Source organism: Camelus dromedarius, chromosome 34 (genome assembly GCF_036321535.1).
Source record: "Camelus dromedarius isolate mCamDro1 chromosome 34, mCamDro1.pat, whole genome shotgun sequence".
NCBI lineage: Eukaryota > Metazoa > Chordata > Mammalia > Artiodactyla > Camelidae > Camelus > Camelus dromedarius.
This window is the reverse complement of record NC_087469.1, coordinates 19,304,787-19,374,666: the sequence shown is the minus strand read 5'-3', so window position 1 is coordinate 19,374,666 and position 69,880 is coordinate 19,304,787.

The following is a 69,880-nucleotide window of genomic DNA, read 5'->3' as shown; positions in this document are numbered from 1 at the left end:
GATGGTAACTCTGGACCCCGTCTGTAGGTTTACACAGGCCTTTACAGGCCTTTATATGCCCTTCGAGTCAGCTCTGTGAGGTCGGTGGGGCTCGTACAACGTCCCCATCTCAAGACAGTCATCGCAGTTGTCACTGAGAACGACGTGTGTGGTCATTTAACAGAAGTCTGTCTCGCTCAGATTTGAAACTTGGGTGGCCGCGGGCCCGACTGGCGTTGCTGTCCACTGTGCGCCACGTGCCCAGCGTAGGGTCCCGCGCGGGGAGCGGGCCCATGAATGCGGATCGCAGCGACTGTAACAGCTCACCCTGGATGGGCGTTTCCTACCTGCCGGTGAGGCGGGAAGCCCCATAAAAACACCGGCAGGACCCCCAGGGTCTCCTGCCAGCACCGTCTGGTTCCCTGGCCCAGAGGCTCTATCTCACTTTTTGCCTCTGAAATGGCGAACTTACACCTAAAATTCTATTGGTTCCCTGAGCTCACTTCTGATTGGTTATTTCCTTCACTCCTGATTGGTTATTACTCTCATTTCTGATTGGTCCACTTCCTTGACTTCTGATTGGTCCATGTGTAGTACTTCATTTGCATGGAGCTCACTCCTGATTGGTCTATTTCTACAAAGCTTGTTCCTGGTGGGTCAACTTCTGTTATACTTTATTTGCATATGACGTTGCAAAGTGTCGAACTGGCAGCCTAAAAAAGGCCTGTGTAAACCTACCGACGGGGGCCACAGCTTGGACTGTTAAGTCTCCTGTACCTGCTGGCATAATAAACCTGAGTTTTCCAGCTCTCCGAGTGCTGCTTGGTCTCTCGCCCGGATGCAGGCTGCTGTCACAACTGAGCTGTGACACATTTTTCTGTGACACCGGGTTTCCCACAACAATGTGGAGGGCGGTCGCATCCCTATCTCCACGTGACGGATGAGGAAGCTGGAGATGGGAGAGGCCTGGCCCCGCCTGGAGCCAGACTGGATTCCAGGTCTGTCTGGACGTTTGCCTGAGGACCTGCTACCTCTGCGGTGCCGACAGCTGCCCACCGCATGCCACGTGCCCAGCATAGGGTCCACCACCGCCTTGCTCAAGGGCTTGGAAAAAGAAACAGTTGGTCGTCCACGAGGTGACCCGACTCTGAATGCATGTGTATCGTAAGTGTAATGTCACTTGACTGCAACGGAAGTTGTCTGTGACTGTGTTAAATGTAAGTTTTCATACTTCTGACTTTTTAACGACTAGAACAGGACAACGAGAAAAACCAGCCGTGGAGCCAGGTCTGAAGTGCCTGAGGGCACACCATGGGGGACACGCTGGGACAGAGCCAGGTCGGAGAGGCAGGTAGCGAGGAGGCTGAGGCTGAAGATGCAAATTAAGGCATAAGGGAAGACAGAGCTGCTCGTCAGCATGGCAGCTCAGGGGGCGTCTGACAAGGAGTTGCAGGCCTGACTCCTTGGGAGGACGTCGGCACAGGGTCGCCGGAGGGTGGGGAGTGGCCTCCATCTGCATTGTGGGCCCGGAGGTCCACCCAGATCTACAGGGTCACCTGAGGTGGGACTGGATGGGCAGCGGGCAGCCGGGCGGTCGCAGGGCTGGGGTCATGACAGCAGCTTCCCTCCCTGGGACACAGAAAGCGGTCTGAGGGTCACTCGGGGCTGCAGGCTGACAGCTTGCAGGCCTAGAACACACTCTGTAGGAAAGATGTGGGACACTGCAGGTCTGGCTCCTGGGCCACCTCCTGCGGGCCACGGTTGCGTCCTCAGTCCTTTAATGAAGGTGCCCAGGGACGAAACTCCTGGTAGTCAGAGCTGAGTGCCGGCGTCTCATGGTCCTGATGCTCTGAGGTCGTGGCTGGGAAGTCGTGTCTCTGAGACCAGGCTGGGGGTGCTCTTCGGCCCAGCTGGACCCCGTGTCCCTCGGCTCGGAACACCGGCCCTGGCGGTTCCTGGCAGAAGGCTCCGCTCGCCGCCTTCTACCTGAAAACAGTGTCGAGTGGTGAGTGGGGACAGCCTTGTGAGGGCTTCGGAGACTTCGAGCACTGAGCTGGGAAGGTGAGGGGGCCCTGAAGGGACACACGGCCACCGTCGGTCAGCTAGTTCCCAAGTGGCCGCTGAGTCCTGAGCAGCTTCCTGGGGGCGGGGGCGCCCCGTGCAGGGCCGGGTTACGCGTGCCTCCTGGAGACGGAGGTGTCCTGTGCAGGGCCGGGTTACGTGTGTGTTTAGCAGCAGTAACCAACCCCTGACCCTGTTTGGTGTTTTGACATAAATTAATGAAGCCATTTTCTCCAGCCGCACATCCCTGGTAAGACGCATGCCTTTGATGAGGCCCTGGAAATGTTCATGTCGGGCAGCGGAGAGGCATCCTGGAAGGAGGCCGAGGGCGTGGAGATTCATTGGCTTGATCACCCTCCTTGCTCTGGAGCAGCCGTGGCCACAGGCCCAGTTTTCCTGGAGAGTCCAAAACCTTTGTTGGTGGCAGAAGTGATGAGGGGCCCACTCAGTTCACGGAAAAGACAACAGAAGAGGCGTAGTGCCCTGGAGACCTGCCCCAGCTCCCCTGGCGACATCCTTGTGGCGCCTTCTCGGATGCTGGCCTCTGCTTTCAGCAGCTCTGTCTTCCAGGCGTGGCAAAGATTTGGGGGAGAATCGTTCATTCCAGGGGTACCCAGCATGCTCCTCACCAAAGGGAAAGCCCAGTGAGCTAGAGAGTGGCGTTCAGGGCCTGCCTGGCGGGGACCCGGCTCACAGCACGGCCCCCCGCGCAGGGGCGCCTGCAGGTGCGTGTCCTGACCGAGAGGCTCTAGTTCAGCTGAACTCCGAGGCCTCAGAGGCTCCTCCATCCTTCAAGGAAATACTGAAAGCAGAAGCGAGGGTGTTGAACACAGGCACCCAGCGAAGCTTGAAGAACCTAATTTTGCAGGAGGGCGTCTTCACCTCAGTGCTGGGGCTCTGCTGTGTCATCAGTCAGCCTTCCGCTGAGGAGGGAAATCAGATTCATTTCAGTCTCGAGCGATCCACAATTTCCAGGCCAAATAGATGGGGCTGGAGTTTGTTTTTCCCCCTGTCATTACTGCTCGGTCCAGTGTTTCCATTTTAAAAGGCCTGCACGTGGACTGAAGCAAAGCAGGGATTATTTAAAACACTGCCTGCTGATTTCACGTAAACGGCCCCAGTACCTCTGGCTGAGGGTAAGTGCGCTTTTTGTGAAATGCGCAGGGTGGCCGGGCCTGGCGAGTTCATGGCAGCAGCACAGTCATGACTGGGCGTTTGTGTGCCTGCTTCCTGCTTTCCGGGGTTTTCCCAGGTGTTCCTTGGTCTGCTCCCCCTTCCAGGAACAGGTGCAGGACATCAGGGCCGTGGCCTGTCTGCAGGGGCTCAGTCTCCTGTTCGGACCCAGCGTCCTGTCCTGTGTGATGGGCCAATTAAACGCTCAGTAAACATTACTTGAAAATAAGCCGACATGGCCCACGAAGAGAGGCTGACTTAATTTCCCACGTAGAAGGACACGCGTTGAGCGGAAATGATGTCTCACTGAGCACAAGCTCCCAGCCCCCTGCAGGGTCTGCCTGCATCTCTGTGCGGCCTTCGACGGGTGCCGGGTGTGACCCTGGAGGGGGCAGGTGCCTTCCCCGTGCCTGCCTGTTGTCTCTGGGAAGAGGCGAATGTGGGAGTAAGCATCTCACGGCTGGAAACTGTCAGATCCTGCAGCGTCACCTAGGTGTGTGGTTCCTAGCTGCGTGCTTTTTAATTACGTGGACTTTAAAGTTGTCAAGAGCGCCAGGCATGACCCTGGAGTCATTGTCACGTGGCGTCTGGGGCAGCCTTGGCTAAGAAGCCTGCTGGCCTCTCCCGAGCGCCTGTCCTGCAAGAACACTTCCTCGGGTCTTGAGCCTCACACAAAGGGTCAGTGTCAGCTCATCCGTGGAGGAGGGGTGGAGACTGAGACGGGGTCTCTGTGCCGGGCGTCTCGGAGCACGTGGGCCCGGGGCTGCGTGGAGCCGGGGCAGCAGCTGGTGATGGAGAGGCTGGCGGGCTTGGGGGAAAAAGAGGCACAGTTAAAATCCTCCGCCCTGGCCTGAGCACTGCCCCCTGGTAGCCATGGAGTCAGGGGACGTGTGACTCTGTGTTTCTCTTTTCTTCACTCCCTTTCTCTCATTCTTCCTCCAAATGCAAATCAACAGACGTGTATTCACAGCCCAGCAAGATGTCAGGGGGAGAAGAGTAGCCTTTTCATCCGGAGATCAGGGCAGGGAGGGAGGGGACAGGAAACAGGAGGGGAGGGGACTGGGCGGAGAACAAGGGGGACCGGGTCTGGGGAGGAGACGTGGCCGCGTGGCCTGGTGGGAGCGGTCCTTGCACTCCGCATGCCCCCCCTCCCCGGGGTGATGACTCCTGCCCCGCTGGCTAGAATTTCTCAGGTCCTGCTCAAAAAAACGTACAATGGGTGACAGTCGGGTGCCATTTTCTCCGGTGATGAGCCGGCATCTGGGCAGGCGTGCTCCGGGGAGGCCTCCGTGGTGGCGTCAGGTTGGGCGTCGTATGTGGTCTTGCGCAGATCAGCCAGTTCTGGGCTGTGTGTGAACCAGGCTGAGGCCCACGTGATTCGTAACAAGAACAGTGACAATAGCTGAACGGAGCGTCTGCCGTCGGGGTGGCTGACGGGAGGACTAAACCACGGAGATGTGGCTTCTGGTCCTGGAGTCTTCCGTGCCTTTCGGTCTCTTGGGACACATTTTCAGCGCAGTCCTCCCTGCTGTCTACCCGGGAGGTGGGGCTGCGTAACCCCCTCTCTGTTACCGCGCTACCAGGCGAAGCCAGGAGCGGCCCCTACCGTTTCGGTGACTCCAGCTTGTGTGGGATGTTGGCGTGGTGTGGAAACAGCCCGAGGCCCCGGGTCTCTGGGAATTTCTGTGTCATCCCCTCTGCTTCTCAGCACTGACTGCAGGGACTGGTGTGTGTTAGTCCCGGAGGACGGACCTCCATTTTGGCCTCTCGCACCTTCTTAAATCCCACAGAAATGGAGCAAAGAGTTAAAAAGGTATAAACCCCAAGGACAAAAAAAAAAAAAAAAAAAAAAAATTGGAAGAGAAAATAAAAGTGGCTGGGAGATGGGGTTTTTCTTGGAAAAAGAGTAAAATGAGTAGCAGCTGATTGTGAAGGTCACTGGGCCTTGCGGGTCTGCAGAGAGTGAAGCTGGGCTGGCCGGGCAGGCTTGTGTTTCAGAGCCAGGGCGGCCCGGTGGGGACAGGTGCGGGTACCGCGGGAGGCAGGGCTGGGGAGGGGCTGTATTAGACACGCCCTGCCCCTGGGCTCTGCTTCCCCTACTTTTGCATGAGTGGGATGTTTATTTTGCTGAAGGGGTTGAAAAAGAGGCTGTGGGCTTAGCCCCAGAAGAGTGAGGACCCCCCTCCAGAGAGGCTGAGGGTCTCATGCTCAGTGGTGAGACCCCCCCCCCCCCCCGGTCTTCAGGGTGTGAAAGCCAGGGTCTTCCTGTCTGGCTGGAGAATGGAGGACTCCTCCAGAGAAACCTGACTGTCTCAAGACAAAAAGACCTACATCTCTGACACCAGGGAGATGGGCCCAAGGCCAGTCACTGTCTTAACCTTTAAAGGGTCCGCCAGTGGACAAACTCCCCTGAGAAACACGGAGATAAAGTCGGGCTTCTATTGCTTTGCTCTTAAGTATGGAAGGAAGACCAGAGGTCACCAGACAGGTGAGGCTTTCCCACCTGAAAGACAAAGATGAAAACAAATGAGCAGAATAAAAAGACTCCGAGGAAATGGAGACAAAAGGAAACCTCGGAAGCTTGGACTGATGTCCTCAGGGAGATGTGAGAAGATGCTGTGAACGCGGAACAAGACCAGGACGCTGTGAAAAATCAGGCCACGGTGGGGCGGGAGGTACAGCTTGGGGGCAGAGCATGTGCTTCACATGGACAAGGTCCTGGGTTCGATCCCCAGCACCTCCGTTAAAAAATAAATAAACCTAATTGCTCCCCACCCCCCAAATCAGGCCGCAGGAAGACAGTGATAAATTAATAATTTGTAGTAGAATTTTTAAAAAAAATCAGCAGGGGAATTAGAAATTAAAATCAAGGGCATCTTGATTAAGAGAGTGGAAAATATAAGAAAACTGGAGAACTAATCCAGAAGATTAACATCTGTTTAAAAGGAATTCCACAAAGAATGAATAATACAGAGGACAGACAAATTTCAAAGACATATTACAAAAAGTATTTTTTTAAATCCCAGCATTGGAGAGCATGAATTTTCTATATTGAAAATGTATACTGAGTGTCTGACACAATGAAAGACGAGAGATTTGCATTAGGGAACATCTTTGCCAAGCTTCGGGCAGCTGTGGGGAAGGAACCCCCCAGATGTTTACCAGGACAGAACAGAGCCATTTCACGTACAAAAAAGTGCAAATTGACATTCGACAGACTTTTCAGCAGTAATGCTTAAACTCAGAAAAAGAGAAGTGGCTTCAAAATTTGGGTAGGATATTAATTTTAAACCTAGAATTCTACTTGCAGCTGAATGAACTGTGTATAAATTAAGTGAGATTAGAATAAAGCCATTTTCAAATATGCAAGTCCCCCCCAAATGACCACCTGCGTGTGCTTTCTTCACAGGCTACTTGAGAGGTAGGTGGTATTAAAGCAGGGGGAGCACCGAGGAGGGAGGAACCTAGATCCGGAAAAGCAGAGAGAGAGGTGGGGTCCTATGTGCCCTCTGCAAAGGGAAGTCCGAGACCGCAGCCGAGGACCGGGCAGTGAGGGTCCCGGACCGCAGCCGAGGACCGTCAGGTCCCGGAGGGGATACTTTTAAAGCACGATGCCTGCAGAGGACTGGATTTATTTGACTCCAAGGAGGGGAAGTTTACAATTCTATGGGGAGTTTGGGGAGATTTAATGAAGTTTAAGCAAATGAAACAAAAAATTAAGCAAATGAAACAAAAAGGCAAATACTATTTCTGGGAAAACCAAAAAGTTGCACAAGAAAGATGATGGCTAAATAATCCTAACAGTGTTGACGCAAAAAGTGGACGTAGTTGAAAACTGACATTTCTCGGGGGTCGACGGAGCCGCGAGACAAGTAGGGGTTGGGGTGATCAGGACTAAGTCCTCCTCTGCTGTAGAAGGAGGTCAGTGGATAGTTTTAAGAACTGTTAAATCAAGAGATCAGAATACGCACATTTTTAGAAAGAAAGAAGGAAGCAGATAGCGGACAGTGCAGCTGAAAGGTGGAAGAGGCTGTCCCTGAGGACGGCGTTTGGAATGCTGCTTCCAGTCACGAGCTTTCAGTGCTGGTAACTTGAACAACATGCACGTAACGTTATTCTGATCAAAGTTTTTCAATGAAGAAAACAAGTGTGATGCTGGCAGCCACGTGGTACGTCTTGATGACGGCGCCATGGAAGTGCACAGGGCGGGGAGGGCATTCAGTCTATGGAGTCGGCTCTGCGTGCAGCCTCCACCCGCCCGCTCTGCGGGGCTGGCACCCTCCTCGAGTGGCTGTGAGATGCGAGGGAGTGATCCACGCACATCAGCCGCCTCGCGGGGAACTGACACTCAGTGGGTGTGTCAGAAATGGTGTTCATCGTTCAAACTCCCATGCGCGTGGCCGAGATACCTTGTGAACATGCTGGAAGTTTGGAGCGTGAGACCGGAGGTGGGTCCCCATTGTGAGTCCCTGGGCTTCAGAGGAAGGGTTACTCTTCGCAAGGCGTGAGCCCATCGCTTACAAACCCCTGCTCCTTTGTGGCTCAGAGGAGTTAACGGCCTTCCAGAGTCTCTGACTTGCTCCCAGGGAGCCACGTAGACCCCGGAGGCTCCAGGTCATTGCAGAATATTTAGAGCTCAAACGATAGAGTCAGATTTTAATCTGTGGTATTTTATCATCTTTTTATCTATTACGGGAAGAAGACCCAGGGTTACGTACATGAACCTGTATCCTTCCTTGTCCTTCAGTCAGGCTCCAGGTGCTCCTGTCCAGCACCTTAAGGCTGTTTACTGTGCTGATTTCAGAGCCAAGTGGTGAACAGGAAACGCGGGAGCCACCAGCGTCTGGCAGGCCGAGTCCCCGCCCGGGGCTTCTGCGTGCTCTGTGCCCGAGCAGTCTGGGCGGCTCTGCTCGCGGGCAGCGCCCACCCCGGCCAGCCTGGAGGCCCCTCTCGGCCGTCTCCCCCCGGTCTCCACCCCTCCTGCACCAGGTGTGCTCCCTTAGTTTGTGCTGTCCTGTCAACCTGTATTTTCCCTCCGTCGCTGATCACAGGGGTAAGCATATGATTAACGGCTTAGTTTGTCCCCCGTACTGCTCGGCGAGCTTTCGGTGGTGAGAAGCCTTTTATCCTGCTTTATGTTACTTCTGTGCAGCACACATAGCAGGTGTTTGCCTGGCCCGTAGTGGGCACACAATGAATGTTTATCCCATGGATGGATGGATGGATGGATGGGTGAAGCACCAAAAGGCAGCCTCTTTGTCAGCGTGGCCTTTTGTGTAGACACTTTGAACACGTAGACCAGAGGGAGTCCTTGTGCATCTTACTGAAGGTCGTGCCCCTGGAGGCAGAGAGGCAGGCGTCCCCGTTTCCCATCCGGCTCCGAGAAGCCCTCATCCCAGCCTGGCGTCTGCCCCTGGCCCAGAGGGAGACGCGCAGGCAGAGGTGGGCGTGCGCCAGGCCGCCTCCTCGCACCCCTGCCTGGTTTCGGATGGTTTGTTTCCCTACCTTATTGCTATTTAAATACAGTTTTGATGATTTTGTTTGCTTTAGAGGAAGAGAAAAAAGGATTAATAGAAGGTATAAAATTGCATATTATTTATCTCAGAGAAGGAAACACGCCCCCTCGTCAATATGCATTGAAGCCTTTTTATTTGTATTTGTATTTTTTAAGGTGTTTAAGCAGACTCAGTGGGCCGTGATGTCTCGTCTCAGAGTTGGGCCGTCTACTGATTAAATATGTATTTATACATTTCTTTCTCTATCTTTTTTTAAAAAATAAAAGAGACCTATTTTAATCACGTAATAGACCTAGAAGAATTGATCAGTGAAAATACATGTTTACGTGTTCCTTTAAGAAAGATTTTATTAGGCACATGCATTTTAAAAACTAAGATATTTCTTGATACACATTGATGGTTGTTAAACCTGAACTTAAAGGTGCAGGGCGTGTGCATGTGTGAGGGACTAGTTTGACTGAAGACATGGGATGTTTTAACACAGATGTAACTGACGGGAAGTAGAGACAGAGCATGAAGTCTGGCGTCAGGAAGACCCGGGCTCCCCTGCCCCTTACCAGCCTTGGAGGAGGAGCCCGGTCTTGTAGAGCTGGCCTGCGTCTTCGTCTGGGGAAGGAGGCGGGAATCCGACAACACGCCCTGATGTGCCCGCGGCTCCCGGCACCGGGTCTGGTCCGGGAGAGGCTGGTAGAGGCCGATTCTGCCCTTCCGTCAGCTCACCGAGGGCAGCGTGTGTGTCCTCCCGGGAGCGCTTAGGGGCTGTGCCCCCCGAACCTGTCAGGACACTCGGGGCTCAGGGATGCCTGCTGAGTGCACGCGTGCTGAGCACACGCTTGGGTGTGGGAGGCCGTGCCTGTAGCCCCGTGGTATAGCCGCAGTGGTGACGGCAGGCCTGGACCTCTGCGACACTGGGGAAGTCGCTTAAACTCTCTGAGGACCGTGGGATAATGGTGCCTACCACACTGGCTGGTTGAGATGATAAACACCGGGTACACAGGCTGGTAGCAGAGGGCCCGGCACGTGGATGAAAATCCCAGGGCTCCGTATTCATCATGTCCTTTTAGGGAGGCGTTCACTTTGAAAAACAGAAAAACCTGGGTTTGAATTTCGGCTGTGTCACCAACTAGCTGTGTGACCTTGAATAAACGACCTAACTGCTCTGAGCCTCAGTTTCCTTATCTTTCAAAAAGATGTAACTACACCTTCTTGGAAGACAAGGCTTGGGATGAAATATGACATGAAGCCCGTGGTCCCCCGGGTGCAGAAATGACCTCTGCTATTTGCATGGGGCCATCAGTCACCAAGCCTCCTGCTCCTGCGCGTCACCATCCACCCTCTTTCCTCTTCCCCAGCGGCCCCCTCGCCCCAGGGCTGCCGGGTCTGTATCTGCCTCCAGCTCACTCCTGCCTCAGTTACCCAGATTCACTTCCGGAAGCTCCTGCCCCGCGTTTGTGGGGCTCCCCTGCTCAGAAGGAGAGTGGCTTCTTCCCTTTTCACTCTGCCTTCCGTCCACTCCCCCAGGTCCTCTCCCGGCTTCTCCCTGAAAGGCTTCAGTCTGTTTCCTCTCCTTGTAGCCTCCACCGAGTCTCCTGAGCTCTCTGACCCCTCGCACCCATCTCAGGCCGGTTCTGTTCTGCAGATGGAGCCACCGGTGGTGATTCTGATGAGCTTCGGTAGGATCCACACGTGAATTTGCTTATGAATGAGACGTTTGCAACCACTGGCTTCGTAGAACTTGACGTTAATATTTAATACGTCCACGTCCTGGTATCTTTCATGTGGAGTCAAACATATGTTAATTTTTGGATGGTCTCTTCAGATATATGGTGTGCCCTTTTCAGACAAGAGAGAATTATGTTCTTTATTCCCAGCCTTAAAAAGAGGACTTTATATTAAGTGCCTCGTAAGTGCCAGGTGGTGAGGCTATCACCATAGTGGAAAAAAAAGCTTCCAGAATTGTTTGTAAGGAGGAAAGTGACTAATTGTTTTACTTCTTTAAAAGCAAATAGGCTTAGTTTTGTGTAAGCTGGGGGGACAGTCAGACCCAGAGAACTCGTAGGCAGTCGGTTGTATGCATAGGTGCTTAATAGCACCCAAGAGGATTTTGCCCTGGGACAGGTCTGGGTTTGAATCCTGCCTCTTTCAGCTGTGTGGCCTTCAGCAAGTTGCTGAACCTCTCTGGACTTCAGTTTTAGCCTGTTAAAGTCCGGGGTGATCGTGGCTGTGTGGAGGGGCTGCAGTGAGGATGAGCTGAATGCTGCCTGTGGACCCCACGCCTGCACCTTGGCGGGCTCTCGGGAAGCATGAGCAATTACGGTGAAGGAGGAGGGCGGCCACTCTGCCAGGGACGGCCACTCACAGACCTGGGGCCGGAAGGCGCCCAGACCACCGCGGGTCCGTGGAGGGGACCCGGGGCAGAAGTAGCTGTGCCGTGCGTGGCCAGTCCCTTCTGTGAGGCCTACCTGGCGCCCTTCTCGCCCGGGCTCTCAAATTTGGGCAGATACAGCCGAGGGCACCGCCCGCAGCGGGCCTGGTGGGGGGACTGCAGGCCTTGGGGGCAGGTGTGGGGCAGGGGGAAATGCTGCCTCGGTCATGCCCGGAAGCACCGTCCACGGGCACTGCTGTTCCAGGGGAAGGGCCGGACTGGGCTGTGGCTTGGAGAAGCAAGAAGTGAGGGCAGGAAGCCATAGGCACCTCTCCCAGTGGCCTCCTCGTCTTGGAGACTGCCAGTGACTTCAGCAAGTTTCTGCCTTCTTGCGGTCTAAGCGGAATGCCTCCCACCCGTGCTGTAGTCAGAGCGATCGTGTGGGCATCAGGGGGGGTCTTGTAGTTTCAGGGTGCCCTAGCTGGGGGCAGCTGGCCTTTTGCATCCTTGGTGAAAAAGCCCTAACACACCCATCTTCCTACTGGGAAACTAAATCCCTTCCAAGGGCTCCTAACAGCAGACTGGGGGAGTGGGCGCAGATTTAAACATCTGTGTGGTCCCCGTGGTCACCTCCCTGCCCGGAGAACAGGAAGAGGGACGGTGCTGAGAAATTGGCGTGAGCATTGGTCACACTACTTTCTTGTCGCGCCCTGAGCCGTGCTGGGGGAGGATGGTCTACACCGACAGTTGCAGCCCCTCCCACGAAGGCGCTCAGGGTGCCCACGGAGCAGCCAGAGCGCCGTGCACACCCTGTGCTCCGGGCGAGGGCGAGGGCCAGTGAGGGCCAAACTGCAACTCCCCCGGAGCCCAGCCTCCCTCCCGGAAAGCAAGTGCCCGCGTGTCGCTCAGGCGAGGGGAGCCAATGTGTGCCTCGGAGGAGGTCTGCTCTGAGCCCCACGCACGCTGGTGCTGATGGTTCTTACCAGCTGTGTGTCTGTGCAAGGAAAAGCCAGAGACGCTGCCTGCCTGCTCCCTCTCTCTTCTGCTCTCTCCCTCCCTTTGCAAACATTGGATTTAAACCTGCTCAGAATTCAGCACAGAGGAAGGCGGCCGCGGCGGCAGCAGCAGCAGCAGCGGGAGCGAGCCCAGCCGCCGAGACACCGCAGCCTCAAGATGCACCACCCTGCCTGGTGGGCCGTCTTCTCGGTGACAGTCGCCCTGCTCTTCATCCCAGGTACCCAGGCGGGGTTTTCGGCTCCTGGGGCAGCTCGGAGAGCTTGGAGCAGGACCGGAGGGAAGGAGGGGAGCCCGGGGAAGGGGGAGTGCGAGATGCCCGTGAGGGGAGAGGTGGGCTTGCTGTGTGCACGCACACGAGGAGGCTCGCAGCAGGGGTTTGGGGTCTGCCCTCCTTTCCACGGTGCATCGGGTGAGCTGGATTCGAGATCTGCACCGTGCTGGGAGGCACTGCCGTTTCTGGGGAAGGTGCCGGCTGGCATTAACCAGTTGTGGTCCCAGGGGTAGGAGACGAGGGGCTTAAACTCCCAGCGATAGATCCTCGCCGCTTCTGTTGGGACCGGCAGGCTGGGGGGCGTCCTGCTCTCTCTCCATCGTTGCCGACTCCCTCCTCTCTGCATCTCCCAGCGGCTCTGTTTTTCCTGTCTCTCCTCCTTTCTCTCTCCCGCTCCTCTCCTCCCCGCTTCCTTCCTTCGCCACCTCTCTCCCCTCTCACTTCAGCCCCTTCCTCTCCCATCTGTCCTCCTTTGCTCCCGCATCTCTTGTCTCAGCTCTGTCCTTTCTTTCTCCTTCCACCAAATGGGCAGATTGTGCCTTTGAAATTCAGAATCCCATTTCTCCCCCCGCTTCCCCCCGCATCCGAACCGTGAATTTCCCAACAGAATTTGGAATGTTCATACGGGGGAGGGGTGGGGACCCGCGTTTACCTGGCTCTCCTCAGCACCTTCCCTACCTCACCGAATGGTTTAAATGTGGTCCCACCTATCACAGCAGTTACTGGTTTGGGGAACAATTCTGCAGCGACCCAGGTGAGATGCTGCATTCCTGCCCGAATGAGCTCAGTGGAAGTGTTGCAGAACCCAACGCGTTTTAATAGGGTTGATAATTGCACGCGTGTCTTTCGCAAGCAGACAGCTGAATGCCTGCAGGCATCCTTCAAACAAGCTGAAGGGACTGGGCTGGGCTTCTGAGGTTTTAGCAGCACCAGAGGGTCTGTGGGTTTCCATCCTCAACCCCGGGCCAGCAAGAATTTTCTCTTTTTTTTTTCCAAATTGAGATACATGCGTTTGGTTACACGTTAGCATCAACCCAAAGTCCTGGGGATAAATATGCAGATGTAAACACTAAGGTTCTTAAGCCTTACAAGTCTTGATACAGGTTAAACACAATTTTATGGTTTTATATTCAGAATTACTTGGTTTTCGTTTTGAAGAACGTGAAGCCCTAAGTATTTCTGAGCTACCAAAGTGAAATCAGAAAAATGAAAGTTTATTGGGGAGAAGGAAGAAGAGGACTGACTTAAAAAAAACCCTATGGTATAATGTTTTGTAATGCTGTCTTAAAATTGTGCTCCTAGCAGAGCTGGGCCCTGCACAACTACGTTCGGGGCTGTCTGCTTCAGGTCGGGGCGTCGGGAGGGGGTGCTCCCCCCTTCTCCCAGGTTCCAGCCTGGGAGGGGGTTTCAGCAGGATGGGCTCAGAGGAAGGCAGCAGCATGCTCAGTACCTGCTCCTGCCTGGTAGAGGGAGCCAGGTGGGCGCTCCGGGTCCAAGAGAGGAGACAAACTTTCCCGTGTGTGCCAGCCCCTCACCTGGGTGACAGCTCGGGCCCCCCAGCACCCAGCCTCCCCCCTCCCGCTGAGCTGGAGCACAGCCGGCAGAGCAGCAGGGCTCAGACCCCCGCCCCCAGGGGTGCCGGCTGCATCTGCCGTCCTCCTGGCAGGAACGGGAACGTCGCACTTTCCAAGGGGAGGGCTGGGAGTGCGCGGTGAGCGGGAGCTGCATTGCAGTGCATCCTGAGGGGTGGTGCCTGCCTCCTGGAGGAGCCCCGGGGTCCTCTCCATCAGTGGGGAGCGCTGACCTTGCTGTGGGGGGCAGTCTGCACCCGGGGCCTGCTGTGCTCCAGGCCGTGACCTGGCCCCAGCCCCTCGGCCCTCAGGGAATGAAACTCCCTGGGGAGGGCGGCCATCCCTGCTGGGGGTGCTGGGACCTGGCCTGAGCCGCCCAGCGGGAGGAGGGCAGCTGGCCTGGGGGGTCCAGGGAGACCAGGAAAGCACCGCTTCCGGAGGGCTCCGGCGGGGAGCGGGGCCGGCCGTGCCCAGAAGTTCCGGCGACCCCGGGGCTTGCTTGTGACTCCTCCTCACAGCCCTGAGCTCCTCTGTGATGTGTTCAGACTTTTCCTTTTGTTTGTAAGGATGCGTTTCCTCCCGCCGGGGCTGATACCAGCTCGTTGGCCGCTTACTTTTCCTGCGTCTAAAGGCAGAGGCCAGGGTGAGAGGTGGGCCTCGGTGCCCTTTCGTTCTGCAGCTTCTGTCTTTTGGCAAAACACGTTTCCATCCCAGAATGACTTTAAGGCGAATGTTGTCGCCTGGTGCCTTCCGGTGGGGGTGGGGGCAGACTGATGGCCATGAACTGCTTTTCTGGGCAGAGTCTCTGACAAGTGGGACCTTGAACGAGCCTGCACCCAAGATGGGAGCGGCCCCCATTGACAATTTAGTTTCACCCCAGGCTTAGGGCGCTCCTGTGACCCTGAGCACAGAGAGTGAGGGGCGGCTGTGAGCCCAGGCAGGAGAGACCAGCCGTGCAGGAGCCTTTTGCCCCGGGTCTGGGGGCTTTGCAGGAAGAGGAGCCGGATGGGCGAAGCAGGTGGAGTGTGGGGTGCAGATTAAAACGCAGAAACCCTGCCCGCACTCAGACCTGCATTTCCAGCGAGCACCCCAGCTCCTTCTCAGCCCACTTGTCCCTGAGAATCTGCCCCCGCCTTCGAGCCCAGCCCCCCTCCTGCTGCCTCTCCCCTCCAGCCCTGAGGGACGGCAGGGCAGCAGGGGTGCGCGTGGGGGCGCTGTCTTTAGGGCCCAGGCTCAGCTTCTGAAGCTCAGCACAGCCCTGTACCGGCCGGGGGCGGCCCGCTGGTGGGGGTTTGGCTCTCAGTGTGGAGGGCTCTGTTGTCCAGGCCACGTCATCACGTCCTGTTTGTCCCCCTCTCCTCGGCCCTCCTGCTGGGCCGCTTCTGTCCTGACTCCAAGCAGGGAATTGGCTGTGAAGACTGCCCCTCCACCAGGACTGGGCTGGGTTCAGTCCCACACTCAGGCTGTGAGCCTGGGCTCCTCCCACGTCCCACTCAGGCTGGCCTGCTGGGCTCAGAGAGCCCAGGACTTGCACAGACGGCCGTGAGGTGTGGGCTTCCCCTCCCCCAGCACACACCTTCCTTCAGGCAGGCGGGCTGGGGTGCCTGGGGGGCACGCCCTCCCCTGCGGTGTCGAGAAGCCTGTAAGAGGGCCTGGTCTGCAGCAGGTCGGGTGGGAGAGTCCCCCAGACTCACAGCAGAAGAGACGTGAACGGGGCTGGGAGTCCGGGCACCGTCACGGCCTTGTCACCCTCATGACAGACACAGATCTGCACCCACTCCCGCCAGCCATCCTGTGGCCCCCAACGCCCTAAAAATGGCAGACGTGAGAATAAGGCCAGACGCGTGCTGTCAGCACCACCGGGCCGTGTCTCTGAGAAGCTGGGTGTTGGCTGTGGGGCCCGGCGCTGGGCAGTGAGGCTCCGCCTGAGGTCTGTCAGGGACACCTCCTCCCAGCGCACTCTGCTCTCGGCCCCGCTGCCCGTCCTGTACCTGCAGGGTCACAGGAGAGTCCTTACACGGCTGACGCATGCCTGGGCCTGTGAGTCAGCAGCTCTGGGCCTGGCCTCTCGCACCAGCTGCTGGGATCTACGGCTGACGGTCACACAGACCACAAGGGTGGCCCCCCCAAGTCCCAGACGGGGCTGGAAATGGGGCGCTGTGCCCACTCGGAGCCCTCTGGGCCTCAGTCTACCCATCTGTGGAGTGGGTTCCAGTGGTGTAGGCTTCTTGTCTCCAGGTGGCCGGAGTAGCCCGAACGTAGGTTAGGTATGGCAGGGTGGACACAAAAAACCCAGCCTGGTCTCCCAGTCACCGGGCAAGAGGAGGGGAGGAGGAGGGTGGGGCAACCATGCCTGCTCCTGCGTGCCGGTTTTGGGGTGACGTGGAACCTGCCACTCCAGCCCCCGCTCATTCACCCGAGACTGTGTGCAGGCTCTGATAGACTAGTGCCTGGAGCAGAGGGCTCTCCTGGACCCGATGTCCTGGGCCTGCTGACTTTGAGCGTCCTGGGCTGGGGTTCCCTGCACGGCCCGCAGACACGGCCCCTCCGGTCCTCCATGTGGCTTTGCAGTGTCTTTGGGAGTGGGCTTGTGCGTCAGCCTCGGACTGCTGGCACCTCAGGAGCCCTGTCCCCGGTAGCCTCTGGGTGGGGGCTTCCCTGTCCCAGGCTTGCTGGGCCGGAGCCCGGGGGCTGCGCCCGCCCTGGCACCTGCCTCGGGCTGCAGGGCCTTCCAGACGCGGGGCCGGGCAGGGCTCGGAGGAAGGAGGCAGGCGGCACCAGCTGGGGTTGGCCCCGCTCCCCTCTGCCCCCTGCTGACCCCCTGAGGGCGCCGAGCTCCGGCCCGTGGGCTCCGGCCCCCCCCCCCCCCCAGCCTTTCTGTTCTCAATGGAAAACTTAGACTTTGCTTCTCTTCCTGCGAGGCCTCTGTTGCCTCTGCCTTTCCTGGACGGGTGGGGAGGCAGCAACACGGCAGGGCGTGAACACAGTTCCGTTTGCTAGATTTCTACCCGCCTCGACTCTGGGCCCTGAGACGGAGGAGTTTGTAGGGTCCAGGGCGGGACTGAAGGCAATTCTGAGAATGGAGCAGGAAGAAATCCTGTAAGCAGAGATATACCTGCAGACAAATGGGCTTCCTGTTACCTTCCCATAGATGTGAGAGTACAGTTTCCCCCTCTCCTCATTTCCCCGACTCACGTCCCCACACACACACAGACACACTCCTCCTCTCCTCATTTCCCCGACTCACGTCCCCACACACATACAGACACACAGAGACACACACACACACACGCAGACACACGGACACACACAGACACACACACAAGCACACCCCGAGCCAGAGCTAAGCCACCCTCACAATCACATGTGGCCTCTTAAGGAGAGCAAGTCCCGCCCTCTGGACTTGCCCGTCCGGCCTCCTGGGCTCCCTGCTGAAGCCGCCAAGCCGTGATGCTCCCCTGTGGACACCAGGGCAGCAGACCTGCACGCTGCCCCCGCCGTACCCCGCCATGGCCCCACGTGTGAGTGCTCCCCGGGGGCCACGCAGAGACCTTGCAAGTCCTTCCGCCGCCCCAGAGGCCGGCCTGGCACATTTCCCGGCTCCTCCCTCTGCCCACACCCCTCGGTACAGAGAGGCTGGGGACGCCCCTGCGGTCACTGGACCGATAACTTAAGTGTTTGCAAAATGCTCTGAGACCCCCCCACCGGGCCACGTGCTGGGTGAGTGTGGCAGCAGTCCTTTAATGAGCAGGGACGCTGTGCTGAGACCCCCTGGAAGGGCCCTGCTGAATCCCTGCGTCGGGGTCCAGGCCCAACTGGAGTGGAAATAGCACGGGACAGCGGGGGGCCCGGAGACACCCGCCCATCCTGCTTTTCGAGGTGCAGACTCTCTGACATGGCCTGAGGGGGCGCCCTCGAACATTCATCCCTGGGCATTTGCCCTGGGGTCATGCAGAGTATAAGCCTCGTGGTTTACCTGGAAGATTTATCTTTGGTCTCGTTTGTTCCTTGGAAATCGTGAGATCAAGAGGGCAGAGGTCCAGTTCTGAGCTTGTCTTTGCGTAAATCCCTGTGTAGACGGGGGCGGGTACAGCTTGGGGGTCGAGAGCGGGCCTAGCCTGCACAAGGTCCTGGGGTCGATCCCCCGTTCCTCCATTAAGGAAAAGAAGAACCCTGCGCAGACTTCTGGTTGCCTTTGGAATGGAGTCCAAGCACCCAGCTTGGTCCCCGCCGTGGCTGGCCCCTGCTCCACCGCCCTCATCGCTCTGAGCACAGCGTGCTCGCTCCCTCCTCAGGGGCTTCCCCTGGGAGGTCATCTGAGCCTGGAAAAACCTGGTCCTCCCCTGTGACGTTTCTGGCTGAGCGTCCTTTCCATCCTCCGGGCTCCGCTAAGTCTCTCGTTCTCAGGGGAGCCTTCTGGATGCTCTAAGGGAGGGTAGGTTTCCCCCCTTACCTTGCAAATCCAGGACGCACGGTTTCTCTTTCCCAACACTGTGATCCATGGTTTTAAAGTGATCCTTTGTTTTGTGCCTCTCTTCCTCCCCAGACTGTGGCCCCTAAAGGTAGGGGTCACACACGCTTTGTTCTCCAACATGACCTCAGTGCCCAGCGCAGCGACAGATCTGGAGCAAGTGCTCAAATGTGTTTGCTGAATGAATGAGTGGACAAGCGCACGGGTCACCAGCCCGTCACACAAGCGCTAAGTGTCACCTTGTCTACTCCGTCGTGCTCTCTCTGGGACCCTGGGTCTCGGCCAGCCCACCAGCACCCCCATCTGCAGAGTGAGGACAGGGGTGCCTTCTGCTTACGGGAGGCGGATGTGCAGAGAACGTGTGTAGCGGGTCCTCTCTCCTGGGTTCATGCTTGTCCACAGACACCAGCCCCGAGCTGCCAGCCAGACATGCGCGGCGGCTCAGAGCTGGAGCTCACGTCTCCTGAGGGTGAGAGTCTCTCCATAAACCCAGATGTGGGCCCTGGTGTGAGCTGCTGGCTTCGTGCGAACCCAGTTTCTCAGGAGGTTTAATCCAATCAGGGCCCCAGTTATTTGAAATTTAGGGTCTCGTCTGCAGTGCTGGCAAGTACGCACTGTACCAACCTGGCACAAGGAGGAGCTGTGCCCACAGGAGGAGGAGGAGGAGGATGAGGGCTTGGCGACAGGGACGCGGACAGCCCAGCAGGGGACACTTAAACGGTTCCCTGGACGGGGCCAGATGGATCGGCATATCAGAAGAGGTGGAAGCAGGCTCGCTGTGTCTTGCAGCAGGTCCTGCGTGGCCTAGCCTGTCTCATCCTTGCTGCTTCGTGTCCCCGGGGCCTGCACGGCAGGGATGCCCGTCGCTCGTCTCTGCGCTGCAGCCCCAACACAGTCCTGTCCCTGGTGGGTTTATTGAGTGACTACTATGCGATCCCCGAACAAAAATCCTTATGGTCCTGACTCTCAAGAGGGCTGCTGCCTCGTGGGAGAGACAGACAGGCTGAGATACGGGCGTCAGGGAGGTCGCAGCTGACGCGTCTGCAGGGAGCGGTGTGTGCTGCGTGTTGGCCTGTGGGAAGGGCTTGGTTTGCCAGGGGGGCGAGGCCACCTTCCTGTGGAAGTGACAACTGAGCTGAGATCCCCAGGACGAAGGTGGAAATTACCAGAGCCCAGGGGATGGCCGGGGGAGGCAGACTGAACGGGATGTGCCGAGGCCGCGCAGCAGAGAGGTTCGGGGACGTGTCCCGTGGGGCTGGAGCACGGAGGAAGGCGGTGTGGTCCTGGATGAGGCTGGGGGGCTGGGCGGGGCCAGACGATGCCCGCAGCCCTGGAAGCTCATGTCAGCCGTCTCAGTCTTGATTCCAGGAGGGATGGAACGTCACTGTGTGGTGTGGGGGGTGCCGTGACCTACACTCAGAGTCTTGCTCTTGTGCAGTCTGCAGAGTGGGTCCGAGCTGAGCGGTCATGGAGGGGAGGCCGGATGGGAGGCCGCCCAGCTGCTCAGATGGGAAACGGCTGGTGGTGTCAGATCCGGGAGACGTGGATGACGTGGGAGCCTCTGTAGGAAGGTCGTAGGCGCACCAGTGCATCTGAAGAGTCCAAATCTAGAAGTAAACCGCCGTTCGCACTGGTGGCCCCTTCAGGAGCGTGGGGAGGAGAATCTGTCCTCAGGGTCCTGCTCACGAGACGCTTCTTTCCGTGAGGGTGTGATTCTGCCCCGGGACGAGGAAGAAGCTGTTTTGGAGATTCCATCAGTCCTGAAGCCTCATAATCTCAGCCCCTTAACCGGCGTCCTCTCAGGGTCTAACGTGGGAGCTTAGAATTGCATTGCTCGCTCCCTATCCATCAAAACAACTGCCAGGGCCCTGGTGGTGGTGTCCGCCGGACTCTGCCCACGGTGACTTCCTGCTGAAAGAAACCAGGCGTTTTAGAGATGCTTTGATGGGACGCCAGAGTGATTTATGGGGACAAGGACACAACCGTTGCACAAACATCACTGTGATGACGGGGAGGCACCCGTGACCTCCCCCTGGCGCCCCCCGGACGAGTCGCACTGGTTTGGGTGGGAAAGTCGAGGTCCTCAGAACTAAAAGGGACACTGGAGATGGCTGGGTCCCTTCCTTCCATGACACGGATGAGGACACTGAGGCACGGGGAGTCTGAGTGTCTCACCTAAGGCCACAGCGTCAGGTAGGGGCCGGCCCACATGGCAACACAGAGTTTTCAGTAATTTGTGTTCACAGCACATGACGGGCTGAGCTGGGCTCTCCTCCTCGGCTGGCAAATAGACCTGTAGTGTCGGCTGCTGCTGTTCCCTGAAGCCCTGTGCCCTCACTGCCTGGGGAGCATGTGGATTAGGGTGACTCCCTGGTACCTGCTGCCCGAGGACCAAAGGGGCAGGTCAGAAACCAGAGAGAAGCCTGTCCCGCTCAGAGACACCCTCATCCTTTGAGTGACCTTTTTAAAGGAACCGGGAGACTTCTAGAAACCAGTTGTTCCTTGCTGTGCAGAAGGGTGTGCGCGGCGTAAACGCCAAGTCCCAGATGTGTGTCCGCTTGACTTTTCTGGCCTACACGCTGCGAGGGGCGCCTGCCTGTATCCTCACTCGGCCCTCAACACCGAGAGAAGGTTCCCGCTGAAGATGCACCGTCTGCGCACTGACGATGCAGGGCCAAACGGTGACCGACAGTGTGCACAGTGCGGCCACGTGTGCCCTGACCGCCCCGCGTGACGGTGAGGGGAAGAGCCCCGGCCCCTCCGTTCCCCAGCCCACAGCCCCCGGCCTCCACGGCGGGCCGCGCAGGGGCCGTAGGCAAATGCAGAAAGGGGAGCCGGGGTTCAGATGTGACCAGACACGAACGCAGGGGCGTGTCCAAGGGGGCAGAACTGCCGAAACGTGACCGCGCCGGGGCCAGGCACCTGCGGGCATTTTCCTTCTAGGGAGCGAGGCCTAAGGCAGCCATGCTTCTCTGAACACGCCAACCTGGTTCTTCTGAAGAGCCCAGTGCCAAGGGATTCCCCAGCTCCTGGAGGAGAGGAGAAAGCTGGAAGAGGGAGTGTGGAGATGGAAATAGCCCATCGGCCTCCAGCCTCCAAGGGAGCTGGCGTTTCCTTGGGAGTCCCCTGGCTGCATCCCATGGGGACCAGAGCGCCCAGTCCTCCTTGGCACAGGGGCGGTGCCTCTGCGTGAAGCCCGGACGGGGAGGGACGGTGAGTCCGCTCTCAGGGTTCTGCGTCTCTGCCTGACGGGCCCGCCTTTGCTTGGGGAGAGGTCCTGGGAGTGAGGGGTGCTGCCGACAGCCAGCCCCACGGTGTCCCTGGAGGTTGGGTAGCCCCCTGTTGTGACCCCACAACTCTTTCCTTCCTTCTTTCATTTATTTTTAAAGGGGACACCGAGCCCTTCTGCCGTCAGCTGGTGGGAGCTCGGCAGCAGAGGCCTCGGAAACCAAGACGTGGGCCCCGGCTCTGCCTCTGCGCCTGCGAGCTGGGCGGACCTGCACGAACCTTTCCACGGCTCTGAGTCCTCCCGGTCACCTGGGAGAGGACACTGGTTTACCTGCCTCCCGGCCAGTTGTGAGCCAGCAGGGCTGCGGGGCAGGTGCGCTCCGTGCGGGCTCGGCAGCTCTGGGCGGGCAGGTCTCACGGCCTCACTGGGTCAGGCTCCTCTCTCCGACCGCCTCGCCGTGGCTGTAACTGACATGGAGAACCTGCCAGAGTCCCGGGAACATGGCTCTGGAGGACGCTCTGTCAGGGATCGACCGCGCCCACGGCCCAGGGTGGGGCAGCGTTCGGTTTGCGTCTCCTGCTTCCACGGAGGGTCCTGGAAGGTGGTCTGTGTTTCCCCAGCTGAGCTGCTCCGGCCCCACCAGGGGACGCGGCCTCTGCTTTTTTGGGTTGATGCGAGAGAAACCTAAATGGGGCTGAGAATCGCTCAGTACGGAGGGGCCGAAATCCAGGTGAGAAGCGCCCCTGCTCTGAGAGCCAGGCCTGCCGCCATCTGCCTCCTAAGCTCGCGTCGCTGCTGAAGGTAGAATTTTGGGGAGCAGTGGGGGTGCAGGGGTCCTCCTTGGTGCTCCTGAACACGCGCTGGGGAGGGACCGACTAGCTCTCCCCCCATGGGGTCATCAGTGAGTCCCTGGTGACCCGACTCCCTCTGCTCAGGCCCCAGGGGAACCCCAGCGTCTCGCGTGCCCCTGAAGCCTTGCAGCTGCGCTGTGCTGACCCAGGTTAGACCCACCACCTGCTGTGGGCCTGGGCGGTGCAGCGGGGTGAGTCCCAGAGTTGCGCTCCTGTCTCGTGCCTGCCCGAGTCCGACGTGCCCGGCTTCTCGGGAGCCTCAGGAAGGGCCCGTCCTGAGTGGGTGGGGACGGTGAGCTGGCTCGGGGACCTGAGAGAAGCCTTGAGACCGAGGACTGCCAGGCACACCGCGCTCCGAGCGAGCCTCCCTGTCCGTGTCACCCGGCTGCCTTCCGTGGCTCCGGCCCGCGGGGCCCTGACTGTGAGCCGATTCCGGGAGGAGGGCAGAGCCGCCTTATTCCCTAACCGCCTGCTGAGTCTTTGTCTCGTCTCGGGCGGGGAGCTGCTCAGGCCCTCCTCTGGAACCAGAGCATTGGTTTTTCATAAGATTTTAATGTTGAAAACCAGGTTTCATGCTGCAGTGGGAGCGTGGAAGTGACGGGAGAGGTCGGGGGCGGGGAGAAGCCCAAGGACAGCAGGGGCGAGTCTTCCCTGCCGGAGCGTCCGGTACTCTGTGTTCTTCATTTTCGATTTTTCACGACGGTTCTTTGTTCTGCCGCTTTCCGTGGTGACACCTGGGAGGGAGTGGCAGTGGGCGGTTTCGCACCAAGAGAAACCTTCAGCTTCACTGTCCTGGACGTGGGCTCTTGGGCCAGTGGGCCTCTCGGCAAGGCTCGTGCTTGGCTCTATTTTGCTCTAAGAAATGGATACATAAGAAATATCTTAATTATTCTCTCACTATCCTGGCGCCTCCCGTCTTGCATTGTGTTGGAGCAGGGTCAGCGTGAAGGCCACCGGCCCAGCTTACAGCTGGAAGGGAAGTCAGGAGGGAAGTGGAACTCGGAAGGCCTGGAGGCCAAAGACAGGGAAGGACATGGGCCACGCACCAGGCCAGCAGGCGAGAGGGGCCGGGGGGGAGGCTGAGGCGGAGGGCGTGGTGGCCGCCCAGCGATGGGCATCGGGAGCAGGGGTCTGAGTCCGATGCTCCTGCCTCGGATCCGGGACCTGCCAGTGCTGAGGTGGCCGACAGGTGCTTCAGGGAGCGAGCTCTGCCACGGGCAGCGCCCCCAGGCCCTGGAGGGCAGGCCAAGCCCCGGAGAGACATCGGAGACCCCGGGAGCCAGCACAGTGCGTCCGGGGGCCCTACTCCCTGACCCCAGCTGCCTCTGACCAGCCAGAGTTCCACTCTCTCTCTTCACTTTCTACCATTTAAGGGAATGAAGACCTGTGTGACGCTGGTCTCCAAACTTTGTTTTCGAGCCTGTGTACACAATGTGTTTATTTATGCAGAAATTGTATATATATATATTTATGCATTCATACATTGCTGTACATACGTGATAACAGAAAGGATAACATGGAAATGAGTAAACAAAGACAGGAACTCTGATATCCCTTCCCTTCACTCAAAGTGACTCTCAGCGCATCCCTGGGGTTGAGGGCCACTGGGGACCAGTCAGGACAGAAATGTCCAATCATCGTTGGCAAAAGGCTCCGGGGGGCCCTGGCCTCACCGCCTCTCCCTGGGGTGCAGCGGGGGGCTGTCCTTGGCCGCAGACCACTCTGGAGGCTGGCTCGGTGCAGTTGCTATGGAAGGCCCGTCCGAGAGCAGCTGGTGGCCTTCAACAGTGCTGTCTTTGTGGTGAGGACGAGGACCATGGCAGTGGTCACAGACCCGCACCACGGATAGTCTCTTGTTTATCAGAAAAGACCATTGAAGGGAAATGAACGCAAGACAGTCTTTGTGGGGGAAGAAGCTGAGCGCAGGGACCCCCCGTCCCCGCTGCGTATGGTCCTCATCTCGAGTCCCCGCCCCGTCCTCCTGCTGTCACGGCTCTTCTCCAGGGACACCTGCTGCGAGGTGCTGAAGTCCTGGCTTGGAAGGTGCCCTCTCCCCAAGGGGAGGTCCAGCTGGGGCAGGGCTGTCATGAGCCCGCAGTAATGGAGACACGGGAAGGAGTAACACAGGAAGCTGGGCAGTGGGAGCGTGTCCCCGCACGTGGTCCCAGCCTTGGCGGCAGCCGGGACCAGGGGGGCCTCGGGTCTCTCTGGCTGCAGGAAACACACTTGGCCAAGGCCCCGGCCTCTGCTCTCTGGCGGCCATGGCTGTGTTGGTTTTGTGGCCACAGAGGGGCCGGTCACGCCTATTCTGGGGAGACACGGCCTCCTTGAGGGGCGACTTTGGCTTGAGGCTCCCCAGGGTCTTTGCCAACCTTCCTTAGAAGGACTCGCCTTCCCAGTCTGCCCAGCCTTCCTGCGGCCTCGCCCTCGCGCCCCCCGGGGCCAGAGCTGCACCACAGTCCAGCCTTTCCGGCTCCATCCCCACCGTCTCTCCCGTTGCTGCACATCCAGTCCTGTCGTGACGTCTCGGTCTGGACGGGTCCAGGCTGACATCGTGCTGCTGGGATGCCGGATGAGGCGTTGCTGCCCACTCCAGCCCCTTCCAGCCTGCACCCCCCACCCCCTCCACAGAGCCCAGCGGGTCTCCCGGCGGCGCCAGGAGAGCGACGCGGTCCCAGCACCAGGAGAAGCCTGCGTGTTTGGAGTCTCCTGAACAGAGCGCGGGAAGCCCTCCCCAGAGCCTGGGGAGTGAGGCACTTATGTAACCGGCCCCACTCCCCTGGCTCCTCACTTGGGCTTCTGGGTTTTCTCGACTGATGGTAAGGAGGTTTCCTTTCTCCCTCGACTTGAACCACATCCGTGTGGCAACGCCACGCACGCCTTCTGCTCGCGTCTCATCTTCCTGGTCTGTGATCTGGGGCACGCTCACCGTGTGGCTCACCAAGCTGGTTCCACCTTCATGATGCTTCCGTTTTTAACTGCTGTGGTTGCCTGTCAGCCTTTTTTTTCCTTTAATTTTTAATGCATTTTATTTTACTATTATTTTTATTGGAGCACAGTCAGTTACAATGTATCAATTTCTGGTGCCCAGCACGATGTCCCAGTCATGCACACAGCACAGGGAACTGCATTCGGTACCTTGTGGTAACTTTTAATGGAAACGAACATGCCCATGAGCTTCTTGAACTCGGTTTCCCTGAAGTCCCCGTGCCACCGGCACTCTGGACCCTTCTGGGCTGTGGGGTCTGCAGGGGGGTGAACTGCATCCCTGGCCTCTCCCCACCAGATGCCAGCAGCACCTCTCCAGCTGTGACAACCAAGCGTCGACAAGTGTCCCCTGGGGGGCACAGCTGCTCCCGGCTGAGCGTCACCGCTCTGTGGTTTTACGCGTCAGGACGGCCCCTGCGCCCCGACTGTGTCAGCTGTCCCTCTCAGCCCCTGAGGGGCAGCCTCCTCTTTCATTCCACAGCTGGCACCGCTTGTCTGCGCTGGTTTCAAGTCCGTGAGAAGCTTCTAATTCTCAGTTTGTTTGTTCCACTGAAAATTCGGTTTATCTGAAACCTGTAGATCGGGACACTGACTGCCTCGTCAGTGCTGTGTGCTCGCTCAGGAACGCTCTACGGGAACGGCTGACCCGAGGGCCGTGCTTGATAACAACACTGTAGGCACGGGGTAAGGCTGGTCTCCGGAGGGCTCTGTCTGGAGCGAAACAGAAAGGAAGGGTCTCAAGCCGTAACCGCAGTCTCAGTTTAGCCGGGCTGCCCCTCGCTGAGCATGTGCAATTCTTATTGGCCGAGCTGTTTCAGCAACTTTTCTTCAGGGCAGACTTAGAGTTTACTTTGCTCGCTCGAGGGCAGGCTGGGGTGCGAGTGGCAGCCTGGACCAGGATCCTATGCACGGACACTTGAACCTCAGCTAAAACGAAGTGTCTGAAAATTAGTGGGTTGTGAATAGTGTAGACCGACCCACGAGGACGGCGGTGGAGCTTTGAGGTCAACGTAAAAGCTGAGCCAATTTGAAAGAAAAGTTATTTCCTGCAGCGGAGCAGTGAGAGGGGCCCTAAGTGTCGGGGCTGCTTGGGGGGAGGGGGGGCTTGGTGCGGCTGTGTTTAGGTACTGGCGTGCACTACGCAGAGTTCTGTACACACCACCGGTGCGCCCTGTAGTGAGCCGCAGCTCTAAAGGCTGCACCCGCCACAGTCCTTGTACAACGGGCTGCTTCTTGACGCAAAGGCGGGACCTTTGGCAGGACACTCAGCCCTGCGTCTGCCCACGGCCGTTCTGTGACCGGGACGGCCGGGAGCTCCAGTGCAGAGGACGGGAGCGGACCAGGTGAGCTGGAGTGGAGGTGGCAAAAGCCAGGTGGGAATGTTTGATGGGTCCCTGCCTCTGCCGCCCCTGTTGGAAGTGACTCACGGGCTGAAGCACCCGGCCCGTGTTCTAGGGGCCAGTGCCTTAGGGCTCCAAGCCTGCGGCGCAGCCAGAGTGCCGCCTCTGTCAGCCGCTCGGCGGAAAGCAGACCCAGCGCTGTTCAGCCCCCGGCCCTGCTCTGGCTGCTCGTTTGCCCGCGGCTCTGCGGCCCCCTCCTCGGCCACCCACCGCCAGCGCTGGAGCCCTGAGGCCTCGCCGACACCTGGCGACGTGACCCGTGTCCACAGTGACTTTCTGGCGTCCTGACCCGTCCAGGGCACCTGTGCTCCTTGCAGACCGTGCTGTCCGAGCCCCCGACTGCTGCGGGGAGAGCCCTTCCCAGCCCCGGAGGGGCCTGGCGCGAGAGGACGGACGCTTTGGGATTCTGAATCGTATTTCCTTTCCACTGTCAGCTGACCCTGCTGGCCTGATTTCTCTGCTGCTGGGTTGTTGACGACAATAATTTTAGAAGCTAAACTGTTAATTCCTGCGGCCTGGCTCGCTGATTAGGGCCTTTTCATGAGCCCCACTTGTAAACACCAACTGTGGTTTAGGTGAAACTGCGCAGGCAGCAGTTCATTCTTCAAGGTCACACCTGCCAGGGCATCTGGCCAGCGCCCACCCTGAACCAGGCACCGCAGGCTCGGGACAGGAGGTGCCTGAGCCAGGGCCACTCGGGAAGGGCCGCCCTGGGAACACAGCCACTGAGCTGTGCCCTCCCCAACCAACATGAGTGGGTCTTTTAATGGGAGAGTCCGCCGTGTGGAAGCATCCTGGGCCGGCGGGCCGGCCGCACAGGAGACAGCCAACGACCCGTGTAACCTTGGGCACCTTCCAAACCTTCTGTGACTTAGGTGGGAGCTGCTGCGGTGGATCGTGGGCGGAGGTTCACGGAGGGAGCGTAGTCAGAGGAAGCCTCCGAGGATCTCAAGGCAATCTCAGTGCAAATGCTGAACAGCACTGCCACCACTGCCACCACTGCCACCACTGCCACACTGCGGAGTCAGGAGGGGGTCTTGTGGAGCACAGCCTCCTTCTGCCCCTCTGTCCCGTCGTCCTGACCGGGTGGTGGGAGGTGGTGCCACACAAGACTGGGGAGGCTCAGCCAGCCCCAGCCCCCACGACCACAGCCATCCGCTCCTCCCTGCCCGCTGCCGTGTGCCAGGTGTGTCCGGCACCAAGGGACCAGGCTGCCGACCCGGGCAGGTGAGGTCTGTGGCACAGATCCAGGGGAGGTGACCCTTGACAGCCCTCTGGGAGTCCCTGTCCTCTCTCTGTGTGATTAGAGGGCTGGGGCCAGTTCCCTGCTGGGCCGGAGAGAGCGTCACTCACAGCAGCCCCGACCCCAGCTGGTGCCCATGGGCTGGACTCACAGGGCGCCGCAGGGCTCAGCCGGGCAGGGCTGCCGACCCGACCTGAAGGCGTCTCTCTCCCCGGACGTGGGCTCCTTCTAAACCTGCCTCACCCTCTCCGGTGGGGAACCGGGGGTGGAAATCTCCCTGGACCACTACACTGAAAGTGGACGCAGAGGCCAGAGAGAGAGGAAGCCAGTGATTAACTGCCCCCGAGGCCCAGCCCAGATGCCTTCTTCTCCAAGCAGCCTCTGGGCACTTCACCCAGGAAGCAGCTCTTCCCTCCTGACCTCCCAGCACGATGGTGAACTTGTCTGCGCATTGGGACCACGTGGGGGGAGCTGCAGACCAGCCCAGATGCCCACTCAGGCCCTGCTCCCTGAGACGCTGTTGTAAGTGGTCAGGGCACAACGTTGGATGTTCAGATTCTTTGAAACCTCCCCTGGTGACCTTGATATTGGCCGTGGCTCATCTGGGATTTTAATGGTTTACTGTCTTGATGATCACTTCTAAGCACGTTTTTACCTTGTCCGTGATCAGGGAGTGAACTCCTGGGGGTCAGGAATCCTCCTCCTGTTCCCCAAGAGTGAGCCGCGTGGGGCCGCCGAGGGGCCGCCGAGGGGCCGCCGAGGGGCCGCCAATGGGCTGCGAAGTCCGGACCCCAGCCTCTGTTCTCTCACCGCAGCACCGGCTGTGTGACCTTGGGTGGGTCACTGGACTGTTCTCAGCCTCAAATGTCTTCTTTACAAAAGCAGTTTGCACTAGAGGACCCGTAAGGTGCCGGCGGCTCTGATGTTTTGTGATTCTAATGGGCACTCGGAGAGCGGGGCTTGATGGCGTCGGACCGGCCTTGAGGCCCTGTTTGACCGGCTCTGGCCTGTCTCCACCACCCCCGCTTCACAGGGTGAGTGCTGGCGTCTTCACCTCTGAAGACGCGTCTCCTCGGCCGGAGGTCATCCTCTCATCGGGCTTTCCCACCACGCCTTCTCTGATCCCCGTGTTGCCCGGTCCGCACTGCGGCAGGCAGTCCCTCCAGCCCTCCAAGCCGCTGGCCTGGCTGCAGGAGGAGGGCTTCTCTGTCCCGAGCCCCACCCTATGGAGGGATGGGAGAAGCGGGCCCACTTTCTGAATCCAGATTCTCGAGTTTATAGAGAGTGGGAGAAGGATGCTAGTGCAGGAACCAAGAAGTCAGTGCCGGAAGCCTGCTGGGCGTGGAGGGAGGGGTGGGCGCCTGGGGCCCCGTGGGAGGACGTGACGGGTCTTGGGGAAGGCGGACGCCGGCGGTGGAGACGCGCACAGGACGGGGTCGCCGGCCCCGCCCCAGCGCAGAGCGATGGCTGTAGCTTTTGCACAGGCCGACTGAACGGTGACTATTCTGCCTGGGGCGCCAGGGTCAAGGTTTTCTGCTTCTGTGGTTCAGACAACGCCCTTAGTGGCCTCTTGCAGCAACCGCCGTGTCCGGTGGCTGGAGGAGGGCCGGCCCCACCTCCTCCTGCCTTCTGCCGGCCTCCGGCCTCCGTCCTCCGTCCCCTTCCCAGTCTTGTCCTCCCACCCAGTTCTCCCAGAAATGCAGCTGAAACAAAACAAAACTCAACCAAACATCCTGCTGACCCATCCACACGGTTCCTGAGGGGTCGTGATGACAGGGCTGTGGAGGAAAAGGCAAAGACAGGCCGCCTCCTGCCGCAGAGGGAGCTGGAGGCTTTGAGGGGTGAGCCCGAGTTAGGGGGACGCTAACAGGGTCCTGACTGTCTCCGCGCTTCCAGATGGGCGGCTCATGCTGGTAAGACGCTTGCTGTGTTTGGGGCAAACAGCAGCCCTGAGCCCAAGGGGAGACCTGGTGCCGCCTTCCCGTCGGCAGGCGGCAGCCCCCGGGCCGGCGGGCTCGCCGGGGGGAAGCCAGCGCTGGCGGGCGGTGTCGGTCCCTGCGGGGAAGGCGGCTGAGGCAGGAATTCAGCCTCAGGTCACGGCGCCTCCGGGGACGGGCTCCACGCGGCCTTCGTGGGTGGGGAGGCGGCAGTTAGCGCACCCGTCCTTCCTCGAAGCAGCCAGGGGAGGTCGTGTTCCCTTCCTTCGGGGCTCGGCTCACACCAGTTGTGGCTCAAGTCCGTCATGGGCAGACGTTCACCAGGGGGATGAGAAACGCAGTAGGTCGGCAGTGTGTGGCCGGGGCCAAGTCCACGGTGCCAGCGAAAGTGGGTGTGGGTGAAAGCAGTGGGGTCGCAGGGCAGGTGGGTGAAGCAGCGGAGAGCAGAGGGACCGGGCGGCGGGGGTGGGGGAGTGGCTGTGTCCCCGTGGACGGTGGGGGGTCGAGGTGATGCTGAATTGTAACCTGAACCTTGTCCCAACGTCCCGCACCTGGGCTCCCTGTGTAACGAGCAGGACCCTGCGGGGCCTCCCTGGACAGGCGCCCCCTCCGTAGCCTCTGCGTCAGCGCCTCTCTGAAGTCCCTGGAGAACAGTACCTCCTGAGTCGTCTCACAGGTGCTCAAATGCCTGCCAAATGGAAGAAATCAACTACTTAGTGACCAGGAGCACCTACCCCCGGACCTGCTGACGCCTAAGGGTGGATACGGTTAACCCAGCGGCCGTCAGCCGACAGGGAACTGTGCACCAGCTGGTCCCTCACGCCGGGGGCCCCTCCCTCACCTGGCCTGTAAAGCTGCCTCCCTGAAACCCAGGGCGAGTTCGCGTGTTCGGAGCGCTGGTCGCCTGGGCTCCTTGCCTGGCGCCTGCAGTGGCCACTGCACTTTCCTTCACTGCGACCCGCGTCCGTGGCCTGGCTTCACTGCGCGGCGGGTGGACCCCCTTTTGGTTTGATGACACTCGCAGGAGCTCTGCCTGTGGCCACAGCTCAGCCTCTCGAGAAAAGCAGCGGCTACCCTGGGAGGATGCCCTGTCCCCGGTCAGGGTCGGTCACCTCTGCCCAGAGGGGCTTCCTGCCCCTTCTCTGCAGGGCACTGTCTTCAGCACAGTTTCCCACTCAAAAGACATTTCTTTCTACTCAGATGTGAGGCTCTTAACAGACGTATAAAAGGTGAGGTCACTTTCTTACCTTCCCAGAGAAGGAACCCTGGGGTTGGTGAGGCCAAGCGTCCTCTCTAAGGCTGCACAACATGGCGGAGGACTCGCCGCCCTGGCCTTGGCGCCCATGCTGTTCCTGTTGCCCGTGTGCGGCTGCGCCAGCTCCATCCATCTCTCCTGACTCCCTCGGGGGTGTCTCAACCTTTCTTAGTCTGTCTCATGTAAGGTCCCTGTTGGCCATTTTTGCTTCTGTATTTTAATGGTTTGGACTAATTTCCACTTTATTTTTGTATTTATTTTAACACAATCACTTACAATAAGGCTAATGACATTTTGTCTCCATGGTGGTGCATTTTAATTTGGTCTCGGAAATGTCAGCGTGATCGGGCAATTTGGTATCTCGGAAACAACACAGGCAGGGCGACAGGCTCCCTCCGCCCCTCCGTCTCCTTGTTACCTGCCGGCCCCTGGGGCCGTCTGCCCCACGCGGCCGCGGCTCAGCGCCGGCGGGACGGAGACAGCAGTGAGGCGTCTCCAGGACAGAGGCCCTTCCCAGCGCGCGCAGCGGACCCGATGAGTCAGACCTCAGCGCCCGCGCACGGCGTGCAAGGCGGAGGCGGGCAGTACTTTCCGGGGGGCATGTTTGTGCCACCCGTTGTCTTTCCCTCCCCGCCAGAGCTTTCTCTCACTTCCCCGTTCTGGGAGACTGGCTGCTGACTCTTTGCTGTGAAGGAAATATTTCAGGCGTTGCGGGCCGCACGAGGCCTCTGTCTCAGAGTCTTCTTCACAGCCCGTTAGAAACGTGAGAGACGCTCTTCGCTTGTAAGCCACGTGAACTGCCAGGCGACCTTGGATCTGAGGGTGTTTGGGAAGCGTGTTTGGGCATTTGGATCGGAGGGTCGAATCCCACTTCCTGTAGCGTGAGGTCACCGCAGCGTCTGCTCTGCAGAGCGGAGCCCCGGCGAGCGGCCTGGGCGAGGCTGGGGGAGGGCGGACTCTCTGATGGCTGAGCGTCGGCAGGTGTCCACTTTGCCTTTGCTCTGACTGTGGAATTCTGGGCTTGGCGGGTTTCCATGTCGTCCCACGCTTGTCTGAAAGCCGTCAGTGTTCGGTCTGAGCTCTGGGCTCTCGCTCTAGACCACCTGCCCTGCCCCCCGCCACCCAGCGCCCCCTCCCCGATGAGCCTCCTCTCCGCCTGCTCAGGCCCTGGAAGGACAGACAGCCAGGGCTGCGCGCTCGGCTCTGAGAGCAGCCGCGTTTCTCTCTCTTCGGCACCAAGGCTCGTTGCGTGGAAGCTCATCTTTGAGGAGGAGCCGCAGCAGTGGAGAAATCTTCGGGGCAGACCAGGGAAACTCCGGCCCCACCCCGACGCGGCCTGTGTCCCAGGAACCGCCTCTCACAGGCTTCGATTTAGAAGCCCCTTTGTCAAATCCTTTGCCAGCTTTGCCACTTTATCTTTATAACGCAGCGACCAGCGGGCAGTGTGATATATTTCACTTTTAATAAGGTGTTGCCAGTCGCACACTCTGGAGCAATTAGTGTCAAAGCGCTAAGGGATGGCGGGGGCTGGGGCTGGGTGTTTACAGTTGGGCAGGATTTACAGCCGGGTTCAGAGGAGCCGTGGCCACAGTGCGGTGGGCGGGGGAGATGCTGACCAGCTGAGGTGACGTCCACTGGCCTGCGTGTCTCTGAGCTCTCGCGGCAGGCCCCCGACGGTGCGGTGGTGTCTGCTCGGGCAGCTGGGGGACCTGATGGTCCTCACGGAGATCCGAGTTTCCAGCTCAACTCTGCCACTTACACTTGACTCCGAGCAAACGTATTCCCGTGAGACTCACTTTCCACAGCTTTAAAAAGAAATGAAAAAATCAGCGAGTCTTGAATGTGGAGGAGGCTCTCTGCGGATTCTAGCCCTCAGGCCCGGCTGGGCTCTTCCGCAGTGTGTCACGCCCGCCCCGTCCGTGCCATCAAGGCTGCGGCCAGGTTTCCCAGTCGGCCTGGTTTGCCCAGAACAGCCCTGGCTTTAGGACTGGGAGCCCTGCGCCCGGGGCCCGTCCAGCCCAGGCGGACTGGGACGCTGGTCACCCTGATCTCGTCTGGAAGTGTCCCCCCCAACAGGGGCGGGCTCAGTGTAGCTCAGCACTCAGACCAGGAGTTGTGGCCGTGTGGGCCAGCACACAGAGCACAGGCACAAGGGGGGCGGGGGGTGGGGGGCTGGTCAGCAGTGACGGGCCCAAGGATGTGGACAGAAGTCAGGGGATCTGGCCCAGTGTTCTCAGATCAGTTTCTTCTCTGAACAGGGTGTTACTAGATTGACCCTCGGGAGGGAGAACAGGCACCTGTGTGTGTGTCCGTGTGTGCATGTTTCCTGCTTGCTTCCGCGTGCTGTGGGCGTGTCCGTGGAATCACACACACCTGTGAGCCACCGCTCCGCAGCTGCCCGACACCCGCAGCCCCACCCCAGGAGGGGGAGGGCGGGTCACGCCCTCAGCGCCGTTCCGGGCGGGGCAGGGGTGACGCTTCTCCCGACTCGGGGGGCCTGTGCCCCAGTTGGGAAGAGAAGCAGCAGGGCACCCCACCTGGCCTGGGCAGCCGGCCCCTGGTGCTCCTGTGGCCCATGGCAGGCTCAGGCCGGTTTTCCACACGTGGCAGATTAGGAAACAGACAGGAAAGTTAAAGAAAACCACAGGTCAGCTGTTGATCAGGATTCAAGCCCCGGTCTCGAGTCCGGAGGGGGCAAGCTCCCGCCCACTGTGTGGTTTACAGTCCACGACCAGACGCGGACGCCGAGCGGGGCGGAGCCTGGGGGTCAGGGGAGGTGGGGAGGAGGACGCCGGGCTCTCGGGACAGGTGGAGCGGCTCCCGCAGGAAGGGCAGGTAGGGTGCCCAGGGGACGGGGGGGCAGGCTGGAGCCCGTGCCGGGCAGGCACCTGGTGGGTGAGGGAGGAAGGGCGGCTGGCTTCTGCGAGGCCCAGGGTGCCCGGTCCAGGGGTCACTGACTGCTGGGGAGAGGGCACAGGCCCGCGAGACTCAGGCTGGGCCTGGTGCTGGAGTTCCCTGGGAGCCCCCTTTCCGTCCCTGGGGGGTGGGGGGAGTGTGGAGGGTAGTTCTTCCCAGTAGCTCCTCATCTAGCTGGTGGCAGGGGGGGCGGCCTCACTGGGTTACTGTTAATGCTGTGGGAACGTCTTTTTCTTAAATTACAAGGCCAGCTTTAGTGGACACCTTATTTAAACCGTTGTTTCAAGTATTTCCTGAGCACCTGCTTCATTTGTGTTCTGTGGGGGACAGTATGCCAGTGTAAAAGGTCATGTAATTAATTTTGACCAAAAAGCATAAACTAGCCGGTACTTGGGGAATTTTGACAGAGTTACGAATCCCGGCGTGGGTTTGGACGGCCCAGGCTGTGTGGCACGGGGAGGGGGGTGGGGGTCTCCAAGGAAGCCTGTGGGGAGGTGACCCCCACCTGCCCCAGGTGTGCTTGGCTCCCGTGACCACCGGCCGCCTGTGGGAGCCCCTGGGGCTCTCCTCCTCCATGCCGCGCCCTTGGACCAGATCCCTGCAGAGGGCGAGGGTCTCCCTGCAGAGTCTGCAGGCCTCTGCGGCCAGCGGGGGGGAACTGGGCTCCCAGGGCTCTCTGACCAGTTCAGGGCTCGGTGGGGTGGAGCTGGAGTTCTCACCGGCCTGCGAGAACGGTCCCAGGTCCACGCGCCGGCCCCCCACCCGTCTGTGGTCCTGGGGGCCTCTGGGTGGCCATCTCTGCAGCCGCCTCCCTGCCCCCCACCACCCCCCTGCTCCCCAGACTCCCCCTCTCTTCTCTCACCTTCCTTCTCAGTTTAGTTAAGTCCCTGTCTGTCTCTGGGTTTGTTCTCAAAATTTGGAGGTTTCTATTTTCGCACCTTGGTAATTGGTGCTATCTGTTGAAAGTAACTCTGGAACTCAGCCTGCTGGGGTCAGGAGGAGCTGGACTGAATTAAAGGGAGTAGAAATTGGCTGGAAGCGGGAGGAGGACCTGAGCGGTGTGATTTCTCTCCTCCAGGCGTCCGGCGGCCTGAGCCTTCGGGGCTGGCTGTGGGCTCCTGGCTTTGTTCGCTCCTTGGTGGGCGCCCCGCGGCGGGGGCAGTGGGGGGAGTGAGGCTCCTGCCTGGCCTCCCCCAGCCTGGGAGTGGCACTGAGCACCCAGAAAAAAACGTCATGTCAGTGAAACAACACTGGAGCGACTGAACGTGGAAAACAGCCCCTGTTTTAACAGCATGGTGTCGGGGAGAGGGGCTGACAGGGGCCAAAGTCTCTTGGCGACAGCAGCCAGTGCAGCCCCAGGTCATGGCTGAGCGGCGGCCACGGCGAGGCGGGTCCGGACCCTGATTCGGGCACCCGGATGCGGGGGAGCAGGAGTCTGCTGTTTCTTCTCTGAGGCTACTAATGAATCGATCCTTCGGTTTTAGACAAATTACTATTTTCTGCCAACGTTGTCGACCATCTGTTTTTGACCTCGTGGGAGATTTTCCAGGGCTGGAGATAACCCGTCCACTGCAGGCCATGGGTGTGCGGCCCTCGTCCAAGGCTGTGAGACACTTGTGCTCACCCGTGTGTCGCTGGGTGTGCCTCCCGGATGGGGGCGATCTTTGGGTGTGATTCTCAAAGAATCTCAAAGAATGCACTTCCCTGGGGGCCGAGGAAAGTCCAAGGCTGTGAACTTCCGCCGTGGCTGGAGTTCGTGTTCCCGTCCCGCACACGGAGGGCGGGGGGGTCATGAAAATGTACACACGTGTGTAAGTTCTGGTTAGGATTGTATCACACGTTGATGGTAGCAGATTTGAATAGCGGGAGAAAACGCGAACAGAACAGCAGTGTTTTCTCGACTGTTCGGACGGCTGATAGAACTCATAGAAGGATACTCGCCCCCCCTCCCCCCTGCGATGTGCTGGCTCCAGAGGCCTCTCTCCACTTCCTGCCAAAGTTGGCGTGATTCCGGTCCAGCAGAAAGGTTGGCGTCGGGAGGGGCTGGCTGCTCTTTGCTCAGTGACCGTGGCGGACAGCGGTGGTCATGCGCATCTGAGGCCGAGTGCCGGCCCTCCCATTGCTGGCTGGGGTCTGCGGGCGTGGATGAGCGCAGGGCTGGCCAGAGCCTCGTTCCCTCACCTGTACAACAGCAGTGGCGCTGCCCCCGCCACTTGGAGCTCTCGTGACATCGGACACAGTGTCCACCGGGCCCGTGGCCCCGTCCGTGGTGACGGAAGCTCCTCTTACAGGGAACATTTCTGCAAGGCCATGCCCCGTCCTGCCTCTTCCTTGGAGGTTTAATTTCTGACACTCACCCCATCGGGTTTCTTGGGGGCCCTCCCAGTTCCTCTCTTCATCCGTGGTATCAAGTGGAACAGAAAACTGGGCTCACGACCAGCTCGACGGCCTCTGGTTTGAACGTCCGCCAGGTGCCTGAGATCCGTCCACCTGGTCTGGAGTAGCTGTTACGCTGCCGGCACATCACGGGGGTGACGGGCAGGGAGGGGACCACGTGAGGCCGTCTGGGGTCCTGGGGGCCCAGGCCGCACGGGAGAGGCTGCTGGTGGGCTGTGCTTTGTTCCCGGTGCTGCTCTGGTCCCAAGTCTCTCACTCAGCGGCCGCGTCGCCTGCCGCTGCACTTGTGTTACTTTTTTAAGTAGACATTGATGACATTGGCACCTCTGTTGTAGTTTTTACCTTAGCGTGTGGGCTCTGTCCCGTTTGTCACTGTTAGCTGTGTGCATGCAGACGTCCCTCCTTTACGCTGGCCTCTCCCTGCTTTTCCTGCCTGGTCTGTCTCCTTTCTGTCTGTCGCTGGTCCTTCCGCAAGTGGCCTTGATGCCGCCCGGGGAGAACGCTGGTTATTCCTTGCGGGCCTCAGTCTGGAGCCCCGCGGAGCGCAGGGGAGCCGGGCGAGCTGCTCTGGGAGCCCTGGCCCCCGACCTGGCCCCGACTCTGGACTGGACTCTGAGCGCCTGGACCCGCTCGGGTGTTGGGAACAAAGAGGGCAGCCCCCCAGCTCCCCGCGCAGAGACGTGGCCCTGGCCCCGCACAGCCTGGCCCCAGGTTTATGCAGGTGCGGCCCATCTTCTCTTCTAAACTGACGGGGCAGAGGGCGGAGCCTGGGGAGCCCGCTGGCCTCGGAGCCCCCGTCCAGGGAACGACCAGCCGTCGTGATGTGCCGGTGGTGGGGAGACGTGGATAATTTCTCCAGACTCAGAGGTGACCGGGTGTAATAAAGAGGATTAATGGATTTGAGCTAAAGGTCCTGGCTGTTTCAGGCAGATAGCGTCTTCCTTCTAAGACAGTCTGCAGCTTCTGTTCAGGGGCTTCTCTTCAGGGAAATGGCTCGCGCTGCCTTCTTAAAGGGCCTCCTCCGCCGTCCCTCCTCCACCGACCTGCCTGAGGTAGCCTGCGCCCTTCAGTGTCCTCACAGCCAGAGGCACCGGGGCCTCCCTGTTGGCTTCGGCAACAAAGAGGCCACTTTTATTCGGCTGGTGGCCGACACCACCTCTCTGAAGAGCGTTCTGGCCACAAGCATCCAAAGCTTTAAAAATACCACATACACCCTTTCGCACAGCGAACCGACTTGCAGAACTTTATGCAGAATAATTGAGGGGCCTGCAGAGAGATGCCTGGGAATGGTGACCAAGGGGGCGTCAGGAGGGGAGCAGTTAAGTGCCTTACGCTGCGTTCACGCAACAGGGCAACGGTCATTAAGAAGAGCTGTCATAGAAGCGTTTTGACTTGAAATGTTTGTAAGTTCTAAGACACTAGGCAGTTAAGCTCATTTTTGTGGGGAAGCGTGTGACACGTGTGTGCTCAGGAGCAGGACGTGCAGCAGAATGGCCGGTGACGTCCAGCGCGGTTTTGTTCATCCTCGCTCCCTGATTATTTCCACAGCCATGTCACCCGTGTGGCAGGGGCAGCAGGAGAGCCCAGCTCCTCCAGACGTGCCGCCTGCCCAGCGGGGCTCCGGGCGCGGCTGCTTCCTCTCCCCTTCCTCCCCAGGGGAGCATGGGTGCGGCTCCCGGCAGGTGGGAGGTGGGGCTCTGGGTGACAGAGCTGCGAGCTGCCCCAGGTGCCAGGTGGGGACAGGCTGGCCTTTCCCAGAGGGAGCAGATCTGATCGAGCCCCGGGCTGGAGCCCTGTGGCTCCTTCTGGCGTGTTCGCCTGGGGTCACCAGTGCCCACGTGGGTGATGCCCCCGCATCCCTGAGGATCTGCTCTGAGTCCAGCAGAGGCTCTTGCCTGTCGTGGACCCCAGCCTTGGTCATTTCCCCCGAGTCTCCACCAAGCACTCGGCACTTCCACGATCCCGCCTTAGCACTCATCCACGATTTTAGTGGGCGCTGAGTCTGGGCCCTCCTGCGGTAACTGCCCGCTCGCTGCTTCTCTCCGATAGTAATGCCAGGGTTACTCTCCATTTCCCCCCTTTGGCAGCTTGGTGTCGTTGTCTCCGGCTTAGTTCTCCTGCAGCCTTGGGGCGTGTCTTAGTCTCTAATGGCCTCTCTCTCTGGGCTCAGGGCCCTGTCTTGGTTTGCCGTCCAAAAAAGTCTTCTGAGCACCGTTCTCCCAGAGATCTCAGCCTTCACGGTGTTTGTGTCCCTCCTCTTTGCTCTTACCCGCTCGCCGTGGCCGACGGTTGAGAAAGGATGCAGAGCTGATTTGGAATGAGCTTGCCTCCTGGGACTCGGTACTGAAAGGGGGGAGAAAAAGGCAGGGCAGGCGGTCAGCACTGAGCCCCCTGGGACGTGGCCTCTCCTGGCAGTCATGGCCACCAGGCGGGAGGGCACCACCAGCCGTGCCGGCAGCTCGGGGGTGGGGACCCCTCGCCTGCACCCCTCACGTCCACGGACTCCACGAGGGTGGCCTGGCTGGGTGTTTTCTTAGAGCAGGACGGAGGTCATGAGGGCCACCTGCTTCGAGGACGAGCGTATCTGGACACGGGTTGGCTCTCCCGAGTTAACTGCGAGATGCAGGTTCACGCGTACTTACTGCAGCTCCCCTCCTGCCCCGGCGGTTAGGGGTTAACCAGCGTGGAGGAGCCCGTGAGTCCTGGCAGAAGGACGCCGTGCCGCTGTTCCAGGGTTTCCCTCGTCTGAGGTCCTGATCCTCTTACTTTTCTGGCCCCATTTTCTCTGGACGAGTCTGTTCTGCTCGCTGACTTGCAAACGCCCGATCCTTCCCCTTTTGAAATGCCTCGCCCATTTCTCCCTGTGCCCGGGCGGAGGGTCATCCCCGGGGGGCTCCACAGCCCACGGCGCTGGGTCACGTCTGGGTCGGGTGGTTTCCTGGGTCCGTGTTCCGTCTCTCCCAGGCCCCCTCCTGTCCGTGATGAAGCGGAAAGGAGGATCCATGGGAGGGGCACCGACGCGTGACAGTGGGAGCGTTCTGGCCTGGGAGCTAAGCTATAACCAGGTAGTGGGCCTGTCCCCTCCGCTCTCCTCCCTGGAGGCCGTCACAGGGCCATGGGTCAGGGAGGTGCTTTCTCTCCTCACCTGTGTGTGGTGACGCCCTCCGAAGACGAGGGGAGGAGGCCCTTCTTAAACCAGGTGATGCTGGGGTGTGGTGAGATGGGCTGTGAGGAGGGTGGGCTGACAGCCAGCCCCACCCAGGTGGCGAGTCACCCAGGGACCAGCCGAGCGTCCAGGCTGCCTTCTGCACGGTTCCTGCTCCCTCACCTCTCCCCCCCGCCCCCGCCATAAGCCCACCCCCTCCCCCCCACGTTCAGAGCCCAGCTCCCTTTCAGGGCTTCCCACGCTGACCTGCACGCGTCCACTCATCCCGCGAACGCTCACTGACACCTGCCTGCTCTGTCAGCACCGTTCTCGGCACCGGGACTCAGCTCGGTACAAGACGATGCTCCTGCCTTCGTGGTGCCTCCGTTCTAGTGAAGAGGGACCCCACAAAGTTCATACTGGGGAGCCGAGTGATGGTTACTCCAGCAACGGTGGGGCACCTCTGAGGGGGCGGGGGGCGGGAGCCGGGGGTGAAAGTGGACTGACGGGGGGCGACTCAAGGTTGTATTTTAACAGAGATCCACCGGGGGCGCGGCAGGAAGCAGCCTGCCTGCTGCACGTGGGCGCGTGTCTGGAACGTTCGCAGGGGGCCTCCGTGATCAGAAAGAAGCAAGCAAGACTGCACACGTGCTGGCCTTTGTTCCAGCTGAAATGGGAAACAACTGCGTTGCCCGGGTTTGGGATCTTTTCTGCAGAGACGAGGGGGGCTGGCCCAGGCGCCAGCGCAGAGAAGGGACGCCGCACCTGCAAGCGCCCCCGCCTTTCCTGGGGGCGTCCTCACACTGGCTCCACGGCTGCTCTCTGGGGCCTTCTCTGACCGCGCATCCGGCTGCCGCCTCGTCCCCGCAACCCGTCTCGCCAAGTCCCTTCCAAACTTACTTCTTACAGAGTATGCGACGCAGAAGGGGAAACTCAGGAATATAAAACAAAGTTGCTGGGATCTAAACACGAAGACTCACAGCATGAGGAAAACACTGAGCTGCGTACAAAAAAAGCAGGTCCTTTGGAGTTAACCCGCCGTTCACGCGTGCCCGGATGGAAGTCCCAGGGGCGCGGTGTCGGCGGAGCGTCACGGCCTCGCACCATCTCATTTCCAGGCCCCACCTCGGAGCTTCTGCTGTTGTGGGTCCCTGGCCCAGTGGTGTGCTGGTGACAGCCAGCTTTCTGAAGGCGGAGAAACAAACCCTGACTTATAATTTCCAAAACTTGGAGGTGACCAAGATGTCCCTCAGCGGTGAGTGAGTGGACTGTGGTCCGTCCAGACAGTGGCTGTTACTCAGTGCTGAGAAGGAGCGAGCTATTAAACCATGAAAAAAGACACGGGAAAAAAAAACAACATAAATGCATATTGCTGAGGGAAGGACGCCGATCTGACAAGGCCAAATACTGTGCACTCCAGCTGTGGGGCTTTCTAGAACGGGAAACTGCAGCCAGTGAAGGGTCCGTGGCGGCCGGCCGCTGGGGGAGGCGCAGCCCAGAGGGCTCTCAGGGCAGCGAAACTGCCCTGCGTGACATTGTAGCGACGGACGCACGTCCTCCACACCTGTCCAAGCCCGGGGAATACACACCAGGAGCGAGCCCCGTTTAAACTGGACTCTGGGTGACGCTGGGTCCACGCGGGTTCAGCTGCACCAAACGTACCATCCGGGGGGGGTGGGTGCTGATAATCCGGGAGGCTGAGCGTGTGTGGGGCAGGGGCTTTAGGGAAGTTTCTGAATCCTCCTTTCAGCTTTGCTGTGAATGTAAAACTGCTCTGAATAAGTAAGTCGTAAAAATAACCCCTGATCTGAAGCATTTGGTGATTCCAGGGTCCAAACCTTCTTCCACGGCTGATCTTAAGCCACCAACGTACGTATGTGAGGCCCCCAAGGCCCCACTAGCACGACAGTCACTTTGCCGTCCGCCGAGCTCCCACACGCACGAGTCTCTTTCTGGACTGTCACTCAGACGCCATTGATCTATGTGTCCCCACGACTGAACCGGAGTGCTTGTGATTATGGCAGCTTGGTTAGTTTAATAAATGTTCCTCCAAACTAATTTCTTATCGATCAGCCAAGCACAGGCTCACTGGGATTTGGATTTAGGTTACTTTAAATGTGCACACACACGCACACGCGCGCACACAGAGCGAGCATGCCCACCGTACCGAGACTTCCCAGTAAGTCCGCACATCCAGTCGGTGTTTATTTAGTCTGTTATGTGCCAGAAACGGCCGTTGGCTCTGGGACGGGCAAGACCGCCGAGTTCCGGCTCTTACAGACACTTGCGTCCTGGGGCGAGGTCGGGAAGGTGGGGGTGAGCAGAGGGTCACGCCCACTTCGAACGGGGTGAATTCGGCGACGGTGTGTATAACAGAGCAGGGCCAAGAGGGAGTGTCTGCTGTGGGTCGTTCACTCGGAAGCCTCGCTGAGCGTGACGTTTTCGCTGAGGCCTGATCACAGGCAGACATGGAAGGAAAAACCTGGGAGGGCCTGGAGAGAACCGCTGGGCAGAGGCCCCACGTGGGCACCTCCTTGTCGGCTTCGAGAGATTGAAAAAGGCCGGCGGGGAGCGTGTGCGAGTGATCAGAGAAGGAGACAAGACGCACTCACGCAGGGTCTCTGGGCCGCAGTGAGGGGTTTGGACGTTATTCTAAACACGACTGAGAGCCTGTGGAGGGGTTGTGTGAGGGGTGCGGTTCCGTTTATGACTGAGCAGCTCACTCTGGTTTCTGTGACAAGAGGAGGCGACGTGTGTGTAAGGAGAGGAGAGACAGGCATTCAGGGGTGGCTGTGTGATCAGGGCAGAAGGTGGCGGCCCGGGGAGCAGTGGAGGTGAGAGATGCCAGCGGGTTCGGCGTATATTCTGGAAGACGGGCTGGAGAGCTTTCCGACGCACGTGCTGTGGGGAATGAGGGGCCAGGGACGAGGCGTGGCTGCAATGACTTCAGGCTGAGAAACGGCCCCAACAGGAAGATGGGAGAGGGGGGCACAGTCCACCCGCAGTCCTCTGTGGGCGCTGTGTTTGCTCAGAGTCACCATCCGAGCAGGGGCGTCAGGACGGAGGTTGGCGTCCTGTGTACTGGGGAGGGTTCTGCTGGAGGCCAGGGGTGGAGATCAGGGCTCTGAGGACCCTCAGTGCACGGCTGCCCTTAAGCCTCCGGTTTGGACGAGGTTCCCCAGGGAGAGGCCCACGAGGTCTGAGGACGCCCACGTGGAGGGTGAGACGGCAAAGCCGGCTGTGAAGGGTCAGGGACTGAGGCGGGAAGGAGATGGCGGTGTAGCTCTGAGTAAGACGAGGAGGGGATTTGAGAAGAGGTGGCCCCTTAGGGACGTGGTGACAGCCAGGCTGGGTGAGAGCAGGGAACCGGTGATGGGGAACCTTTCCCGGGGTCACTGAAGTGAGGTGCTGAGCTCAGAAGCTTGACGGCCATTGAGGACAGAAGGGGCATGACGAAGCTGAGACCCAGCCCACGCTCGCCGGTGGCAGTGGCTTTATTCCGCAGAGTCCCTGCGGACACTGTGTCCGCGACTGTGGGACCGCTGCTCCCGGAGGGGCTGAGGTCACATTCCTGGGACCCTCTGGCTACAGCCCTCCCTCGGCTGATCCGCACAGAAATCGCACCCGTTTCTGGTGAGGACACCGTATTGATTCATTACCACTGAAGTCACGGCCAAAAGCACTGAAGCTTATACCCGAACGGAGTTATCGGACACACATCTTCTCCAGAAGGCGCCTGTCGGCTTTCTTGCTCTCGGGGACTCTAGAAGGCACTTCAGCACTGTGATTGGGGGCTGTTTTAAACAGTGGAATCACCAACAAACGGCACCAAAATGGGGGAAATGTGGTGCTAAGTATTCTAAGGAAAGGACACTTGCTTAGCATGTGGTCGCTGAGACGAGAGGTCGTGAGTCAGAGTCCGTGCTGCTCCGCACGTGCCCACGGGGGCCTGCAGACGTGCTGGGGGTGTTGATTCTGGGGCCACAGGCAACTTGTAGCCAACAGACGGATTTGCATGAGTGGAACCCGTGCATGGCGAGGCCTGGCTGCACTGACCAAAGGCCCCTGTCTGGGGACGTGTTGCTGGAAGGTGTGGCATGGCAAAGGGGCCTTCTTTTATTTTGCTTTTAAAAACCTGGGTGATACTACAGTGTGTTTTCAGGGTGGGAGGGCTCACCCAGGACAGAGAGAAACCTGATGGTGATGCGTGGCCAGCACAGTCTTCAGTAAGATGGGGCGAGGGGTCCAGGTCCTCGCTGCAGGAGGACGCTTTGATCAGAGAAGAAACATGGCAACGTCTGTCACCCAGGGCGCCCTTTCAGTGTCCTCTTGTATGTTTTATAACTTAGTTCACATGGGTCCTTGCATTTCTTACTAATTCCTAGGCATGCTGTATCACTTCTGATGGGAGACCCAAGGTCTTACATTTGCTTTGTTTTGTTGAAAGGTTATGAGCCCCACCCCCTATGACTTCACTTCCCCCCGCCCCTTTTCACATTTCCTAATCTCAGCCTGTTGAAATTCCAGCGTTTTCTCAGTCTTGCTGCAGACAGACCTCCAATGCTGCACTTGTCGTCCCAGCCGATCGCTCACACCTGGATGGAACTTTTAAATAAACGGTGGTTTCGGCCGAGACCGAAGGGGCGTGGTGTTCCGTGGACTTCTCCGTCGGAACAACGCCCTGGACGGCCTGAGCACTTTGCTTCCTCACTAACGGCTCCGTCGGTTTCTGTGATCCTAGGGGGCGGGTACGATGGGCAGACCGTGGTCCTGGTGCCGGATCTGCTCAGAGAGCTGTGTGGCCGTCGGCCAGTCACGTCCCCTCTCTGGGCTCTGCGTTCTCTGTTACAGGACGAGCTGGTTAGACCCCTCTAAGGACTCGTCAGGCGCTGATGTTATTCTGATTACGGGAAGCCCTTTGGGGGCAGAGCAAGTCGTGCATTTTTGCAGCAGAAGCTGTCCAGTGAACGTCTCCTGAATCGAATTAGCTTCATGGTGAAATCCGGGCCCCAGATCCGTGCTATACGTTCACGCCACACACTTAACCTCTACAAGGCTGTTAGCAGCCGTGGGTGATGTTACCTTAGCAGTAACCTCACTCCTCCTGTGACCTGTGTCTGCGCAGCCCTGGCCGGGTCCCCACGTGTCCTTGCCCCCGCGGTGCGAGCACAGGCCCTTGCGCTCTGAGTAACCCAGGGAGACGAGGTGGTGAGGCCTGTGCAGACCCTCAGACTGAGCAGCTCGTTTAGATACGTTATCCAGTCGTCTTGCTCACGTTGTGCCAGCTCTGCTGGGGCCCTGCGGGGGTCATCGTCAAGCTTCAGAAAGACCACCGTAGCCTGAGCCCCTGTAAGCCGTGTGCCGTCAGCGCAGGAGGTCAGAGCGGAGCATCCACGCGTAGCCCCGCGGGGCGCCAATTTAGTGGGGTGATCTTGGGGGAGCGGTGGTGCTGCAGGAAACGTGGTCGGCGAGAGCTCCGTGGGGGTGCCAGTTTACTCTAGACTTGGGGAGAATGTTAGGGTTTTATCCTCAGAAAGAGATGAGAGGTGCTGCCTGAGAGCGTAAGCGCCTCCCGATGAGGGGGGAGCAGTGCACAACCCGAGTCACAGCGAGGACCGTGGGACCAGCTGTCGGCAGGTCCCCGGAGGCCTCTTGGCCACAACCGTGGTCAGATACAGGCGGTGCCAGTACCTGGTGACCTGGAGCCCAGAACAGGTTGGGGCAGGGGTTCAGGTGAGGTTCGGAGGCTGCTGCCGGGTTTGAGGCCTGGGTCTGCCCCTTGTGGATGTGAATGAGGGTGCGTCAGGGAACCACGTGGACCCCAGTCTCCTCGTCTGTACGATGAAGCTGGGTTCAGTGGTGCCACCCTCACAGGACGTGAGAGGCCTCAGGATTGACAGGAGATGCCTGCCCACCCCTGAGGGATCGACAGACAAGCCCTGAGCAGCTTTAGATCCAAGTGACCGAGACAGACCCAGTGATCAGGGTGGGGGGCAGCCAGGAGGTGCTTGGCTACTTGCCTCCACAAGGAGAGGGGTTGGGGTCTGCGTGGGGAGCCCGGGGCGGGGCGCTGGGTCTTGGGCCGGGGCTCGCAGGCAGGCAGGCAGGCAGGCAGAGACCCCTGAGGTCAGGAAGAGCCCCCTGTGGAATGTCCCTCCCTTTCCTGCTGATGCAGTGGCAGGACGACGTCCTGGGCTGGCTCCTGGCGGGGAAGCTTCGGTGTCCCAGGCCTTCCCGAGGCCAGGCCGGGTCACGGGGCTGTTGCTGAGTCGCTGCAGGGTGTGCTTGGAGCACTGCCTCCTGGCCTCTGAGCCCCTGCCACACACGCAGGGCCCTTGTGCGGGGGACCCCCCCCCCGCCGCGCACCAGAGTTTAGGGCGTGGCGTCCTGCCGGGCTGCAGTTCTGGTCCCCAGGGCGACACAGACAGTGGGGAAGCCCAGGGTGCTAACTTGCCTGGCCCAGCTCCTCCTTCAGCCCCCTCTGCTCACAACCCAGGGGGAGGTGGGAGAGCCCGGCCGAGAGCGTCCCTTCTGCTTGGTGTGGCGAGCCGACACTGGTGCCCAAAGACAGCTGTGTGTTGCAGTGGCCCTGAGCTGTGCGCAGGAATCATGCTTGTGGCCTTGGCCCTCGCTCTTACCCTGGGGGTCTGGGGTGGTGTGCAGGCGTGGGCCTCTGCCGTCCACCCCCTCGTGGCTCAGGGGCAGGTGGCCACAGGCCACCAGGGGGGGGACGGATGACTCTGAGTCTTGCCGTGGGCCACGCAGTGCACTGAGCTCGAAGTAAGTTACTGTTTTTAATCCTTATGCATCCTTTAAATTGAGCACCGTTATTATCTTTATTTTACAGATTGGGGAGGGGGGAAAGCAGCCAGACAGCCCTGAGGCTTGGGCAGATTAAGTGATTTGCCCAAGATGACAACACCCTGAGTGACAGGCTGGGGCCCGCTTAGCGGGTGAGCCGCCCTGCACGTCACTGCCCTCAGGAGCTGCGGTCGGGGAGTTCATTAGGTGGCGGGGAACAAGGACCAGGGTGAAAAATGGACACGGCTTCCGCTCCCAGGGGATTCACAGTCTAAAACCAGAGGCCCGGCAGAAGTTAAATGAGGAAACATGTAATTGAAATGTCAAAATAGTGTATCAGATGGAAACATGGGGCAGAGATGATTATTTTTTTCCTGGTTTGTCTATAGCTCAGGTCGGTCTCGATGGCCTTTGAAGGTGGGAGATCCCGTACTCCAATTACAGGTCTGTCATATGTCTTACACAACTCCTGGGAGGAAGGTGGCTTGAAAGACATCAGTCACTCGACAACACACAGTGGTCCCTGTGAGCCCTGGCGGCCCCGCCCCCGCGGCATCTCGGACGCCCGCAGGGTCCGCTCGCTGGGGACACTTCCACCTCTCTCCTCCCAAATCCAGGCTGAAGCCCCGCGGCCCGACGGCGGTGGTGTCTCCATCGGCCTCTTCAGTAACGCAGACCCTGGCCTCTACAGGCACCCTGTCTGGGCACATTTGCCCCTTTTCCAATAAAGACAAACCAACATGAAATCTATAATTATCACTACTAATTCCACTTAATTAGTCACAAGCCAGCAGCCAGATTGGCTTTCTCGTAATTATCTGATAAGCAGTAAGCACATCTCGTAGATTATAATTAACACTACTTAATTAAAACCTAATGTACGTACACCCTTTCCTCAAAATACATCTAATTGGGTTCGTAACAGCAGCAGACAAGAACTCTTCCTTGGCCCCCCCCCCCAGGATTTCGCGTATCTGTGCTTTCAGCCCCCGGAGAGAACCGAGACGGGTCACAGGCGCTTTGGCTGATGGATTCCTCGTGGCAACTTACATACTTACTCCTTGGGGGACGGAGGAAAGTCGCTGGTCTCTCCCCCTCTCGAAGTGTCTCCCCCAAACTGAGAAATGCCCGGCCCCTGACGGCCACTCGCTGGTTCAGGCCGCACGCCAGGGACACTTCAGCTTGCCGCCTGGGCTTCTCTGCCTCTGTCCTGCCGCAGGCAGCGTCAGAAATCCCTGTCCACCTCTAAACTGGGAAAAAACCCCTCTCAGACTTCCTGGCAAGATGTTTGAAAATGAATGGGGTTCAAAGCTGTTTTGAAGTTCTGAGTGGCGGTGACAGCATCTCCACCCACTTCCATTTTGGGCTGAGCTGAGGGCGGCAGGCGTCTGGGCCTGCGGGTGCTGGCTGGGGTGGGAAGGCGGAGACCGTTCAGCGTCTTGAAAGTGCAAAGACTATTCCTGGTGAGACTGCGGGCCACCCGTTCCTCAGAGACGAGTTCAGAGGGCGGGTTCCAGAGGACCCCGACGGTGGTGACTTCCTGGCCTTCGTGAGCTCGTGTGACACCAACGGGGCGGCAGGGAGCCTCGGCCACGCCCCACCCCGGGGGGAGGTGGACTGGGGGACGTGGACCCTCCTGGCGCAGTGGCCTGCGCCGAGGGTCCACGCAGACGGGAGGGAGGAGGGAGGTGGCGCCCACCGGCGCCGTGCGCTTCCTAGGCCGTCCTGCCGGGCTTGGCGCCTCTCCCTGTCATCTCCTGTTTGTCTCACTTTTCTCCATGCCTGCTCTGGCACCAGGAAATGGAAGGCAGGAATGCGTGGTTTCTGCTTCGATCCCTGGTGTTGGGGGATTAAGGCTCACGTTTCAGAGTCTCAGACGAGGCCTGGGACAGTCAGCTGAGGTGGGGCGGTGGCAGGAGGACTGGAACCAACTGTCCTCCGGGCGCTCACCGCTCGCCCTTCTCCCAGACACTCCTGCCGCCGCGCATCGCTGTCCTGCACCTGCCCCTCCGGTTCTCAGGGCAGCGCCTGGGTTAGCGCGCCCGCTGCCGGGCCCTCACCCGCTCCGTGCGGTCCAGCAGCTAATGAGTGCCCCGCGTGTGCCGGTTAATGGGTGGACGGATGAATGTCCCATGGCTACTTTCCTGCTGGAATAAAAGGGCAAATTACTGCACAGGGAAAATATTGCATCCCGAACTGAGATTGACGTCATCTTCACGGCTACTAACTTTCTCCCCGGATCCTGTCTTGGCTCAGGAAAGTCTCACCCCCGACAGCGATCGGAGGGGCAGTGTCCGCCGACAAAGTGTCCTGTATTCCTCCCCACCCGCCTCCTTCTCTCTGTCCTCGGTCAGACCATTGGGCCAGTGGGCCGTCGTCGGCAGCGTAGCCTGGCTTTGGGGAAGGAGTCAGATGTCGAGCTGCCCGTTTGTTCGTGGGCCACCGGGAGGGGCTGCAAAGGCCTTGGAGGATGAGCCTGTGTGTTGAAAATTGCCTTCATGGCTTTCGGCCCAAGTCCCATTTTCTCCTTGTATCTTGGGTTCCTGTTGCCTCGGCCAGGCTGTGTGGTGGTGACAGCTGTGTGGACACAGGGAGGAGACTTCCGTCTGGGCCATCGTTTCGCCGGTGGCCCTCGGCGTCTTTGAAGCCTTGCTGTCTTTCATCCTCATCCGCCCCCGCCGAGCTCAGCTCGTGCTCACCGCCCGCCGCCCGGGAGGCGCTGCCCCCGTCTTGCCTCTCTCATCCTGCCCCTCACCCCGCAGGGCTTTTTCAGACCTCCAGTGTCTTGGCTGCAGGCATTCCCCTCCTCTGGGAGGGGTCTCAGGGGAGGCCCTCCGTTCATCCCGCTCCTTTGACTGCAGATGCCTGTGCCACCTCCTCCCCCCTCCACGCTGGGCCCTCCGTGACGCGCTGGGCTCGAATAAATTACGTTTCCAAAGGTTAAGACTGGATTTCAGTAGTCGGCTCCCCTCTGATGTCTCTGTTACTTTCGAGAGCTGGTGGGTTTGCGAAGGGAACAGCTCTCTCCGCGGGGTCGCCGCTGGGAAGGGGCTGTTGGGGATTCTGCAAAATCCTGAAGCCCGTCTTCTCCTCCGTGTCACTGCGACAGGGCAGGAGGGCTGTTTCTGCCCGGTGCTTCTTGTTTTGAAAGTCCATGAGCAAAGGACTTGCTCTGTCTCTCTGCAGAACCATTGAACGCTGGAGGGAAGAAATGGATGAAAAAGAAGATGGGGAGTGGGAGGGGGAGGCAGGGGGACAGAGAGGAGGAGAGACAGGCAGCCGCCTCCCCCGTGGCTGCAGCCCCTGGGGAGCAGGTACCTGGGGCGCGTGCGACGTATTTGGCTGGGCGTGTCTGCATTCTCCTGGATGTGGTACTGAATGGCAAAAAGAAAACACCCCCCCCCAAAAACACAAAAGCACGTCTGAGACACCCAGCTGTGCCGTGATGATGTCATCAAGAGCCGCAGCGTCTGCCTGCACCTTCCTGTGGAGCCAAGGTGGGGCGTCCCCGGCCGCGTCAGGAGCCTGATGGCAGCCTCGGGAGCTACCTGTGCGCCGCGCAGGGGCAGGTCCTCCCGCGGCTCCTCAGCACCCTGGACTTCATCTCTGAAGGAGGCAGGTGCTTGCTGTGCACACACAGAGGGCAGGGCCAGCACGTCCGAGGTCCGCGCTCTCGCCTCGCCCTGCCGTCTGTCCTCCGTGCAGAGAGAGGGTTGAAACACGCAAGCCGAGGTTCAGGCTGATCTCAGAGCTCAGGCAGGGCCACCTGGACCCCGGTGTTTTCAGCCTGCTGGCTTTCGGCTTTAGTGTCCTGAGGGGAGTTTGTGGTTGTGTGGACCGGTGACGGCTCGTGCAGCAGTCAGGCTGCACAGGTAGAAGAACCTCTCGGCCCTGGAGTTGTCGAGAGCGGTGACATGATACTGAGATTCAAAACTCAGCGGAAAGCGCCTCCTCTCCGCCCCTCGCCGCGCTCCCCCCCGCACCGTGTCATCAGTACTGATCCAGTCTCTCAGGTGTTTGTGGAGGTGCTCTGCTCCCCTCCTCACCCCCTGCCCGTATCCTGGTTCACTCCTCATCATCCTTGCCTTGTTCAGGGCAACGTGGTCCTTCCCCGGGGGCCCAGCACACCCAGGAGGGGCGGCTGCCTGTGTCTCTCCCCTGCTGCCATCCGTCAGGGATTCCGGCGGCCTTCGGGGAAGGACCTCCGCTCCAGAGCTTGGCACCTGGTCTGGCCCTGCCCACGTCACAGCCTCGCGTGTCTGCGGTCTCCCCGCCCCCGCCGTCACCCTGAATACGTGGGTTGGACTCCTTGTGCGCCCCTTGTGTCCATGTGTCTTGTCCCTTAGGACCCTGGTTCTGCCGGGCCCCCGGCCCCCTGCCCCGGCCTGGGCTGGAGACGCCTGCTCTATGCTTCCAGGGCAGCCTTCGGCGTACCTGCCCTGGAACTCACCACGGGGCCTTAACCTGCCTGTTCCCTGTTTCTCTTATACTGGACTCTCATCTCTTTGCGGAGAGCCACGCTCACCTGGAGCAGCATCCCACGCATGGAAGCTGTCTGAATGCGCGGGCCTGGCAGCCTTCGGGGCTCCCCTAGAAGCAGGTGCAGGTCTGATGAGATGACAGAAGCGTGTGGCGGCCTGTGCTTCCCAGGCTGCGCCAAGTCTGGACTTTCTCATGAGGGCGCTGCTGGGGCTCAGAGACGCTCCCATCCGTAGCTTGAACCTCATGCCACGCGCCCTCGTTCAGGGACCCGCAGACCAAGAGCTCCCGGGAATGTTAAGTTAACGTTTACGTAAAGAATGTAACCGTTTATTCATAATGGCAAGACAAACCCATTTACTTATCAAACAAAACTAGATTAACTGAGAGCAAGTGGAACAAAGGAAACGGCAGGTGAAGGGGGGCGTCCTCCGGGCAGCAGGGCGGTCTCCGTCCTTAGCTTTGACGCCGCCGCTTCTAGCTCAGCCCGTTTTCAGCGATGTTCATCTGTTCCCATCACGAAGATCACGTTCTTATTAAAGTGTTACTTTCTGAAACGTTGTGCTAAGGACAGTGGGCATTTGTAAGTTCTCACTGGAGGTGGTCTGGGTAAGGCTCGCCCTCCTTGAAGACAGTCCGTCCTCTTGGAGCTCCCAGGACGGCAAGAGGGAGTGACAGTCCCGGAGGACGGGGCGGAGAGAGCAGCCCGCACAGTGCTGCGGCCCTGGGCGGCTGGGCCTCCGGGCCGGGGGCGGGCGGCAGGGGACTGAGGCCGCGCGCCTGGCCCGGGGGGAGCCTCAGGCCGAGGTCCACGCACCCGGGCGGGGGTGCTGCCGGTCCTCGGGGCCTGCTCGCAGATGTCTTCAGCCGACCTTGGACTTCCACTTTGCAGAAACATGCGAGGACGTGTCCTCACGATGAGGGAAATAAAAGGATTCCTTGCGGGGGGAAGACCAAATAGAGTGGCCACGGCACTTTCTGGAGGGATGGGGGCCCCCTGCGGCTCTGCTGGCGGGCTCAGCGCTGGTGCTCAGCCAGGCTCCCTGCAGGGGGGTGACGTGGCCCTGACAGTGCTCCCCGCCCTCCGAAAACTGAGCAGGGCCGGTGGGGCTCCCCACCTAGGACGGGCTCGGCCGCCCTGGGCCTCGTGGTCACGGCAGGGAGAGGGTGTGGTTCTGAGGGGAGACTGCCCTCAGCTCTGCCCGGGTGGCCGTGACGCTCTGAGGTGTTGTCCCTGTACTGGCTGGGGCCTGCCGGGGGCGTGTAGGTCACGCTGCTTCCTCCGGAACGCACGGCCCCCGCCTCCTGTCGCTCTGCAGTCGTGGGCGGGCGATGGTGAGAAGCGCGTGCTGTTGAAGAGGCCTCGCTGGGCTGCGCAGTCTCCCCCGAGGCCTGGCCTGGCTTCTGGCGTCCGCAGACGAGTCGAGGGTTTGTGTGGAGAGTCGTGTGCAGACAAGAAGAGCAGCGAAAGGCCCTTGTCTCTGGAAGAAGGGGCGCTGAGGGGGCCGCTGCCTCCCTGCCAGTAGCAGGAAAAGACCACCCTCACCTCCATCTCCAGCCCGCCCCCAGCCACGCCCCCGGGCCCGAAATAACCTACGTGACCTTGGCCCGCCTTCAAGGGCACCCGGGACCCCTTTCTGTTTGCTGCTCTCTTTCCTGGGTCCTCCTGGCACAAACTCTGTGTTCCAGTTCTGGTGGTGGTTAAGATACACCGACCTTTTATTTTTTTTCTTGTTTCATTCCATTTTTTCTCTTTTTTTTAAACACATGTTTAAAGATTCCAGAGGCAGAGAAGGGATGTGACACACCTGTGAGGGGTCCTTCCATCCCCACGCCCCGGGTCCCCTGTTCCCCTTCCTGAAGTCTTCCCTGTGCTTCCCAGACTCTCCTGTGCCCGCGCGAGCAAACTCTCTGTTTCTCTCTCTCTCACTCTTACACACACGCACGCACGGCAGCATGTCCCGTACCCTGCTCTGTGTCTTGGCCTGTCACTGGACGATATTTCTCGGAGATGATTCCAGGTCAGCGGATCAAGGCCCTTTCACGTGCCCCTTTGATTGCATCTCCCTTCCCTTCTTCTCGGGTTCTGTCCTCGACGCCCCTTCTGTCGTGAAGTCTCCCCCCTTCGCCGCAGCCTCCAGTGGCCGCTGCCTGGCTGAGCCGTAGGTCGTGTGATTTCTGAGTGGCTCGTGCTCCGTCTTGCTGCCCGTGTTAACGTGCTGGGGTCCCAGCTTCCCAGGTAGATGGGGACGTCCGTAAGGACGCAGCACAGCCCACGTAACGGGCGGCCTTGTCCGGAGCAGGGAGGCAGGCAGTTTGCTGATTTGACGGGCGGCTCAGGGAATGGAACCTGCCGCCTGTGCCTTGTCAGAGTCTGTGTCCGGGACCAGGTCTGTTTGCCTCGACCCAGAGCGGCTTCCCCAGTGTCTCTGGGGATGGTCGTGCGTGTCCCGAGCAAAGCGAACAGAGTGGCGTGTCCAGGCTTGTTTTCCTCCAGAGCCAGCTGCTCTGCCCACTTTTCCTGCAGAAGTCAGCGGTGAGAGGGTCTGCCAGAGCACAGGGCGCAGAGCAGTGAGACCCGCCCTCTTGGTCAGACGTGCTCGGGGTCAAGGCCCGTCCGTGGTGGCCTCGAGGACTGGCGGATGCACAGCGCCTTCAGGTGTGCGGAAGCACTGTGCTGGTCGGGCCGAGGAAAGGAGGGAGGTGATGCTCTGTGTCCGGGACCCGCCCTGACTCCGGGGAGCGGGGACCGCGGGTCGGGGCGGCTCTGCTGCTCTCCCACCCTCTGGCCACTCCTCCCCGGGGAGAGTCTCCCCCGGGACTGGCCCCAGATGAAGCACATCACTCCGCATCAGCCCAGCGAACTCTCCCAGACTGGCTAGTTCAGGCTCCCCGCGCTAGTTCAGGCTCCCCGCGCATTCCCAGGGGGGTGCTGGTGCAAAGCCGTCAGAGTGTTTCTTTTGCGAGAAAATCACGTTGCTTCTTTCAAGTGGGGAATGCAAACCTGGCTTTTGGGACTTAAAGACAAGCCTCCAGGTTCTCGGTGCAGACGCGGAGTCAGCAGCCCTGGGAAGCGGCGGCCGGGCTGAGGGGCCTGGGCCGTGCTCCAGAGGCCTGTTGTCGCCTGGTTCAGGAGACAGAAAGGAAACGCAGGCCGACGGCCCGGAGCGATGCTGTCCGGGTGGGCAGTAAACATGCGCACCTGCTGCGGGGTGGGAGCCGAGATCGAGGACTGAGACGATTCAGGAAGTTTCCCTGGGGGTGAGCCGGGCTTTGCAGAGGAGAAAGGAGGGAGGGGGCGGCACAGACGTGTGGGCCGGGGCGGTGGGGGTGGGGAGCGGGACGGAGCCCGGCTTCCAAAGCCAGCTGGGTTCAGACTGAGGAGAGCGACGCTCAAACTGAGAACCGTGGGCTCTTCCCCAAAGTGACCAGAGGGCATGGCTGTGGGGAGGCAAGGTTGGAGCTGTTGTTCGGGGACAGAAGGGGCTGCAGCGGCCTGCGGTGGCGGGGGGGTGGGGTGGGTGCAGCCGGAGAGGGAAGAGCGAAGGGCCAGCTACTTCGGTTATCTCAGGCGATTCGCCCGCCCCCAGGGAGGCACCAGGGACAGACATTTCTGAGAAACGGCTCTTCTCTCGTCATCCTCAGTGTGGGTGAGCCGGTCAGTGTCTCTGCTGGGAGAGGGGGACATCAGCCCCTTCTGGGCCAGGTCAGGGGCCCGGGGCCAGGCGGGCCTCCTGCCCCTGGGGCCGACCTGCCCTCTGGCCCCACGGGGGAGCTCAGGATTCCTAGCTGTCGATGTCCTAGAGGCACCCTCTGCTCCCCCCGGGAGAGAGAGCTGTGAGCACATCACCCTGGTCACTTCCCCCGGGGGAGGGGCTGCAGGTGAGTCCAAGATGCGGGGGGAGGGCCCGGGGTCGGGGGGGGGGGTGCGCGAGAGTCGTGGTGGAGCATTCTCCCGGGTGCCTGGCAGACGCCTCTTCCTGCTGGTGTCCCAGTGGAGCCCGTGGTGCCTGGAAGGGCTCTCGGCCAAACGTGCTTTTGTCCTAAGCCCGTTTGCCCTGAGAACGTTTTCTCCAGGCCCCCTGTCACTTGTGGGTCTGGTGCCGGGCGCCCACGGGCAGCAGGCGTCCAGCTCTGAGTGGACCTGGGGCCCGGCAGCCAGCGTTGCTGGAGGCTGAATCCTGGAGGGCCTGGGAAGCCCTGCCCACGTCTCCCAGTCAATCCAGGGCCGCGGGGGGTGCGGGGGCCTGGGAGAGCCTGTGCCGGCGGGGCCCCTCCTCCCGCAGGAGAGGGACGGGGAGGCCCAGGTCGGGGGGCGCCAGCCGAGGGCACCTGCCGAAGGAGCCGAGTGCTGTGGATTCAGTACGTAGCTTTTCACGTGTTTTTGCGAGAAGGGTGTTTCTCAGCTTCATGAAGGGGCAGGACGAGCCTGGGTTTTGATTCGTGAGCTTTGGCTTTAGTGCTGTGCTGTTGAGTCAAAAGAGAACATGTTGTTAGTTAGTAGTGGAAACTTCCGAGGGGAAAGGTAGGTAATCCTGCTGGGGGTGGGGGAAAGCTAGCCCTGATGTTCCTTTTCTCTCTCTGAGTAAGTGATGGAAAAAGTTGAAATCTTTAAGGGCCGTTCATTCCTTTGATTGGAGTCTGGACCACACCGTCCCTTTTCACAATATCAAAGAAGGGCATGTTGGTGGGTGACAAGTGGCATCTTTGACATCAAGAAGCGTTTTTCTCTGTCCAGTCAAGACAAACGCACGTTTGACCTGTTCCTAGAGGTCTCCACAGAGGTCATAGTGTCACTTCCCTGGAATGAATGATCCCTTCCGTCACGGTTGCCGTCAAGACGGAACGTTCTGCTTTCTTCCTCTTGCCTTTTCCCCGTTTAGTCTGCCCTCTGGAATTCAACTGACAGTAATTGATCAGCATCTTAAGACAACTTTTATGCATTAGAAAATAGTTGAGTTCTACCCCAGACTCCTGCTCCCCCAGCTACGTAGCTCCGAAGCCCTTTCGCCTTTTCCAGCCAGTGGTCAACGCTCACTAAATATCGATGCCGTTTTTCAACATCCTACGCGCTTTTGACTGGAGGAACTCTTAGCAGCGTACCTGGGTTTGACCGCATTTGTTTTGTTGCCCCTTCAGGGCAGAAAGCTTCCGTGCCCTGTAAGACCTCTCACAAACAGCAGCACAGGGCTGGAGAGGTGCTGCACCGCGATAACCCTGGCATTTGGGGCCTGACCGATGGACACAGCGTTTTCAGCACTTCGTATCTGCGACGTGGTGTCAGTGAACATGTTCCTGGTGAATCTTTAGAGCCCGGAATTCAGGACCCTGAGGCAATTAAGATGCAAACAAAAGGAACCCTGATCTCCAAAGCTTTGCAGCTTTGATTACTCTGGTAGCGAGGCCCCTTAACGCGGCTCCTTGGCAGGAATCCCTAAAATCCAAAAGAGGATTGCCAGCTCTCAGGGTTCCTGCTTGGGGATGTAGTTGGATTAGATGGTTTCCAAACTGCCTTCCACACCTAAGCTCACGTGTTTCCGGGGCCCCCAGGGGACAGAAATTCCGTTCTCCCGCCAGATCCCTGTGTGCGTGGATCTCCTTTCGTCTATATCCGAACACCTCATGAATATCGCCCCTTCAGACACCCGCGTGTTTGCGTTCGCGTGTCGGCTCTGTCCCCAGTCACTCATATTCGTTTTGGCTTTCTTCCGTCTCCCTCTACACGACGGATTTCCGGGTTAGCCTCGGACACACAGGGCTCCTAACCTGTGGTGCGGCTTCTGCCACATGGGGCACGGCCGTCTGGAGAACATCTGGGGGTTCGGGGATGGTGGCGGTGCCCTGGACCCGGGAGAGATGCTGCGGCAGGGCTGGGGCGGCCAGCGCAGCCCACAGAGGCCCCCAGAACGGCCGGGCTGTCGGCTCGGCGCCCTGAGATGAAACGCAGCGAAGTTGTAAAGCACACATCCATTTTTAAGCGATCTGTGTGTTTGGCTTCTCTTTATTTTTGGCAGTTGTTTGTCAGGAGAAAAAAAAAAAATTTTTGTAGGGAAATTAAATAAATAATTACTCCCTATCAAAGGGAAAGTAAAGTAATAAATTATAAGTCTTTCTTTCCCCCTGTCAGAGTTCAACATTTCAGCATCTGATCAAAAGTTTTAAAATCCCATTTTTAGGCTTACAGTACATTAGATAAATGGGTTCTTAAAATGCACTTACAACAGAACCTCATTCTGATTAAATTTTCAATTCAGCCACCACTCACTTTATTTTTTTATGGGCTTCATTAGAGAGACTTAAAAAAAAATTGTCCGGTGCTCCAAGCATTGCTGGAACTTGGTGCAGGATGAATTGTTGGGGTTTCCAGCTACGATTCTGCTGGCTCTGGATTGGGAGAGAAGTAACCCCGAGGCTGCTTCTCAGCCAGACACCAGTCCAGGGCTCCCCTCAGCCCTTTTCATGAACCACATTATGGGGTCTTTGCAGGGTGGCCGGGGCCTGGGGCTGGGTCTCCGTGGCTCTGGGGAAATCACTGAGGGGACGTGTGCTGGGTGGAGAGCTGGCTGCGTTCAGTGCGGGCGCTTGTGGTTAGTGGGAGGCCTGCGTGCTCATCTTCACTTCGTACTAACTAGCTTGGGGCTGTTGGCAAATCACACCTAGATCTTCAGCGAATCCTGGGAGGTGCTCTGAAGCCAGCCTCACGCTTGGCGGAGGAACACAGCGGTGTCCACTAAGGCTGAGTGCCCCACTGGACGTCGTGGGGAGACGTCTGTGGTCGCGGCTGGGTTTTTGACCCGGTGTACAGCCTGCCTGCTGCCATGCTGTTCGAGCTGGTTGAGCTCCGAGATAGCGCACAGTGACCTGCTTTACAGCATTAGTTTTTTATTAAGAACATAGATGTGGAGTTATTTTCAAAGCTACAAAGCAAATCATGAAAACGATGAAGTGACTTGTGCGTTTTTGGTGTTTGTTTCTGGGCTGAGATCCCCATCGGCTCAGGCATCTTCCTGCCTCTTCTTGAGCGTCGTGACGAAAGATGCTTCCCAGGCCCTGTCCCCCGTCCCTTGTCTGCGCTGTCAGCGGTTTGGTTTTCACCGATGGCCTGTCCTCTGGATCTTGGGCCACGTTTTCCTGTTTCTCTGTAGTCTGGTGATTTTTACCGCGTTCTGGGCGTTGAGGCTGGTGCAGAGTCTGGTGATTTTTACCGCGTTCTGGGCGTTGTGGCTGGTGCAGAGTCTAGATGGCCTTGTGCTCTCTGAATATACTGATTTTCCTTAAAGCAGGTAGTCGACTTGGCAGGATTCAAACTTCAGCCTGTCTCCTCTGTGGTGGGCACTGATAAAAATTATCGTTCAGTTCTTCTAGCCTGAGCTGGGTGACTTGTAATCTTCTCTGCGGATGAGGAGTTGAGGGATCAGCTAGAAATTCAAACAGGTTTTTTTTTTAAGGCAGATTTTAGGACTTTTCTTCTGTGAATATCTCTTTTATGGGACTTATCCCCTCAATTTGTAGCTGCCGTGGTCACTCCAGACTCCCTTGCTTCTGCAAGACAGTAAGACTATAGGTGCCCTTTTCGGTTTTAGTAACATCATTCGGTGCTGACTGGAGCTCCCTTCAGACAAAATTTCATGCAATATTGGACATCGAGCGAGCGCCATTCTGCTCCTTTCTGGTAAATGAATTCTCCTCCACTGCTTCCTGCTTTAGTTTCTTGCCATCGTCTCCGGGTGCTGTGTTGTTGTTGCTGCCTCTGCAGTTTAATTGTGTGTGTGTGTGTCTGGATTGATTGTTATTATTTGTGTGAAGGTTAATCTGTTAGAAGCTGCTGCTCCATTACCAAAAAGAGGAGTCGACTTTTTTTTAAACAAATTTCTTTCAGGAGTAAATTTTTTAAGTTATTTTCAAGTCTCAGAGTCCTCTTTCCCCTGTTAAATACAAATGAACACTCCTAGTATAAAAATGGTAGAGAATGCTATGTTACATACATTTTTATTGTATAGAATGCAGCCCACATATATGGCATATTTGATTTTTTTCGAGTTCTTGCTATGGGTCAGCAAGGATTTGAGCCTCTTAGTAACTAAGAAGGAGGTACCATAGCCAACCCATTTTATTATTTTTAACACCTCCATTATGGTGTGGTTCCCGTACAGTAAACTGCACATATTTGAGCTGAACAATTTGATGAGTTTTAACAGATGTATGCACCAGTGAATCCGCCACCACAATCAAGACAGCTAACACTTCCATTGCTCCCCAGGAGGTGCACATGTTGCATGTTTATGCTGAATGTACGCAGTAAGTATGGAGAACACACATGCGTCATAGTTTTAAGAACATGTGCCGTGGACTGAACGCTCTCTCCCGCTGGCTGGGCTGTCGGCCATTCCTCTTTGTCAGCATCGCTGGAACCTCCCTGTCTCCCCCGGTGACCCAGGGCGACTGGTTAAACCCCCGTCTCTTCTTGCCTCTGCTCTCTCTCCACTTCTGCTTGCCGCTGTGACCTCTTTATTTTTACCCGTGGAAGTTCCAGGATACGCAGGAATTGCTGCCTACCCGGGCTAACCTTCAAAGTTATCGGAGAGGGAAGAAATCTCTCTTTTTTTAAATTTCCATTTTACTCCCCTTTTCTCTCTGGACTGTCCCATTTTTCTCTGAGAATTGTTTCCATCCCCACAGGGTGTCCCTGGGGCTCTTTCTGCCCTGTCTCCATGTTCTGTCCCAGAATTAAATTTGAAAGGTTGGTGACAGCCTGTTTGCTGAATTGAGTCAGTGTCAAGGTGAGAAAATTTGAAAGGAAATGGGTTTGTACTGGTGTGTCTTCTGTCGCTGGAGGGCAGGTGAACAGCCTCCAGGGTCGCCGTGGCCTCTGGTCCTTGCCTCCTGAACGTGCCTTGTGGAGCAGTGAGGACGACTGGGCTGCGAGTGGCAGGAACCTCACATCAGAGGCTTCGTCAGTAGGAGCTTTATTATCTCCCATGACAAGGAGCCCGGAGTCAGGAAATAGCAAGGTTGGTCAATTCAGCACCTTCCTGATGTGACGACTTTGTATTAGCGTCCCTGCACTTCTCCCCTTCTCCTCACTCAGCTCTCAGCATCACACTGTCACGTGGTACCATCCAGAGACGGGAGCGAATAGACAGAGTTAGGCCTGTACTTCTAAACAAATCAAATAGGAACACGTTTTTCCCAGCTCACCCAACGACTTTTTCAGTCTCACTGGCCAGATGTGAGTCAGGTGCTCCCAGCTAGATAATTAACGAGCTGCCATTTCAGTTCAAGAAGACAGACACCAACAAAAGTTGGCGAGGGTGCGTAGAGACTGGGACCCTCACACGCTGCTGGTGGGAACGTAAGAGGCTACGGCTACTTCGAAAAGAGCTTGGCAGTTTAACAGAAATTTCAACATTAGCTTGTCTTATGACCCAGCGATTTTATTCATAGGTATTTACCCAAAAGGAATGAAAATGTATGTCCATAAGAAGACTTGTACCCAACAGTTCACAGTAGCATCATTCATACCAGAAAACAACTGGAAACAAGGCAGACGTCTGTCAGCTGGTGAAACAAAGTGTGAGCTGAAACACGTAAACGTGAATGAACCCGGAAAACACTGTGCTATAAAGGGCAGCAGGTGCACGTAGCAAAAGGTGGCATGACTCCATTTTCATAAAAAGTCCGGAGAAGGTGGATCTGTAGAGAAGAAGGCGATTAGGGCTGCCTGCGTCGGATGGCAACGGGAGCAGCAGCGGGTGGGGAGTCCCGTCTTTCAGGCTGTTAGGAAGGCTCTGAACCTGGCTTGTGGGGACTGTAGCACGACTCTGTACTTTTACTACAAACCATTAGATTCTTCTTAAAGTGAATTGATTTACGGTACGTAAGTTATGCCTCAATAAAATTGTCTAAAAATATATAGCACGGAAATTAAATAACCTGCAAATAGCCGGCAGAAAACAGATTTCGTGCTGAAAAGTCTGTACACGATCTCCGTTGCTCTCTCAGCTAGAAAGCCGATTATAGAAAGGCGAAGAGGAGACAGGATTCTTGTTCTCAGGGGCCGCCCAGCCCTGCCCACCGCTGGTGTGGCTCAGAGGGGACGCCTGACTCTCCTGGCCCCCCACTGGTCCAGTAAGCAGAGTCAAAGGTAAGAATCCTATTAGCTGAATGAGCAGAACATACTTTCATAGCTTTTCTCTTGATTTATCTCTGTACCATCCTGTGAGGCAGGCTGGACGGATATTTCGGGTCCCTTTTAGATCATAAAATGGCAGACCTGTTACTAAGATGAAGTCACGTCTGGCTTTCAAACAGCTTCCAAGCCCTCTTACCTTCCGTGCTCAGCCCCGCCTTCCTGTCTTCCTGGGCAGCTTCGCGTCTAGTACCAGAGTGACATAAAAGTCCTCCTCCTGCTCCTTTCTTTTTCTCCTGAGAGAAGGAACAGTGAGGCTGTATTCCTTTTTATTTGTCTTTTTATTGACGCATAGTGGATGTACAGTGTGTTATTTCCTGGTGTGCAGCCACACATACATATATTTTGCATATTTTTCATTATAGGTCATTACAGATACTGGATATAGTTCCCTGTACTGTACAGTAGGACCTTGCTGTTTATCTCTTTTATATGCAGTAGTGTGTATCTGTTAATCCAAAACTCCTCACTTACCCCCACCTTTGCCCTTTGATAACCCCCTGTAAGTTCATTTCCTATGTCTGTGAGTCTGTTTCTGTTTTGTAAATAAGTTCATTTGTATCATTTTTGAGATTTCATATATAAGTTATATGGTATCTGTCTTTCTCTGTCTGACTGACTTCACTTAGTATGATGATCTCTAGGTCCATCTGTGCTGCTGCAAATGGCATTATTTCATTCTTTTTTATGGCTGAGTAGTATTCCATTGTATAAATACACCACATCTTCTTTATCCAGTCATCTGTCGATGGACATTTAGGTTATTTCCATGTCTCAGCTATTGTAAATAGTGCTGCTGTGAACATTGGGGTGCATGTGTCTTTTCAAATTAGAGTTCTCTCTGGATAGATGCCCAGGGGTGGGGTTGCTGGGTCACATGGCAACTCTAGTTTTAGTTTTTAAGGAATCTTCTCCATACTGTTTTCTATAGTGGCTGCCCTGAATTACATTCCCGCCAGCAGTGCAGGAGGGCTCCCAAGGCTGTGTTCCTTGAGCAAATCTGTGTTTAAAGTCTGCTCAGGAATGCGCGGAGAGCCAGCTCCAGGACAGCCTTTTTAGCCTGGAGGGAAATCACACTTCTGAAAACGATTTTGTGAGCTGCCCTCCTTTTCCCAAGCTGAGTCTAATTTAAATTGGATCTGACCATATTCTCCAGACTATGAGTGATGACGGAACCTGGTGCAACGGCCACAGCAGTTCTGAGTCTAGTAAACACCCCACTTGGCCCGTCTCCTGTGCTCATCACTCGGGTCCCAAGGAAGGCACAGCTGTTCCCCTTCACAGGTGAGGGCGCTGGGGCTTCGGTCAGACTTAGCCGAGAAGTGGAGAGTGCAGACTCCACCTGGGCTGTCTGCGGGGCTCTGAGCGCGTGCCCGTGACCCTGACCCAGGACTGACCTGCTCCTGCGCTCGCAGGTGTGGAGGGAGGGGACTGAACGGCATCCCGTCCAGGGGTCCCCTCGCTCAGCTCCAGTCAGCTCAGGCTGCAGCAGCAAACAGCACGGACGCGGAGCCTTAACCAGTAGACGCTTATTTCTCGTAGACTGGAGACCCAGGAGTCGAGGTCAGGGAGCCGGCAGGTTCAGTGTCTGGTGGGGCCTCTTCCAGCTTGGCGGGCTGCCGCCTTCTTGCTGTGTCCTCGCAGGGCCCTGAGGGAGAGAGGGAGAGAGGTCTTTCTCATATCTCTTCTTTTTTTTTTTTTTGCTTTGCGTTTGTTTGGTTTTTTTTTTTAACATTTTTTTTATTGAGTTATAGTCATTTTACAATGTTGTGTCAAATTCCAGTGTGAGCACAAGTTTTCAGTTATACATGAACATACATATATTCATTGTCACATTTGTTTTTCCCTGTGAGCCACCACGAGATCTTGTGTCTATTTCCCTGTGCTGCACAGTGCCATCTTGTTTACTCACGTCTCTTCCTACAGTACCCCTGCCCCAGTCCTGGAGTCTCCACCCTTCCCATCTCGTCTGAGCCGCCCCACCTCCAAATACCACTGCACAGTGAACCAAGGCCTCCACACACCCACCTGGGGGACGCAGGCACCTGGGGCACGGCGCCGTGTAGTTCTGGGCACAGGTACATGAGTCTCCACCCACCGTCCAGAGACCACCGCGCACACAGCTGTGAAGGAAAAGCAGTCTCGGCGTTAGACAGAGACAGACAGTGACCGCGGTGTCCTCGGTGTGGTGGCCGGACGGTGTCTGCGAGGCCCCCATGGGCCTCCCTGGGCTCTGGGGGAGGGGTTCCTTGTTTGACTCGCTGCTCCTCATTGAGCAGGACACGTCATCACTCTGTGAGGGCAAATACTAACTTTCGTAAAACCGAAGTCAGTGAAAACGATCTTGTCCAAAGCAAGGCGGTGGCCCTGGATGTCGCGGTCGCCTTGCCCCGCGGGACTCCAGCCAGCGTTGCCGCTAGTTCAGCAAGCCTGTCTGAGCGTCTCTGCAGAGCCCGCGCGGAGCTGCTCAGCCCCCGGGGCCGTCCTCGCGGGCCTCTCCTTAACAAGTGAGATAAGTCTTTCCTTGGCCTCACTTAACGTTTGCATAAAGGCACGCTAATGTTTTGAAAATTATACTCTTTAAACTCATCAAGAACAAGAAAAGGGATTATTTTTCTACGTGACCAAGTAACCCGTGAAGTTCGCGAAGCGCTGCCCCGTGTACTCCTGCTGCTGACACATGCTCGGAGGTGGCAGGAGGCGCCCTGTGTCCCGTCCTCTCTGCTGCTGCCGCTTGGAGTGTCCCCTGTCCCCGAGGTCCCGCCTGCAGACAGAGGAAGGCTGGTGTCCGGGTGCTGCCGCCCGCCCCTTTGTTCTCCTAGGTCGCAGGCGTGTCGCAGGAACCGTGTTAACAGGCCCCCGGGCTCCCTCCCTAAGGACAGGGCACCGCCGTGGGCCATGCACACCCCGGCTCACCCACAGGGACGGGCCAGCCGCCTGGACGGCCTGCTCCTGACACGACGTGCGGGTGTAGCCTGCGCAGCCCGCTGCGGTGCTGAACCAGCCTGGTTGCCGTACTTGTGCCGGGACGTAGCCGGTGTGAACCGTGGCAGGAAAGCCGTGGCGCCCAGCTGCTGATGCACACGGGCCCGACGTGCACCGGGATGCAGGGGCGTGCGGCTGGTGACTGCAGTGAGCGGCGCTGTCATGCGTGACGGGAGCCAGAGCCACTCCTGCCGCAGCTCCCTCGGCCCGTCGGTGGAATTAACTCAGGATCAGTCTTGAGTTAAGGATGCTGCGGCTCCATGTGGGGAAGCTGATGGGAACCTCAAACTCCAGTCTGAAGTGCCAGCCGACCTTAGCACACGACTGGGCCCAGCGTGGAGTCCAAGCCTCTCCTAAAGCAGGAAGATGTTGCGAAGTTTGTATAAAAGGTCGATCGAGGCTGTTTTTTAAAAAAGTTGACCAACCCTGGACCCCGAGAGTGGTTCTAGATGTTGGATGCCCCCGCCCGGACCCTGGAGCGGGGCATCCCATGCAGCTGTGTCGACGATACGGTACCCGGAGTCCTCCTCTCCTCGTCCGTGGTTCCTGTGGATTCAGTGTCAATTTCATCACTTTCTTCAGTATTCTTTGCGCTGCTGTTTACGTTGCGTGAGCATCTCACCCTGAAAGATGGTGGAAGAGCTGTTGATGTTGGGTCCCCATGAAAGTGTGTCTTTCTCCCCTCCCTGCCTGCAGCCCCTCCCGCCGTGGCTCCGCTCTCCGCAGGAGCCACCGTGGGGGTGAAGACAGCTGGGTGTGTGTCTTCGCGTTCCTTTTCTAAGGAGCTGCACTCACACGTTCAGACCTTCCTTCCTCCCCACTCCCTCCCTTCTTTCCTTCTAAAAAAATCATAAATAGGGTTCTTTCTGCAACTTTCCGTTTGCAAGGAACAGCAGTCAGGGAGCTTTGCAGTCACTCCGCAGCAGTTTGCGTGGCCTGCGTCACGCTTGCTGGAGGCCGAGTGCTGTCTCGTTGTGCAGAGGGTCCCCGAGTTGTTTTACTGACAGATGTGTTGATTCCGAGTTTCTGCTCTTACAAATATTGCTGCCGTAACATTCTTTCTTAAATCTCTTTGACGTATGTCAACTATCTGGGAAGTGGAATTCTTGGATCTGCTTTAAAATGCCTTTGAAGAGTCTGCCTTGCCTGCCCTTCAGAAAGCCTTCGTCAGTTTATACCTCCGCCAAGAACGTCTGAGAATAAACGTTTTCCCTCATTCTTACCAACACTGAATGTTAGCAACCTTTTTAAAAGAATTACACCAACTCGTGGTTTTCATTCATCAATGAAAAAAAACATGGCAGAGGAGTGAGCTGTTTTGGGAGCCAGACTGATAGGGTATAAATTCAGACCCCCCACAGCCAACCGTGTGCAGAGGGCAAGTTCCCCCACTTCCCCGGGCTCCGCGCCCTGTCCTCACCACAAGGCCTTTGATCGTCTGCACAGGCCAGGCCCTGAAGGGGTCGCTGGGCAGCGGCGAGCGCTCAGCAGTTGTCAGCATTTTATTGATTTTGTTACGACTTCATTCGCAGTTATGTATTTACTGGCCACTTGAAAATCTTACTAGAGATACTTAATGTCATTTGTGTTCTGGTAGGCTCTCTTTTCCTTAAAAATTTGGAATGCTTTATGTACACACACATACGTATATGTATGATATTAAATATTTAACTGTTGTCTGATTCTATGTTAAAAATATTCTCTGGAGATATTCATACGTCCTGTAACGTTGCACAGGCTGTTCTATAAGGCGACAGAAGTGTCTGCCTTTTCCACTGTGATTTGCACTGTTGATGACGAATCAGGCAATCTTCCCCAACCAAGATCTTTGGGGAAAAAAATCCTAAAGACTTACTGGTGGGTTGATTATCTCCTTAATCCTTCTGAAATGCTGACATTCATTGTTAGCATTCAGTGCGAGGTACCTAGTTTTCCTTTTTTAGATGAAACGCGTTTGTGTGAATAGTGTATCTTTTCTGTACTTACTTGAAATGACACCTTTATACCTACTTGTAAGACAAATACCAGAATATCCATGGATGTGCTTCTCCACTCTCGAATTCTGTACCATTTGTGATTTTTTATATTATTACTCCGAGTGCTTTTACAAGTTTCTTTTCCTTTTTGATACGGCGGATAGTAAACGGAGAGAGCAACAGCAACTGACTCCTAGTTTCCCTTCTCCCCCAAACGTCCACGTCCCCGCTGGGCGTCTTCCCCCAGCTGTTCTTACCGGGTGTGGGTGTGTGTGCGCGTCATCATCAGGGTGTATTTTTCCAGCATGTTTTCTGCTGACACCGTGTGCTGACCTGTGAGGCAGCGGCCGACTCTGCGTGGGGTGGTACTCACGGAACTTTTCTCGTTCGAATCGTCTGTCTGATTTGCATGGTTTGCCCTTAGACTCTGCTGATGCTTCTGGAGGAGGGGGTCTTGCCGAGGAAGATTAGGGCAGCTCTGCCCAGGCCTTCGCACTCCTCATGCCCCTCAGGTGTTTACGTCGGCATTTTCACTGGCGAGGCCTGCGATGCAATGCTGAAAAGGGCTGTCTCTCTCCTTTTTCTTTCCCCTGACTCTAGTAGGAATGCTGCTGGTCAGTCATCTTGCATAGCGTTGCTTTAGGCTCCTGTGAAAGGCCTTTGTAACTCTCAAGACATTTCCATCTATTTCCAGCTTGCCAGGAAGTTTGTTCACTGAGACATGCCCGTTAGATTTTATCCAGTGCTGTTCGGCCATTATTAAGACGACCAGAGTGGGTTTCTCTTTTAATCTGCTATCATACACTGGTATCTTTTTTTTTTTTTTTTTTTGATGTGAAACCATTTTGGTATTCTTGAGTTAAACTTAATTTGTCCTGAAGAAGTATTCTATTAATTCACAGCTGGACTTGATTCATTCATATTTTATTTAGGAGTCTTACAAAAAAAGAAATTTCCCCTTTGAGGTTTTTGCTTGATTTTGGCATCAGAGTTGGGCTGGCTTCATAAGAAGGTCCTATTTTCTGAAACAGTTGGAATTTTTCTGATAAACTGAGGTGGTGTGATTTTGTTGTTTTGTTTTATTTTTGATTGTTAAGGGCAGCTCTGTTCTTCTAGAAAATTTTGAAAGCATTTGAGAAAGTCATGAACACATTTCCATTGTTTCGCTTTGTTTTTCCAGGTCTTCTCAAGGGACTTGAGTAAGTCCCCTTTTTCCAGAATGTCCCCTCTCTCCCTCGGTCTCGCTCCTTCCCTCTCCGTCTCTGTCTCTCTGACTTCAGCTGCCAGCTGTTAAGAGGCAGGTGTGGCAGAAGCTCCTGCCTGTGGATTTTCCAGCCTCTCCTTGTGTTTCCATGAGATTTTGTGTGCACACACACGTACACACTCGTTTGTGTAGATTTAGCTTTGTAGTTTGATGCGTACGAGGTTATGACTGTTGCACCTTCTTACTGGCTCGAACGCTGTATTGATGCTGGATGCCTACTTTACCCTATTCAGTGCTTTCTACTTTGTTTTCGGACATCAGTCTTGCTATACCACACCATTTTATAATTTTCATTATCATTTGCCTGGTTATATATTTTTGTATCTTTAAAAAAATCCATTTGCCTTTGAATTTCAGTGGGATCCCTCTCACAGTCTATATACAGCTGAATTTTGTTTTTCATAGTTTAAAATGGACATTTTTGGTGACTGTGGTACACTTTGATTATACTAATTTTATTTGTTTCTGTCTTGCCCTTTGCTGCGCTGATTTTTTTACACATTTTGTTTCATTAAGTTTCCTCCCTAGTAATTTGGAACGTGCGCGTCTCTTCCTGTTCTTCCAGCGGTCACACTTACATTTTTAACAACCTCAAGGATCCCGCCAGCAGCTACAGTACCCATAGCTCCCTGTTACATGAGAATGAAGATGCTCGTGTTCTTGCACTCCCCGCCCCCCGTCTGGCAGACTGCACTGCCGAGAACATCTGGGGTTTTAGTTCCAGATGGTTATTTTATACATTTGTAAAATCTCAAGCACCAACAGTTATTTAAACTTCACTGTAGCTTTCAGTGTTTCCTTTGATCGCGCGTCGTCCTTGTATCCTTTTTCTTGGTTTTGTTATTTATTTTACTGGATTATCCTTTCCTAAGTTTTTTTCAGAAGTATCTGTGGGTGGCACGATTCCCGAGTCTTCGTGGATCCAAAAGTCTTTATTTTGCCCCAAATACTTGAATGCGGGTTTGACAGGGTGTGGTATCTGGGTTCAAAATCACAACGTCGGTCTGTTTCCTTCCTGCCCCCAGTGTTGCTGTGGAGAATGAATTATCAGTGTGACCCCTGTGTCTTTGTGAATGATCCACTGTTTTGCCTTTGGAACTTTTGAGGATTTTTCTTCATGTGAAACGTTCAGACGGTCCATAGTGATGTTTGAAGTCACGGGCCTTTTAAAACTCGTTCTTTGGCACAGAGTGGGGCCTTTTAACCAGAAGAACTGGGCTTGCCTTCAGCTGTAATAAACTTCTTCAGTTGCTTTGATCTTCTGTTTACTCCTCTTTTCCAGAACTCTTCTCCGTGTCTCTCTCTTTTTTCTCTATGTATTTATGTATATATTTTTATTGAAGTACAGTCAGTTTACAGCGTTGCGTCAATCTGGTGCACAGCACAGGGTCCCAGTCATGCGTATGCAGACATATATTCGTTTTCATGTTCCTTGTCTCTTAAGCTGTCTCTTGGACTTTCTGTTTCTTAAGATTTTTCTGGGAGGAACCATCCGCTTGGTTTTCTGGCTGATCAGGTCACTCAGCTGCGTCCATTCTGGTGTCGCTCGAGCACTCATCTTACCGTGAAGACCGCGTTTCCTGTCCCAAGGTCTGGCTGTTTCTGACTGGGGATCGGGTATTATTGGGAGTAGCCCTGAGGGTGTTAATGGGATTTAACGGCTTTACCTTTGTTCTCCTAAGTCTCTGGGAAATGAGCACTGGTTCCCTTCAGGTGCGTGAGTCCCGGTTTGGGTGTGTCTCTCCTGATCTGAGTCTCTGTCTGGTGCTGCGTCTTCCTGACTGTGTTCCAGGTCGTGAGGCTCCCGTTACGATGCTGAGCGTGACGTGCCCGCTGGGGTTTGGCTCTGGGCGCAGGGATCTTCCGTCCTGGGAGAAACCACCCCCAAGGTCTTAACTTCTTGGTGTCTCTTCGGCTCAGTGCTCACACAAACGCGGGGCCGGCAGCCTGCGTGACTCTGAGCACAGCCTCGAGTCCCCCGCTGTGCGCTTTTTCTATAAGCTCTGTGCTCGGGACTCCTTGGGCTTCTCCATCCACAAGCCTTAGCTTTGAGAGGAATGTAATTCGGACCCGTCTCCCTGGTGTCACCTGTTTTTCACAGCTCTGATCCCAGCTTTGTGCTGTTCAGAGGACCACGGACACTTCTGGCTCACTGGTGCAAGCCCTGTTCTTCAGGGCTCTCACCGGCTTCCTCCTTCTCCCCCTACGTGTCTTCCTGTCGCCTCACAGGATGTGGGATGGGTAAAGGGCCCGCGTGGCTCAGACTCGCCTTCCCAGCCGAGCCTCCGTGCTGTCTGTCTGAGGCGGCCTTCCCCTGAGGAGCAGGGACTCGGTGTCCTGGCCTGAGGCAGAGTGTCTTCCGTTTCCCACTCGCTGACGTTCGCGTGTGCCCGTTGTGGGT